This window comes from Nasonia vitripennis, chromosome 1, assembly GCF_009193385.2.
Source record: "Nasonia vitripennis strain AsymCx chromosome 1, Nvit_psr_1.1, whole genome shotgun sequence".
NCBI lineage: Eukaryota > Metazoa > Arthropoda > Insecta > Hymenoptera > Pteromalidae > Nasonia > Nasonia vitripennis.
The window spans coordinates 21,283,749-21,355,837 of NC_045757.1; the positions used below are offsets into that span (position 1 = coordinate 21,283,749).

Below are 72,089 nucleotides of genomic sequence, written 5' to 3' on the forward strand. Positions count from 1 at the left end.
GTTTTCGTTAATTTTCCCCGTGTTAAATTCCCATAAGAGAATTTCATCTGCCCCACAAAAATAGTTGGTCTCGTAGGTGTGCCCTCGGTTTGAAATTTTCAACGTCCAGCACCCAAGTTGTGTACTGTCGGACGTGGATTGGCACATAGAGCAAGAGCGACAATCGTAATTATTTCCGATGTTTTTCCTGGTAGAGTGCTAACGGGTTTTGCCCATTAAGTTATTAAAAAGTAGCTAGAAACGATAGCTAACGGTAGTTAGAAACGGTAACTAGAAACCTGTCTGTTTAATGGTTTATTTCCTGCCAAAACCTGCTAATAACCTGTTAAGATATTTTAAGCGAATTCTCTGTCGGTAAATTATCGACTGAAAATGTAAACATTGGAATAACTTCGTTGCGCACAAGAAGAGGAAACAGCACCATCATACGTGCTGGTCTTTTTTGACTTCCGCGTCACACTCCGGCCTGTGAGGGGCGAGGTGACACCTCTGGAAATTCCTGCTTTCGCGACGGAGACGCTGAGGAACTCGTTCCATATCAGCGCTTCATACTTATGGAATAATCTGCCATCACACATCAGAAACACTTCATCCACCGTCACTTTCAGAAAACTTGCTAAGGATCACTTTTTTCAAGTCGAAAACGCATAACTCGTACACACTCCACGCACACGCACACACCTACTTTCTCGCTCATTCCACCTTCACTATCGCCATACTCTCGAACTATACATGCCTCAATCTATTGTTTTTTCTTCTCTCACTTGTAATGCTGTAAACTTACAATCGTTCAATATAATGTACGCAAAATGAAACTAATCTCTCTCACACACACTCTCTCTCTCACACACTCTCTCTCTATATATATATATATATATATCTCGATCTCCCTCGCACTCACACACACGCGGCATCGCAGTTACGAAGAGCGTGACATTTATTATACGCGTAATACCACGATTATTAATAAGCCAAGCTCAGATTAAGTTTGTGTATCGGGAACTTGTATATATGTTGGAAGATTAGGTCAGGCATTTACGCTGTCGCTGTGTCCCGCACACGAATTAGCAGGTTTTAAGCAGTAAACCGTCTTTAGATAACTCACTCTGGTTAGCAGATTTCTAGCTAGAAATCCGTTAATATTTTTACCAGGGTACGAATAGCTAATTTTTTAACCGAAGCCGAACTTTTGGCGCAAAAATTATGTGTTTTGTGCACAAGGCATGAGATAACAAACTTCGCATACAGTTTGTCAAAAAAGGTATCATAATCGATATAAAATTTGATTTTGTACTTACTGTACCATGTTAATTCGTCCAAAGTAACAGATATTTCAGCATTCTCTTTCGCTAATTCTCCAATGAATATCGTAGTAAATCCCATAGTACTTCCAGTCGTAAACTTCAGTAAACTAATTGCTAACGTAGCGATCGTTTGAGATGCTAATATACGAAATTTTGATGCCATTGTTTCAATATTGTTTTTTGATTCTTCATTAATATTATGTCTTTTTACTCTAAAATTAGGAATTCAAACAAATGTTAATGGCTAGATTTAAACTTATTTTATTATTAATCACCGTTCCATGTATCTAAATCTACTATATTTCACCAGTGCTTCACCAGTGTTGTGGTTGAACAGTCCTCTCTGTTTGGGCACGTGACTCGCCCAAAATAGGTGCGCGTGTCACACGTGTACCGGACGTATCACTAGACACTAGGTTGGTGGCGTTACTCTCCCACTTTTCTCCCAGTGTACTGATATAGAGATCAAGTTAATCTGCAGACAATAAAATGTGTCCAATATATTGCACGCATTCATTACTTGATAAGGAAGGCAGTACTGTTATATTTTTAACCGTTATCAAGATAACTGAGCAATTCGTATTTATTAAATTATTAATTAAAAAAATGTTTATTTATTATATTTTAAACTAAAAATTATACAAGAGAATAAGTGAATCTTTTAAAACGAAGAGTTCTGAAATTTCTGAACATCTGTTATTTCAACAAAATTGCTGTAACGTACCGACGAATTAAACTATAATAAACGCGTCGCGATCACAACTTCTAATGTCACGTAGTGCCGAGCGGCTTGCACTTGTGACGGGTTGAGCGTGGCTAGGAGGAGCTAAGGGTAGCGGATTCTTGTTCGGACACCTATACAGGTGTATGAGAAAAGTATAGTATTATATAGTAATCAAATGGCTTACCATTATGAATATGATACTTCAATATTAAGTATAATTGATTATAGTGGACAGGTGTATCAGCGGCAAATAACTGTACTGGTAATATATCGTATAGATACACTTAAACTATTTATTGATTCCACTTAAAAACGTAAGATACACGCTTAGACATATTCTTGTAATAGCTGTCATAGAATGAAACTGTGTTTCGTAAATGCTTATCTCTAGATGTGCGCGTGAACACGGCACCGCGCTGGTACAAGGTACATATTGGAACTAGGATAAAGCTAAAAAGTGGTCTTGACAGACTGACTACTGTCGAACAAAAGACGTGCGCGCTGGCCGTCGATCCCCTTTTATTTAGTTTGTGTTTCCATATTCGGATTATCGGGTAAAAAATAAGATAATGTTTTTGGCGTTCCGAGAAAGATGTGTAGAAGTTGTACGGCAGCGCAGATCGTGGAAGTGATAACGCCGCCGCGGTAGCAGTGATCTTTCGCGCAGAAGTCAGATTTCGCCTGCCGAAAATTGAATTTCCACTGGTGATTCATTCGTGATGTAGTGTATCTTGGTCACACGTGTCATTATTATTTTGCATATATAAATTGTTATTTCGGAGATCGGTGGTCGCGGCGTAAGTTAAGAGCTAGCGATTAAATTATACAAGGTGTTCTATGGGATTATTATAAGTAAAAATTGAAATTTTTGCGGAATATTACATTGCTATAAATATAATACAGATTCTATTATAAAAACTTTCAAATAACGGTGCACGTGAATAAAGCTAACTATCTTATACAAACATTACACAGACAGCATGTAGGCTAAAAATCATTATCTCAGTATTTAGAAAGAGCATGTTTATTTAAAGTTGTCATTTCCCGAAGCTATATCGCTCGCAGCCCCGGTCTCAGCCCCCGCTGAAAGTCCTTCACGACACTCCCTGATATTTACCATGACTTCCGTAGTCCGTCGCTCCACTCTCGGCAAATCGGAAACGCGCTCCGATCCATCTCAGTCCGTGCTCCCCAACGCTTTGGCTACATCCAGTGTAAGTATACGTCTTCATTATACACTCGCACCATTAAAATGCGCACAGCGCTTTTGTGCGTATACACACGGGCGCACGCACGCTCGGCACAAGACACTTGAGCCGCCCGCGCGACTCACAATACAATCTCGTCCTTGAACACAGAGAATTTTAATCTCTGTTTTGCAGCAACAGTAGCAGCCCCTCTACGCATCAAAATAGACAGTGCAACAGCAGCAGCAAATACGTCTCGTGCATTGTGGAACGTCGTTAAGGGATAGGCTGCTTGGTGGTGAGCATCGCCGCGCGGGAGCGCTTCATATTAATGACTCGGTAGTTTGCAGTGACACCGACACTTGCAAGTGCGCGACGACGTCGCCAAAGCCCAGGTGCGATCTCTTACGGCGTTGCCGAGACGCCGCGCGGTATGTGCGCCATTCCCTCGCTATTTATAATCCAAGCTGTGTGCAACTATATGCATGTACAATTGCGTGTATACATATATACATGTAGACGCTATGTCGCGCGCACATGCAACGGCACAGATTTGAATTGGAATCATTGGAAAAATACACCTTTCTTTGTTTTAATAGCAGGCTCGTGTTGCTTTTCTCGCAATAGCTATGATCACATGATATAGAACAATATGTTGTGTGTATTTGCCCCGCAAGCTTGACCCCGGATGACGCCGTGCTGGCCTTAACGTAAACTCGTGTGCTTACTTTTCAAGGTCTGTATGCGCGCGTTTTTGAATTGCGCCCCGTCTCGCTTGTCCCAGTCGTACATATAAGGAATTCTACGGGAAAAATGCCATTTTCTGGTTGGAGAAACCGAAAAAAAACAAATGGTTGGGCACGCGCCCGCAACTGTTTTTCTTATTGTACATGTTTAGAGCAATGCAAAACCACATTACAACATCGAAAAAATGCCTTGTGACACTGTTTTCTACAGGCTCTTCAAGTTCGTCAAAAAATAGCCACACTGAGAAAAATTGGATAGTAGAAATTACCTATTTGGGATAGTAATTTTTACTGCTTTTCATAATAAATTGGTAACAGACTTTTAAGATATTAGATTTTACTATCCAAAGATAGTAATTTTTGATGAAATCGAATTTTCAAAAACTTAATTTCAATTTCGCATAGTTCTATATTTTACACCTCTTAGGTATACTTGTTATTACTTTATTATTTATTATTTTTATTGATTATTATTATGATCTTTGGAAGAAAGAAAGAGATTACATTTTTTTTTTGCGGCAACGGGATCGAACCTGGAGCTCCGGCATGAAAGTCGAGTGCGTTATCATTTACCTAAACAGATCTGTTACGTACACAATTTCAGATCTAGCTGATGTATTAATTGACGTACGAACTAAAGTTAATAAAAATTAATAAATAATAAAGTTAAATCAATAGACACAGAAACTCATTATAATAAAATAAACGTAAAATGTCTGATTACCGCAGGAAAAAAAATTAAATTCAAACCTTACCGACTAAGAATATTATAATTTTTCCCACATTTTATAGTACATTTTACCATCTTAGGTAGTAAAAATTAAAAAATTAAGTTTTTAATTTAACCTGTCTGAGATAGTAAAAATTAATATCTCTTATAGTGAATTTTACTATAAAAGATAGTAAAAATTCTTCCGAGTCTGTTACCAAATTATTATTCGAGATAGTAATTTTTACTGTCAAATTTTTCTCAGTGCATTGTTCAAGGGCATGTACCTAATGCATAAGGACACAAGCATAAAATGTATTACAATAGAATGAAAGAACGGGAAAATGCTTGATTGATCCCAAGTTACGCACAATTGAAAATGTGGAAAAATCACGAAAAAAAGTCAAAATTTCGTGACTCCGAAAAATCCTGCAATTTTCATGAATTTTTCATGATTTTTCCACATTTTCGATTGTGCGTAACTTAGGAAAATCAAGCATTTTCAACGCATTTTTTATAAATTAAAGCTCTTTTCCCGTTCTTTTATTCTACCGCAATATATTTTCTGCTTGTGCCCTAATGCATTAGGTACATGCCCTTGAACAATGGCCATTTTTCGAAGAATTTGAAGGGCATAAAAAACAGTGTCTCAAGGCACTTTATCGATGTTGGAACGTGGTTTTGCCTTGTTCTAAATATGTACAATAAGAAAAAAAAGTAGCGGGCGCGTGCCCCAACATTTGTTTTTTTTCGGTTTCTCCAACCAGAAAATGGCATTTTCCCCTAGAATTCCCCATATGTCTAAACATTAAAACTATTTTTCTTCGAAACCACGAAATGGACTTGTGTCATTTTGGCTGTCAGTCACAGAACTATATAGCGTGTATGGTACAAAAGTATGAGAAATTTCGTCCTGCAAGCTCGATCAGAGATGAATAGATCCTCATTTTCAACTCGATCCAAATGGCCCCAGTATGCATAATAGCTGTCATGTACACAAAATTAATAACATAAACGGATGTATAGCTCTATTAGTGTATTCGTGAACTGGTTAGCCTAGTGGAGAGGACATGGAGGGGATTACGCTAAAACAAACATAATTTTCACAATTACTGTGAATTATCCATTATCAAAGGCACTTTCAGTATTCGTAATTAAATGCAAACTAAATAGGCTATCTTATTAAAAATAATCGGCATTTGCCATTTAATTGCGGAATCGAAAAATGCCATAGTCGCACCTAAAATTCATAATAATTGTGCGAAAAAATAATGTAGGCTTGAATGGCGATCCTTCTCCATGCTGTCTTTGATACACTAACAAAAATTTTAATAAATCTAAGAGCATACATTTCTTAAAATTGCTTTTTTTGAAACAAGTAAAAATTAAACTTGAACAACACTGAGAAAAATCGACTTAATAGGGATTACTATACGCCATAGTAATTTGAAATTGTTAGTAATCACAAAATTTATAGTAAATGTAACAATATTTTTGTAATCGTTACTATACTTTTTTAGTAAAACTTTAAAAATAAAACAATTTCTAAATAAAAGCATCGAGTTTTGCCCTAATTTTCACTATAAATTTATCAGTAATAATTCCTATAAAATATTGTGGTACCTGCTAGAATTTATAGTAAAGTTTTGATTATAGTTACTATATATTTTTCTCGGAAAACGTAAAAATTGCACTAATTTTTATACAAGATCAAAAAAATAAATTGTTTTTACGTAATCTATAAATGTTGAGTAAATTTATATTTTGTTATTAGATTTATTAAACACTAAAAAAAGTTGATTTTACTTAAATATTGCGCAAAATATTTTGAATTAAATGAATACAAATCGACAAATTTGAAAATCTACAATAGAAAACTAAAATGAAAACAATTTTTATGTATAATAAGCATATATATTACTTGTCATAACTAAGTATATTTTTTACCACACGTACTATTTTTAATATTTCCGTATTTATTGAACAGGATGAGTTAGCCGTGCATGCACTGAAAATAAAACACAGCCGTTTCTATTGTAAAACACTGTGTTTTTTTCAGTGTAAATGATAGAAACAAGATTAATGTCGAAATAAATAAGAGACTCCATTCGGGTAATGCTTGCTTCTACGCCGTGAGTAATTTACTCAAGTCGTGTAACGGACCGAGAGGAGACTAGTCGGAAAGCGAAAAAGAGTAGACACGGGCTTGAACCACAGACCCCGAGATTAACAAGCGGGAGCTCTAACTACTGAGCTAACGTCTACGATGCAAGCGCATAATTCTATTGTGGTAAATAAATGAAGATTATTTATACGAATGATTTTTATATATCGACACAGGATCACATTGCTACTTTTAATAAAATTGTGTAAATGTGTTGAGCATTATACATGCAGTATTTTAACATCACGATTGAAAAAGTCCATTTTCGAAAGTTTAGAAATTCTGAAGAGCACTATATTTACAATTTCTAAAATTCCTGGTTTGCCTCGCTTCCTCAGCGTGCAGATAAAACTGCTACTTACCATTCAAGCTGGTGGAGGATTTCCTTCACTTTTAATCTTATGACCTCAATCACAAAAGGTAAGTATCTATAAGATGATCATTACGTAATTGGCTCCAGATTGTCCTTGGATGGACATAGGATTAAAGAAAAGGTGAATACCTTTCCCTAAGCCTATGTATATAGCAAAATAGTCGGTGTACGCTGCTCTTGAATATTTTGCACTACCTGACTACCATGTCTTCGTTCTTTAACGACGTGTTTTTCTGGCTCGCCATCGCCAACATCGGCCTGCCCACTGCCTCGTCTTTGATCTGCTTCTACGATGGCAACTGCCCGGATCGTAAGAATGGCACATGTGAAACTTGTGAAGGTTGCTACCACTCTAGCGCCGGAGTATTCGTTCCAATGCTTATCGCCTGGAATCCAGGGCTACATGCAGTGCAAGGGCTACATTTTACCGCACTACCAAATCAAGAACGTCGTCTGCTGTCAGGAAAAAAGAAGTCGTTCCAGTCCACAGGATTGTTCAAAAGGAATGTTTTGTTCATTCTCACCGTGGTAATCGACATTCTCTTAATCCCATTCACCCTGCTGTTCATGTTTGCGTTATACATTGTTTGCGACTGGGAAAATCGACAGTCTGAACACATAAAGTCTCGAAGGATATTAGGAAACGAGTAGCGGGTCCCAGTTGCTGTTGTTTTTTATTGAAAGAAAAGCAGACTTATACTTTATTATATCTATAAGTCTTTTAGATCTATACGTTTACGCCACACTTTCGCAATGAGCTAGTCTACGAGAAGAAGAGATTTTTGAGGGAATTACATGCGTTTGGACATGTATAATGTAAGTTACAAGGGTAGCACCTTGAAACCACATACCAACAAAAAGTTACGGGTCAAATTTTTACTTTTTTGTCAGATTTTCGCATTTTATGCATGTAAAAAACTGGTTTCGGTGAGTGTGCCCTCCAAAATACAAGACCTCAATTTTTCGACCGTAAAGTTCCCAAATAGGTAATTTCTACTATCCAATTTTTCTCAGTGTGGCTATTTTTTGACGAACTTGAAGAGCCTGTAGAAAACAGTGTCACAAGGCATTTTTTCGATGTTGTAACGTGGTTTTGCATTGTTCTAAACATGTACAATAAGAAAAAAAAGTTGCGGGCGCGTGCCCAACCATTTGTTTTTTTTCGGTTTCTCCAACCAGAAAATGGCATTTTTCCCGTAGAATTCCTTATATGTACGACTGGGACAAGCGAGACGGGGCGCAATTCAGTATAGGTCAATTCACACATTTAGTACGTATATCCGCACGATGCTTATAACTATAGGTTATATACATTTGCTGCTTTGTGAAACGCCGTAAAGGTAGATAGTTATGTCGTTATGTCAAGAATTACTGACTCGACTGTACTACTGCGGTTCTCGGATATATTTCGATATGAGTGTGGGTGGTATTTGTATACCTCTTGAGGGTCAAATCACATCAGATCAAAATCACCATATCGTATTGTGATACATTTGTCTTCGATAGCACGTTTTACACACCGTGCTGAAAGGGGCTACTAATGATATTAATATCATCAAGTGCTATTAGTTCTGATCATGTATGCAGATTTAGATTTCCTTATATTCAAATTACGACTTGGCCAATTAGCATTTGATTTAAAATTTTTTGGCAACTCCGAACATTTTATTATTCGTAAGGCATACTTAAAATGTTTTTGCTATAACAATTCTGATATCTGCTTCAGTAGTTTACGCTATGACAAAATCTCTGGCGTAGGTTTCCTTTTGTAGCTGTATATTTGTGTAGATCACAGGTAGCAGCGTTCCCGAGAAAGTACCTGAAAGCTACCGAGATTTTACAAATCTAGCAGGTTTCCAGAGTAGAATCTAGATGAAAACCCCGATAAATTGGACATGATTTCTAGAAAAATCTTGGTAAAATTTTTTCTCGTGAAAATCATATTTTCCCTTCAAAATCATTCTAGATGAATTAATAGGCTAAATATTCATCATTCAACATTGACTGGGAGTATTTTAGTTCTGTCTGCTATGCTATTCAGCTGTATAACATAGCAGACAGCCTCTACAATACGCGTCATATACTACTAGTGTGCCTGTGCCTGGCCTGAACCGTACGCACATGCGCAAAAAATTAAGAGAACTTCTGCTACTAGGGTTTCAGCGTAGAAACTACGCATATTTCTCGACAGATTCTGGGTTTCATTTCTACCGAGTCGCTAGGGAACGGGCCAGAACTTATCGGCCATTTTCTACCAGGGTTGTTTTATTATATCGTTATAAAACTTTTATTATAAAACGGGCGAAAAAAGCTCATTTTATCACCAATTAGCTAACTTTTCTACCGGGGTTTGCATGTTGCATGGTGCAAGATGTACAAGTGGTTCTTTTCACCCCCCACTTTTATGATTATAACTCCCTACTCCTGAAACCGCAGCACAGTAGGATTTTAAAGCGTATTTTTGGACGAAATTTCGCTGAAAACTCATTTTTGATCCAAATGAAATAAATATTTTTTTTAATATTGTGATCAAATTTAATTCAGCATAAAACTGTAACAGTTGGCTAATAGATCTACATAACCTCACTGTGATTAGCTCAACATAGAAACTACTAATCACGGGCAAACAGCAAAAACGTCATATTATACAAGCAAAACAGTATTCCCATATGTTTTTAGTGTCGCTAAATCCGAATCTGAGTCTGTTTCACTGTGTATGAGAGTAGGATCAAGGATATTGCAAAGCCAAATTAGAAAAAAAGGTCTTTATAAAAACGCATAGAAATTATATTTGTGAGCACTTAGACTTTTTCTCGGTTTTACCTTACAATACCATTAACCATAACCTGCTGGAGTCAATCAGACCCTAAATTCGTATTCGGCTATACCAAAAGCCTCTAGGCATGCGGTTTTGTTTGTGGAAATACTCCACTCCTTTCTGTTGCTATCGTTACTGCTTGACTGTGATTAATTTTTGGTACACGTTTTTGAACTCTTTTTTCATTAGCTGCTGTTATTTCAGCAAAACTTTTTGTTCTTAGCGATGGAATGATAGATTTCCCCGTATTAATCCTTTCTCTTAAGAGTTGGTTCTTCTCTTTCAATTCGCTGATTAGTTCTTTTAGTAATGCATTTTCCATTCAAGTTTTTCATCCTCACTTTCAGATTCATTCCCATCTTCAATATCATTGAGTTCATTTAGTATTTGATTCTTAATTTCACTTATTGTAGTTTTCTTAAGTTGAGCTAATACGGTTTTCACTTCTTTGCTTAGCAGATCTTGAGTTACGTTTGAGGTTATGTTGACATCCTCGTGGTTTGGGCAGATAATAAACACATCACTTAGGGTTTTTACTTTATCAATTCTCTCAAAACAACTCGCGTGGTATATATTATCACAAAATATACACACAACAATTCCACTTGTCGTTTTAGTATGACACGCGAACGATTTATTTCCTGGCCTTAACATGTGGCCCGCACTAGTGGCCGCCATGTTGGCCATTCTATCGTTTTATATATATATATATATATATATATATATATATATATATAAATGTCAAGTAAATGTTTTTTTGCTGTAAGTGCTAAATAAAATTAAAGTTAAAATAAGCTTTCGCAAAAAATATCTATTTGAATAGCAAAAAAAAACATTTACTTAACATTATTATATTTATAGATTTCACTACTTTTATTAGTCATTTTCTTGCCAAGATTTTTACTTTTGAAAAAAGTTTTCTTAAGGAAATTTCACATTTTTTATAAGGCATACATATTCTCCTTGAAATCTTGATCTATTCGATAGACAACAAGCTAATATTGCTTTAGACATTGATCCCATCGCTCATATAATCGTATAGCATTATTATTCTTATCACTCGTGCTCGGATAGTGCCGCCATAACGCAATGGTTTTGCCTTGGATAAATGGTGAATTGTATCATCGGGCGAGGTTATAGAGGTAAAAGCGTTATGTTATAAGCAAAAGCGTTACGTACTGAAAAATAATGCAACGCAAAAGCGTTGAGTTATAAAAAAAAACGCAACGCTTCTCGCAGCGCCCTCACAGTCCACATAACCTCTCCCATTTTAGCCTCGGCAAAACCTCGCACTCGTGATACAAAAAAAGTGTGGGCAACTAGTGCGATAAGTTGTCAATCATGCACGCGGGTTCCATGACTCACTCGCTTCGCTCATGCGCCAACCCGCCCGCGTGCGTGATTGGCAGCTTATCGCACTCGTTGCACAATATACTAATGCTGAGCAAATTTTTAACTTGCAATATGAAGTTGATAAAGCAATATTTTTGAATAAATCCTTTTAATGATGAAAGATATATATGTATGCATACGCGCAATACTACTGATTGATACAATCGAGATTTTTGTTGGAAGTTAGAAAACCTAATTTTAAAGTATATAGGGTTGCTCTAGCACCCTGTCCCGAACCGGACTTCGTCCTTTTCCTTGCCAGTACGGCGCTGACAAGCCACTTGATAGAGTATACGCATTGTAATAATATGATGAAACTTTGACTGCGTTAATTCAAGAGACATTTGACTATAAATTATTAAAAATGCCTCATAATTATTAAAAAATATTATTTTTGAGCGCTTTCGAGTACTAAGAGGACATGTCTTAAGCAATAATATTAGCGAGAACGATATTAGCTTAGCTTCATAAAGTATTAAACGCAAGCTGAACTGCATTAAAGAAATAACATTTGGCGTATTCTTATAAACAGTACCGAAAAACTGCAGGAAGTAGTTGAATTGTACAAAAGAATAAGCAATCACCTCCTTGGAAGTGCATCGGAATTTCTCGCAATGGCAATTTCTGCCGCTTGCCACTTGCTCCTCTTAGTATACCAGTGAAATTTTGGCAAGGGCGTTATAAGGACAAATAAATAGAAAATAAGAAGCAGCAAGCGGTAAAAGATAAGGAGAGAAATTCACCGGCGCGCGCAGGTGCAACCGCGCGGAAATGCGAGGAGCAATTTCCCAGGGCTATGTAACGGGGGCGGCTGCTTGAGTTTGGCGCCTCAACTCTGCATGCGGACTACGTTCGTGTTCTGGCTGAGTTATTCTTTCGGTTCGTTGTCTTGCCATTGTGTTGTGCGCCTGACTACAGCCTTTTCTTCGAGCCGCGCGAGCGTCTTATAGACCGCAGTGAATGCTAAGCGCGCGCGAATCACTTGCCGCCCCCACGTGTATTTTCCTTCCGTCGACGTTTCTTTCGCGCAACTTGTCCGGGAGGGAAGAAGAACCGCAGAGCAGGGGATGGGGCTTTGCACAAGACCAAAGAACGTTTTAGGAATATAAACAATTTAATTACGCTCCGTCTGCTTGATTCGACGAGTGTTCCGAGAAAGGCTCTGTCGGAGAACTGCGTATAAGTGTCTGGCAATTGCTCTGGCAAAATATGATGTTGATTTGGTACTCATGATATTATCGACTACTGTCCATATTTTTGGGCTAGCCTCCAGTAATATACTAAGACTGTACAAATTCTGATCCTCACAATGCAAGGCGGTATGACTGCCCATCAATCCGATATTTAACATCGCTGTGTAAATACCTAGTTGTATTACAGACTTTGATGTCAAGGATCGCATTTTATTAAATACCATAGTTCATTACTCTTAGGAACCTTCACAATATTTCCTATGTAGACATATATTTCTTCCAATGTTTGCTTGAGAGAGTCACTTGTTGGATCCATCGTTTCATCGATTGGCACACCTGGCTCAACGAGGGAGAGAGAGCACGATATATTAATTCAGTACTCGTTTTCTATAATAAGATCGTGGAAAAATTAAACTCGATTTTTGAACTGAATTCTGTTTTTAATAGATGTTTTTTTCCAAAATATTTGTAAGATTCTGATTTCGTTATTCACTCTAACATGTGTCTTAAAAGAAGAAAATATTCTATGCATGTTCTATGGCATGCTTGACGTGAGAAAAAGCATGGAATTCTTGTATATTATATTAGCTTGCCCCTGAGCCTTCATCGTGTGGAAGAGAATTGTTCCGGAGAAGCTAAGAAAAAATAAAAGGTTATTTTAGGTTGGTTCACGGTCTAATGCTCCCTGATAATAATAGATACTCTTCCTGCAGAAGAAATTCAAGAAAAATGTATTGAAAAATAAGTGAATATCATATTTTGGTGCATTACGAGCATAAAGACGACCGTTGAAATATATTACAAATAGAAGATACTATACTGTGCACATAATGCTGAAATAAAAATAAAATGCAGATCTCAAGACTTTGAAGAAAGCACTTTAATAAGCAGAGATAAGAAATCAGCTCTGTGGTATCGTCCCCTGCAGCGCGAGAGAAACAAGGGGGAAGGAATCCGGCACTTGTGGTACGCGAAACGTAAATGATTTAATTTCGTAACTCGACTGGGAGGAACGAGACACGGCATCAAGAAAAAAAGTTGCAACGGCGAAAACTCGTGGCTTGAACGGCAGGATTAACATCTGAGGTCGTGCGCGCGCACACACACACATCGAGTTGTTCGATGACAATGGGCGTACTTACTTAGGATATAGTATAGATATAACAGAGAGATACACGCGCGCACTGGATCGCGTCTGTCTGCGTGCGCCTGCGGTTGTGCGCGAGAACGTCGTCTCTCGAGCTAATCCGATTTGCTCGCTGATTCGATTTTCAATTTTCTCTTCCAACCAGCCAAGCGACTCCCTCCCCTTTCTCTCGAGAGCTACGCATTTCCCTGCCCCGCGAGCACCCAATGTGCTTTCTTCTCCTTGTACCAACGTATAGCACAGCCGGTTTCTATTGAGCCGCGCGGAACATGGGAAAAGAACCGCGGAGAAAAAGCGAAAGAGATCGCGAAGGGGAGGCAAGAAAAAGTGCACCGGCCAGTGTTGGACTTTATGTGAAGCGAAACTTGAAAGGGACGAGAAGTGGATAGGAGAGCAGAGGCTAGAATTTTTCAGTGAAAGTTGCGGAAGCCAATGTGCAGCCTTATCTTAATTGCTCTTCAGGTTTAATCAGAAAGCCTTGGTTCGCCTCCCTCCCTGCTGGTGGTTACTGCAACCGATGCTACAGCCCAGCACTTTTTTGCCTTTATCGCGAAACCGTCTTTCCAGCGAATTTTAATTGCGACCCGCACACTGATGTGTCTCCATGACTGTCACGGCTAGCTTTTTTATCAGCCGATAGGTAGCTGCGCCATATCTGCTACTGCTTCGCTGCTCATCGATCAGCCGGCACTGCGCGAACGTTCCAATCTAGGTATATCGAGTGTGTAACCCGGTTAAAGAGTCTATTAGAGAAAGAGAGAGAAGAGAGATCCAGGACGACCATTACCGGTTGGGAAATTGCTTAGTTTCGAATCGGTTATATACGTGGGTCACGCCCGCTCTTGCTTTTGCAGCTGTCTGGAGCCGAACGGGCTTCTCAGCGAACTTCGATATGAATCTCACGTATACGCCGAAGTATGTAATGCTGATTACTCGGCTTTTTAATGGAGTTTGCAATCGAATTGCGCCCTGTTTTTATTTAAGGTGCTGCTAATTCACGCCGAGTCTGATGGAAAATGTAAACTAACTTTTGTATTTCTATATCGTGTAATAGAAATCTGCAGTACGAATCGATGTTTCCAATTAAAATTAAAATATTATATCGTTCAGATTACACTACACTGCGAATCGACAATCAAATTTCATGTATGTTTGCATAGAAATGTTGTGTTCTTCAAATATATTGTTGGCGTTTTTCAGATACGTTTGCATAAGGTTTGTTATTGATATGAGCTGAAAGTGATCCAATTTTTAACGAAAGCATATGATATCAAACAATAAAAATAAAATTAAAACTATAGTTTTCATAATAAATAACATAAATTCATTTTGTTTGTAGATTTTGGTTCGTTCGAGTGAAAAATACAGAGCATTTAAAATCTGATTAATCTTATATTTTTTCATACATTTTATAGAACAGATTTGAAACTATGTGTGTCTTTGAGAATAATTACTGAACATAGTTCTTGGTCGTATGACAATAGTTTAAAATATGGTATTTCGATTCACAATTGTTGGGAACAACGGGGTTTATACCAGGGTTTGAGTTATGGCTGGAGATTTTTATACTGTTAACGTTTATTTATCGCATTAAAAATTAACATAGTTCTTTGTATAAAATAGCCTCATTCCTTAAATCTAATAATATTTTTTGCAGATTCGGGCATAAATTACTCTATTGTAATTTTGTTTTTCCAATAATTTAATATACAAAATTAATTTATTAGGACTTATAAGTGAAAATCAGTCTTCATTGAAGATATCTTTCTTATCTTTACAGATATCACATTCTGCATTGTATTATATGTATTATAAAAAATAATAGTAACTTAATCAATACCAACGCAATTGATTTTCATCAAATGAAAACAGCATCCCTGGTAGAAATTCGAATATTTAAAATGGGCTGGAAACTATGAAATGGCTATGAGAAATAGCCTAGTCATAACTTGTGATGAAACGCTTTTTCTCCCATTTCTTGAGCATTTGTTGGAATGAACATAACCTTAAATCTTTCGTATTGATATTATTCCTTGTGTCGTACACTAATTTCAAAGAGGCTTACGGATTTTAATCGATTTTCAAACGGTTTACACAATTAACAGTCAATTAGAGTTATACAAGCACGACATACGAAGATATTCGTGATTTTCTTATTTTTTCACTTTTTCGGCCCGACTTATTTTGCGTAGTACTTTCGTAGCCATCAACTAGCTATTCCCTGTGCTTTGCTTTAGACAGTGAAATCTATTTTTACAAGCTTGAAAATTCCTTGTAATACGGCATGACTCTATTCTTACCCCAATAAATGCGTAAAAAATGACCGAAAAAGCGTTTCATCGCTGGTCGAAAAATGGACCTATTTTTCGCCCATCTCTAGTAATACGTGGTATGTTGTAGCTTTAAACTTATATCGATTTCTATATAGTCTTCGTTATTAATTTGAAATGTACTTATGTTTTTGTTTAGTGCGATAACATCAATCAACTACGAAAGATTTAACCAGAATTTTCAGTGCATTTTCAAATAGACTCAATATTTTTATTAATTTTCGGTTTTGTATTGTGATTTGTTTTTTCTGATCTTTTCTTACATGAGGGTGCTTTTGTAACGATGTCTCTCGGAAGTACGGCATACAACATTAATACTGGTTGCAGCATTCTGCAGAATTTCAAGATCCAGAGATCTTTAAATATTGACCCGAGAGCCCCGGTTATGTAAGGCGCATCCATGAGCAAGTATAGTTTTAGATACAATATGTACTTCTCTTTCACGCTTTTCTTCCTATTTTCATTCGCAGCGCTCGTTGACTTTTGTATACTTATCATCCTTACTGTAGTGTATATAAAAAGGACATTGCTGGCGATAGCTACCAGTACGGGAACAGATACGACGTGTACAATAACTCTAGAATTTAACGTATTTAAAATGTGAAAATTTGGTTTCAGAATAAAATCATCTGGCACGGGCGAAAATTGCAGTATGGTAGATATGGCAGTGGGTATGATCGTCCCAGTGCTTACCCAAATCAGATACACCCGAAATTTGTGATTTTCATCTCGGCCTTTCGCGCCTGAAGACGGTGCCCAGCGAAATTTGGTTATGGTCGAGCTCACATCAAAGCTGATAACTAGCAACCAGAGAACTCCACCAATAGTCATTGCCATGAACGTAATGCCAACGATCGAGTAACTAGTGTTACTTAGCGGCTTGTGACAAAGCATAAAGTGTCCCAGAGTGATGACAGTTATGCTCAAAATCGTTTGTGAGATAATAAAACATAGCACAGCTTTATCGTAAGCCCGACGGCTTATACCTGGTATGAATATATATAGCAAACACACTAGTATGTAAGGTATTAAATATACGATGCTGGCAAAAATGACCATTGTAGCTCCATACATTAGCAGAGGTGTCATTATACTGTCGCATCCATCGATCGTAAGGTTCGCTATTATTTTGGAACAATTAGTGCGAGCCACGCTACCATTTTTCATGATGTCAATGCAGCTGATAAGCTTTGTGAAATCAATTGATGAGTTGTTATTATTATTGTTCGTACCATCGTCATCTAAAACAAAGATAAGTTAATTAGTAAACAAACCGAAAAAATTGAATATCTTGAGATTCAGTGATTTTGTGTGTGATGAAAAAGCACATTCGTACACGGGGCATTTTCGTTTCCGCATTCCAAAAAGCTATACTTTCAAAAATACGCTGACTGCTAATTTCTTGGTGTATATGTACATGATCATTGCGAATAAAAGAGAAAAAAACATATGTATAATGTATACGTGAGCGTTGGTTAAAGTTACCGTAAATTTTTTATAGTTGTTGCGTTACGAAGTGAACTTACGATGAATATTATTTCGATGAGTATGGTTGTATAGGTATTGCAAAATTGAATTATTTATATACTATATTTCATTTTAAATTTTTACGTGAAAAGGGCATGTTTTGAGCTATAAAGACCGGTTCAAACTCAATTCACAACTAAATCGAGAATTGAGGCGGTACCTCTGAGAAATCACTGAAATGTACGAAATTTTATAAAATAAATTGTTTGAGATCATCATATTAGAGATGATGATCGAAGAAATTTTAAATAACATTTTGAATAAAATATGTATCTGAAATAAAGGGTTTCGTGAAAGTGAGATGAGATATCTTACATTATGATATATCAAATCCATATATAATATTATTCGTACTTAAAATGGTGTAGAAAGTTATTAGCTTTTTTTTTTAAATAAGTGTAAAGCTTCGGAAATGGCTTTTTAACAACAGGATTCTTGGATAATTATCTGTTATCAATAAATGATATGTTTTCAAAAAGACTCATGTCAAGCATATAATGACATACGACTCGAACAATCACGTTTTGCGATAGCTGATTATTAACATTTTCACGGCAGTACTTTACTTAGCATGGAAAATGATTTGATCTCTTTGATAATTTACATTTATCATAAATATGTAAGCCTACATAGGGAATTCTACGGGAAAAATGCACTTTTTTGGTTGCAGAAACCGCGAAAAACAAATGTTGGGGCACGCGCCCGCAGCAGAAAAAGAGCTTCAATTAAAAAAAAATGCGTTGAAAATGTTTGATTTGGTCAAAAGTTACGTATAATTAAAAATTTGGAAAAATAATGAAAAAAGATACGAATTTCTTGACTTCAAAAAATCCTGCAATTTTCATGATTTTTCCATATTTTTAATTGCAGGTATCTATTGACCAAATCAAACATTTTCAACGAATTTTTTTCTAGATTAAAGCTATTTTCCCGTTCTTCCATTCTACCGTAATACATATTTTGTTTTTGCCCTTATGCATTAGGTACATAGCCGTTGAACAATGGTTATTTTTTGACAAATTTAAGGGGCCTATAACACAGTGTCACACGGCACTTTTTCAGTGTTGGGACGTGGTTTTGCATTGTTCTAAACATGTACAATAAGAAAAGAAAAAAGTTGCGGGCGCGTGTCCTAACATTTGTTTTTCGCGGTTTCTGCAACCAAAAAGTGCATTTTTGTCGTAGAATTTCCCATAACTACGCGTGATAAAAATTGTAATATAGTTACGGAAAATTTTTCGAATAAATAAGGAGTGTTAATTCAAATCCTTTAGTTCATTAAAAGGCCGCTCGGGCAAAAGTTGTAGGTAAGTATTTGCAAAGAGAGAAAAATTATTAAATCTTGAGACTTGTACGTTTTTCGCTATCTTCCAATAAAGACAGACTTTTTTTCTGAGAGCATTGAGAGTTTTAGTGTGCAGGGCCGTTAAACAATGAATCTCGCAATGAATAATTTGCACATTGATTTCATCTATTTTAAATTGTTATAAAAGAATCGAGACAGTTATGCAGAAACAGAATATGAAAAAATAGCTTCAGACATTCATTGCTGAACGTTATTTTTTTTTAAAACCTTGTTAGATGCTTCTACCGACTGTTTTCTTCCGGATTTCCTCGTGCTATAATGAATGCAGGATGGTCATTATTAGCATACACGCTTAAAATTTTGTTAGTCGCGCCAATAAGCAAAGCAGATAAGCAAGTAATATAGTGTATAGTGAAGCAATAAACCCAGTTAGTCATTGATCTCTTGAAAAATTAATAGCAGTGGCCGGTTCTTTCTGTACCTGGAAAACACGATAAATATTTCTTGTACGTCGCATTAGTCAGGAGATCGAATTCCTCTAAAATATTCTGGTAACCGATAGCTGCATCCGGTTCGCCGATAGCAGATTCAACGCACTTTGTCAGATCGTCACTCAGGACAAAATCGTTCTTGCAGCACTTCACTCGCACACCGAAACCGGGAGTAGCCATGGCAGAGCCTGCAACGTTCGCAAACAGAATCACAAGTCTGACGAGAAGATCGACGCTGATCGTTGGCCCTGACATATTGGCCCAATTCCTTTCGGAGCTTATGGTAGTCGGAGCTCTGTTCGGTGACACTTTTTCCACGCGTTCGATCGTGACAATACGACGAAAGTACTATGATGTCCGTCCAGTCGATTGTTCGCCCGTACGACTGCGGGCCGCGTTTGTCGCGCGACGCCAGTGCAGCTTTCGTCCACTCCGAGGCGTCGCGCGCTCGCGATAGAAAATCACGCCGCGCGGAGCGCCCGCCCGCGGGATCGGCCATGTTTGCGGGAAACTTATTTGCGAACCGGACCGTAGAAACTGTTCGACTGTTTTGACGACTCAGCTCCTTAAGCAGCCAGGTCTATGCTGATGAGCAAGAGACAAACGATCCCGCGATTGCTCAATGTCAACACCGCCGATGTTTCGTCATTCTCGAGAGCATACGTGTGAGATGGTAGGATATTCGAGCGTACGGGATAGCTGTGAAAAGTTAACTGTGCGCGCGGAAATCGATTTACCTTGAGACGTACACTGACCGCGGTCCAGTGCGAGTGCCGTACGTACAGCTTATAGTTTTATGCGACTCTTGCGAAAGTTTTTTTTGTTAACTCTAGATTTATGATACTTCGCGATCCATGTACCTATAGCTCATCTCTCACTTGGATGCACTGAAATTCGGATTACGTTGTAACTGGAATTATTTGTTTGTCTCGACTCGTGAAAATCACCATTAGCAGAATATTTTATAGGCATTGAGAAAACTATTCTTTATTGCTGATTAAAATAGCTATCACGCAAATGGCTTTTTATTCTTCGTGTCATATAATTTCCTTATTATTAGAGTATCTTGAAATAGTTTTCAATTTTTCCTCGCATTTCTCTGATTGGAAAGTGATCTGTTAATTATCAATAAAATAAGTAATTATATGGGGAATTCTACGGGAAAAATGCCATTTTCTGGTTGGAGAAACCGAAAAAAAAACAAATGTTGGGGCACGCGTCCGCAACTTTATTTACGTGCCTAACTTTTGATTTGGTAAAAAATTACGCACAATTAAAATTGCGGAAAAATCATGAAAATTGCAGGATTTTTCAAAGTCAAGAAATTTGTATCTTTTTTCATGATTTTTCCATATTTTTAATTGCAGGTAACTATTGACCAAATCAAACATTTTCAACGAATTTTTTTTCTAAATTAAAGCTATTTTCCCGTTCTTTATCATTCTACCGTAATACATTTTCTGTTTGTGCCCTTATGCATTAGGTACATGCCATTGAACAATGGCTATTTTTAGACGAATTTGAGGGGTCTAGAAAACAGTGTTACAAGGCACTTTTTCGGTGTTGGAACGTGGTTTTGCATGGTTCTAAACATGTACAATAAGAAAAATAAAGTTGCGGACGCGTGCCCCAACATTTGTTTTTTTCGGTTTCTCCAACCAGAAAATGGTATTTTTTCCGTAGAATTCCCCATATATATAATCTTGTGTAGCAACGATAATATTTTTTGTATGCGTCTTAGTCTTCTACTTTAAACGAGTAAGATACTATGTAAAGCTTTGAATTTTATGTTTTATTAGAGCTTTGTGGAAATGGTCATTTTGCAGGCATTTATTAAGTTGAGTAAAACGTGTTTGCAACTTAAAATACAGTTGTTAAAAGCTTGAAAAGAATCTCTAAAAATGGGCAATTTTTCGGTCAACTTTAATATAATATATCTTTTTATATACGTTTTGTCTAAATAATAATAATTTCATTGCTACGATGAATAGATTCATCGTAGATACCGCAGGGAATCACCTAATGTCTGAAAACCGGCTAATCATCTGTCCGCACAGCAAAACGTATGTGCGCAGCATGCTAATTGCATAAAAAAGACGACTTTAAGTATGCGTTACATGTTTTATAGGCAAGCGCGAAGAGTTTCCATATTGTGTAATATTGTGGTTTTATATATTGAACAATTTATTCGTTTATGTAGGAAAATCCGACAGCGTGTTTTTTGTAATTGATGGTTTCGTTAAGGGATAATTTTCAGTTAAGTACGTCTGATTTGTTAAATTTTTCATATTTTGTTACGTAGCGACAGACCAATACAAAAATTAATCAAACCTGATACTTACACGCAGATATCATTAGTGAGTCAGATCGATGAAAAGGTGATAATGGAAAAGTAAATTATTCTGAATTAGCAAATTGCTATTCATCGAATGCATAACTGCATATCATAATTAGTACAAATTTAAGTTAGGTAACGTATTTTCTGCATCGATGTATATGAGTTGATTAGTACGGATTCTTTGAAATTAGTCTTTGTTAAATTGTGACTGCAGACATGGCTTAATCGCTTTTAAATGCGAACATAATGTACGCGAATGGTTTCACGCTGCTGTTGAAAAATGCATAGCAATTTTCGGAAAGTTTTAGATTTCTAAGTTTTTCTTATTGGAGACCCACGGCATCTAGCCACCATGCATATCCGGCGATCGCGGGATCGAACATTTATTGTACATGATAACATTTTATGACACAACGTGTTTAAGCTGAGATTTAGCGAGTACATTTTTGCTCGAGCGTGGCATGAATCGAGGTTTACTCCACGGCATGTCATAAGAAAGTTTATGCAGAGGCAGTTTAGCAGCTTTTCAAAAACATGACCTCAAATTCAAGCACGAGCAAGACAAGGTAAACATAGTTGCTCTTCTCTGATTTCTGCCAATAATGCGCCTGTATTCGAGCTCTGCTTCTCGCGAATACTTTTAGTCCATTGAGCATTACTTATCAGTAATCTCCTACCAAAGATTTGAAAGGAGAAAATTGCAAATTTAACTTTAACGAGAGGTTAAATTGTAAGTACTAAAATATAAGAATCCCTTTCAATACTTGAATTCAACATTTTTGTTTTGCAAATTTTGTTGTCATTAACACATGCACGATTTCCGATTTTTTTAGACCAAAAAAGCGGCCCTAAAGTGATAAAAGCAGACAAAAGAATTCATTTTGCCCGCTTTCTTAAGAAACCAGGCAAGAAGGTATGTTTTGCCTGCTTTTTAAAAAATTTGTAATAGTGCTTTATTCATGACTGAACTGTGTAGATACTTTATTTCTTGAAAAGTGGGAGCTACTCAGCAACCGGCATTACAAATTGAAAATATACATTTAAACATCGAAAATTTTTTATTTTTTTAAACTTTAAAATATTTTCATAATTTTTTAACTTTTCAACGTTTTAAAATTTTCAAGCAAATTTTTTCAGATTTTGCGGGAATAAAGTGAATTTGCGGGAATAAAGTAAATTTGCGGGAATTAAATGCTACTTTTGTCCCGCTTTTCAGGGAATAAAGTGGATATTATAGTTCAGTCGCGAATAAAAGTTTTTATAGCACAGTGTGGCTAAAATCCGCTGTTAAGTCACGTCTATCTGTGACTAAAGTAGTCCTTTTTTGCACCGTGTTTATCACACTCGCTACGCTCGTGCGCTAACCTCGTGCGCTAACCTCTAAAATTTTATACGATACTCTAGGCGCCGTGTAAAAATGAACTATTTAAGTCACACGTATCGTAATGTACTATTTTATGCGCTTGTAGGCAAAACAGCGTATAACTTGACAACATGAGGTATTTCGTATTAAGAAGAGTTTTTTCATGATACGTACACGAAAAAGGCCACTTTCCATGCATGTAAAATGAATTAAAAATCGAGTTTTTCTTAGCATCGGGAAAAAACTACTACGCGAGTAAATTTTCCTGGAAAAAATTACTCCCTTGGGAATCCTTGACACAAAAGAGAATTCTTAACTGTTAAGAAAATTGGATTAAAATATGGAGAAATCCAAGCGTCTTAACAGTTAGGTTTTCAGATTTTTCAATTTTCGTAACTTTCTTTCCATCGACGTAAAATCACTAGCACTTTATAATTACTTGTTTTCACTTCTTATTATCATTAAGTATCGCTCTGAGACTATTCGATGTTGAAAGATTCTTTGTTTTTGCAAGATATATTCGAATAATAGCACGATAGGTATCATACGAATATAACCTTACACATTCTGTGTGCATGAAATTATCACAAAAGTATTTATGCATACAGAATCTTTGACTTCATCGAACAAGCCCTACGATATTTTAAATGTGCATCAATATGCTTTCTTCCAGGTACGTAAAAAAAGCATATCACGCGTGAGATAGTATAAACGCCTGTACGGGTCTCCGATTGCAGCCGACACGTTTCGACGTCTCGCGTAGTCGCGTGCCGACGAGTCACGCTCTTGCTGCACTCGGTCGATAAGTTTTTACCGACAGTGCGCCACAATCGCTCAAAAATTCCTAAATCCTTAATAGTTAAGAATTCTTTTCTTACTATGAAGAAATTTTCGTTTGCAACAAATACATGAAAAATAAGCTGTGGTTAAGTCGCGAATCCTTTGCGACAAGGATTCTTTTCTCTCAGTGTAGGCACGTAATATAATATTCTTCCCGCTTGAGCTCAAACTTTTTCTAACACGTTTGGAATTGACGATTTTCTACGCTACTGTTAGGCATGAAAAAAGGCTCATTTCATGCGCGTGTTGGGAAAAATAAGTTTCATAGCATAGTGTGACCTAAGTAGTTCTTTTTTTGCACTGTATTTATGACACTTGCTACGCTCATGCCCTGGTAGAAATCGATTCCATTTCAAAGCTAGCGAATACCTCGTTTTTCTAAGAAATAGCGAAAACTGGACCATTTTTCGCCCATCAATGAAACACTTTTTCAAACATTTCTTAAGAATTTTTTAATATAGTTATGCCATTTTCCAAAGCATTTTCAAATTTGTAAGCATAGATTTGATTGATTAAGGCAAGTCAGAAAAAATAGTTAGTAACTGCCTATGTAAAATTTACTTGGTCGAAAAAATGAGAAAATTATGATTATCTTCATCATGCGTGATTATCATATGATTTTTGTCTACAATAAATTATATATAACTTAAAAAACAATCGAAATTTCTAAACTTATGTGCATTTATTGTACAATACAAAAAAGTTACGAAAAAGTAAAGTCAATATCATGGTTTTGAGGTCCATCCTATAAAATGCTCAAGAAATGTGAGAAAAAGCGTTTCATCTTATTTCTAGCTATTTTTTCCTTATATCTTATAGTCATTTCTGAGTTTTCTGGCCATTTTAAGTATTTGGCTTTCTACCAGGGTGCGGATGTGCTATAAAATTTTACACGATACACTTGACCTAGCACGTGAAAAAAAGTGCTACAATCAGTGTACGTTAGGTTTCAAATAATTTCAATAATTAAGTAATAATTAAAAATAATAATACTTTTCTGCATTGTATTCCTCCTATTTATTTTATTATGCTTTCACATGGGTACTTTTTGAAGCGTGGATTTACCTCAAAATTTCTTTTCAATTCACAAATAATTAAACAACAAATAAACGGGCAAAAATAAACCCAATGCAGTAAGTTTCAAATAGATAATAATATACATTAATTAGTCAGTATGAAATAATTAATGGAATTTAGCTACCCTAAATGTAACTTTTTGTAAATCTCATTCTTATTTTTACATTAATTGAAAATGTAGAAAAAGATATGCTACATTACTGGCATAAAAGTTTGCAGCATCAGTCTTAGTAGCACAAAGCCTTGTAGTATTGTTAGACAAACAAGATGCACATCCCTGGTAGAAAATAACCCAACCAAAATGGCTTGGTTACTAATTATTGGGCAACCCCGTAAGCCAACGATTGTCCTCGATATAAGCCAACCGTTAACAAACGGTTAAAATCTTTTTAAAATTATGTTTTAACAAATTTTTTTTTTTAAATTAATAAATTTTTGGAAAAATTAAAAAAAATTTTCTCATAAATCATAAAGTATGAGTAATTAAAATTCGTACTAATTTTTTTAATTAGCCATTTATAAGCCAAAGAACCTGATAAATCCGTGTCGAAATAAGGTACATTTTTATCCAAACGTTTGTGAAATCGTTGGCCAACGCACTACAATTGGCTTACTAATGGCAAAGGGTTAGCTCACGTTTCTACCAGGCATGTTATCCCATTTTCTCTGATCTGCTTGATTTCTTTTGCTAGCGGTGAGAAGTAGCGTTTAGATACTTTCCTATTTTTTGCATCATTATTTTTGTACACATGCAGATTTGGAAGTGCAATGCTAAAACTTATCTTTATTTTAATAAGTCTAATTAATATTACAAATTGATCGCCATTATAGAATACATCGCTATGAGAATAATGACATTAGTAAAAAAGATGGCACTAGCATATTATCGACGTATTAAAAAAATCATATAAGGAATTTGTACATTTTATCTTTTTTGAAAAATATAAGATAAGAAAATTGGTCGTGTTGATCCGGTGAATAGAAATATGTATTCCTTCTTAATCAGGAAATCAAGTTAGGCAGTATAATAATGTAAGTATTAGAATTATAAACTTAAAAAAATAAATTATAATGCGCGTACTAATTTTCAATTCAGTTTTTTTTGGCGCGATAACAAGTAACTTATGCTTACGCAAAATAGTAACGTGTCTCTCGGCTTAGTATTATCATCAGCATGCGTCCGGTGTTGGGATTTGCGGTATTATTAGCTGTCAAGGAAAAATCTCGAGGTGCAATGAAATTTCCTCTCAGTTCCCAAGTGCGTCAGACTCTTATTACCGTTGACCAATTACAGAAACAAAAGATGCAGCAAAATAGAAACCGTATTTCCTTCAGTCGGTGACTACAACTCTTCCAAGAATGGCATATCAGTGATTATGGTATTTTATACACGTCCGCGAGAATATAGCATTAGTCTAGTTGGCGTCGTGCCGGCTAACGTCTCTCGTATTGCAGTGTCCTTCTGTCAGCAGCAGCAGTACAGATTCACTTGTTGTGCTTAACGGACACGTTATAAATGAATGTGCTGCAAGTGTTAAAAAAGCTGAAGTTTAACAATTTTCATGGACTATTTCTACTGATTATTTCTTTATCATCACCGATGATTCTTCAATCGATTCGTATTCTGCGATTCATGGACTCGATGAAGAAACAAATCTAATCATAGTTATAGTATTTCCAAGTGGTTTTGAACTTAAAGTGAGCTTGGTCTTGGTTAACGATGTCGAACGAGCCGGAAGTGGTAGTCGAGTGTGTGAAAACCTCTACGGACACGATAATCCATGGCTTGGGCGCTTTAACGTTTTGGGGAGCGCAAACGTACATGTACGTCAACATTGTGCATTTCTTCGCCTGCATTGCTGTGGTCATTATTTATTGTGTACTCCCAGTGACTCAAAAAAATCTCTACAATCGTGTAGTGCTTCGTCATAATGTGTCGCTACTGATAGTGGGAGGCATTCTTACCCTATTGGGCTTTTGTCACTTGATAAATGACTGTTCTCTTAACGAAGTATTTGTTCGACTTCTTTGGCTGAACTTGCAGTACTTCACAAACGCTACAGTGTTTTGGTTGAACGTTGTGTGCTTCGATATGACACTGGTAATAACTCGGTTTTGCTGGATTCCGGGTAATGGTTATCGGGACGACGACGATAGAAAGCTCACCGTCTATAGTATACTGGCCTGGGGTGGAGCTTTGGTACCGACACTTATGGCCGCTATTTTTGAGTTCGTGCCACAAGTACCAAGTGATTTTCCACTTAAGGCTAATTTCACGGAAGCCGCACACGGCCCCAGGCCAATTGTCAACATGTACTTTTTTTTGCTACCAGCCTGCACTCTACTCTGCAATAATCTACTCTTCGTGTTGACGACCTGCAACATCATCAGAGTTCAACGGAGCACGCAGCTCGCCGTAGAGAATCAAGAGAACCTGCTACGAAAGAAGTACTTTCTCTTTTTAAGGTTGTATCTTTTCATGGGCGCTCCCTGGTTCTTCGGCATGGTTCTGGCTTGTCTCAATGAACTCGTTGTGCTCAAGGTCTGCAGGACATTGCAACCAGTACTCTGGCTCATCATGCTTGCCTCGCGTCGAAAGTTGCAGCTGACGAGGAGATTTGGCCGGAAGAAAAGCAACGAGTGCAACGCCGAGGGTTTGAAAGAAGTTGTACATTTCAGATCCAAGGATAACTTGGTACAAGCAGAGGCAGAAGTAGCCAGATTTTAGCGTGGACAAAGGATAAAAAAGCTGTGTCATCGGAATGGGCTTTATTCGCGTGAATCGGAGTTCATTCTGCTTCGTTTATAGTAAGAAGTCATTGACCTTGAGAGACAAGACTTGCATTGGAATTTATTTTTAATGCAAACACCTGAACATATTTATACCAAAAATTAATTATGTAAGCCTATCGTAAAAAATTAAACAAAATTGTATCGCTTGAATCGAGTTTTAACCAAACAATTCTTGTGAAAAAGTCTATGAATGTCTAATTTTTATTTTTAATTTTGTTCATCCAAAGCTCATTAATAAGCAATGACGCATGCAAGGGATTACCCGTCAGAATAGTTTATGGTACTAACTAGCTGAGATATTTAAGGTGATAATTGTAGCAATGAGAATTTTCGATGAGTAAAATTTCCATCGTGGTACTGTGAAGACTATGTTATAGTAAATAAGCACTAGAAAGCTTGTTTCAACTTAGGGAAAACTGAAACTCCCGCGTAAATATCCAATGATTTAGTCATATGAAATTATTTAACCTTACTTAACTGGTAATGCATGAACAGCTTCTAATCGCGACTATACGCTTCATTTATGTGCAAATTCGTTTACATAAATTCAAATATGCCAGTGTCCTTTCTTTGACTGAGTTTCAGACAAGTCTTATTTATTTATCCATGCATATAATTGACGAGTAAAGATGCTATTTGACTGCAGGAATATCTTTATTAATTACAAGTCTAATCTTAAGTTAATATGAAATATTGTGATAAGAGCGAGGATAAGTGTGCATTTGTATAGAAACTTTTAAAATAAAAACACGTTGATATGAAAGATAACCTTCTAAAACTTATACAATTTACCATGATGTTACATTTTTTCAGTCCAGTACCAATTATTCTATATACAATGTTCAGTTCAGTAAAATTGTAACTGATTCAAATTAAAATTTATTTATTTTCTTAATATTAGGCGACCAATTCTAAATACGCACTACCTATTTTATTTTTTGACACGTTTAGCCACAATAACTGCGCAAGTTCCCAGTACGTGTAATTATTCGTTAATAGTACGGTGTATTGATAATTCCTAGATTCTGATGCAATTGATGTAGAAACTTGTGTAAAAAGTTGGTCTTCATCAGCATTACTTACTAGTAGAAGAATCCGTGTATAATACTACATTTATAAACGTACGTTATTCAAGGATTACAAGGAATGTTCTGATTATTTTTGCGCATCAGTATTATATTACAAACAAGACAGAAAGAAAGACGTAGATATCATTTGAAACGCAATCATTTCAAATTCTTTATAAATGAGTTCATATTTATTGCATATAAACATTTAAATCGCAATTCATTATATGATTGTGTATGCATGTACCTTATTCACACAGATAGTCGACATAAAAAAATTGCGGATCAGGATGTTGTGTCGAGACATTCTTTTTACAAGAGAACCTCGCGGAGGCACACGCGTCACTGTATCACTGGCGTAACTGCTTCATCAAAATTTTACGAGCGGACACGCCACTCTGACGATCGCGCGGGAAATTCGAGCCGTTTTATCGCGCGCATATTTCGCAGTTTTTTACAGGCTGCGAAAATCTCACCCTGACTTTTTGGCCGTGTTGGCATACATCGCCCGCGTAGCTAATCCTACGTGCATTTCATTATCCATATTTATTAGTGCATCCCGATTGGTCGTTAGGTGATGGATCGCCCCGACGTCACTGGCTAGTGTCCAATCAATCAACGGATAAGCCAATTAATCTGATTACGCGAACCGCGGCCTGCAAACAACTATCTCTGGATTATAGATTCTGATTTGATCGGCAAACTTTTCACTCTTGGCAACTTGCCCTTTCTCTCCATAAAATGATTGGTCACTGCATGACCTATTGCAGTTCAGCGTCAATCAAGTCTTTTATGAATTCATAGATAAATTTAAGATTAGTATTTTATATTATATTAATCTAGTAAAAATATAGAAATAACTTTTTTTAATTTTAAAAAAGACAAAAAGAAACGTCCACAAAATGAATTTTGCATTTTATTTGCAAGTGTGTTTGACAAAAGGTTAAATTTGATTAGGAACTTAAATAAAAATCGAAATTACCACTTATTAGAATAATAATTATTAAAAATCATTGGTTTTATATCAATTTCGAAGTAATTGAATATGTGATCAGTTCAAATATCTAAATTTGAGGACGATGACATTGGTGCTTTGAAGATAAGCGGATAATTATAATCTTATGATCCATTAAGTATTATCAAATAAGAAAAAGAGCGAGAAGGAAGTGACCTTGATGCAGCTATGTATCTACATTGTACACCCGCCGTTTATAATTACGGATACTTATATTCTCCTCAGCGAGAGACTACCTTAATAGTCACAAGTTGAGACTAGAGCCATATGCATTGCAGATAGCCAGTCTCGGTTTGTGACCATCTCGATTATCTGCTCCGGATCAGGATATATTAAAGGTGATATAAATAAATAAAAATGTGTCTTTCATGGGAGAAATTTTTGTTCACTAACATACATACTAAAATAGAGTAAGAGTAGAAAGTGACTGTAGAGATTTAGGTTGTCAAAAATTGATCGGTTTGACCAAACTAACTTTCTCATCAGGACACGCAAGAAAATTGACCATTTAGAATTTGTCGGTTATCGGCATAACATCAGTATCGGTATGATGTTATTTTTACTATTGTAATCGTACATTTTAATGAGGAGAACAACGCAAAAATATACCTATGAATGCATGCAATATACGCGTTATGACATATCGTTACTTTAATAATCATAAATCAGTATCTCTCTAGGAAACGTGTAAGCCTATCGTTTTTTTGTCCATGTTTGGACAGCGATTTGTGCTATTTTTAAATTGTACAAGGTTTTAGAATAAACTATTTACAGCTTAAATAACGTATTTTATAAGTTAGTTATGTTATAAATAGGCAAACATCAGTAGCTTAAAATATAACACACTTTGCACCGTCGTGAAATCAGATAATTAAACAAACATGTATTAGGTTAGATTTCGGAGTTATAGAAGATACAGATATATAGGTAGTAAGATAAGATAAAGATATAGATATAGAAGTATACGACTCAAGTGCAGTGCCAGATGCAAATGATTAAGGCTCATGCAAGGTTCATATAATAATAAATATATTGAAACATTTTAGCGGCTTTTATTTTATCAGTTTAATTGGTAAGATAGTTGCATTAAAAATAGAGCATTCGTGCATTTCTGAAACTACTTTTTTACAAAATTAACTATGATCATCGTATAATTTATTAAATATGATAATTTGTCTGAAGGAACGAAGTTATATTGTTCAGATGAAACTTGGCTTTTTCTTTATGAGAAATGGAAAGTCTTCACTTAACAAATCTACTATTGGCTAAAGAGTATAGTTTTCCCAAAAAAGGAACACTTTTTCGGAAAAATGGTAAGTAGAAGAGTATCACTAATAATATGAGAGACGATTTTTAAAAAGTGATCCATTAATGATGTCGCTGAGGATTTTATTAAATACGGTCAACATTTTCGTACTTATTATAAGAAGTACAAGAAGTGTATGCGAATAAATAAAATTGATTCATTAGTTTGCGAATTTCTTTGCATGCACAAATATATCAGGTATTTTATTCTTAGCTAAAATAAATAAAAACGAAAATTCCTTACAACTGTTTTACAACTTAAATATTTAGGGGCTTTCAGTTTGCTAACGTTCTTACCTCTTCTGTTACAATTTTAAGTTGAGTTTTCTTATGTTTTAGCTGCTCGCCTCTTGGAAAGTTTGATTTCTAACAAAGAAGATGACGGGAACAACAAGCCGTTTAAACATTCAAATTTAAATGAAAAGGTGCTATTGAAGAAAAATGTGGCCGACGTGGAAAGCCTCTTCGTTTAGGTAATACTCAATATCGCTCTCCATTTAGGTGATGAATTCAAAATGTTTTTAACTTGTATCGGTTTTCAGATTTGCATGTTCAACGACTTATAGAGAATAAAACTCGAAGAGGAAATTCTGAATCTATAACAGAATTAGTCTTAGTTAGAAATTTTTGTCGTTATCTTATGAGGAATAAACGTGCCTCGAGTGATGTTCATTTGTTTTTAGAAGAAAGACTGGCTCATATTAATTATAAATTGGAGAAAGTGATTTAGTTTTTGCAGTATTATAATGCGTTAGCTTGCACTAAATTAATATAAAACGCATTTGTTTTTTTTTTGTGGGATATATTGGTCTACAAGTAGGATATTATTTATTTATTTATCGTCAGTTTTTTTTTTTGTAGCAAAATCAATTTTGAATTATTTAATTCGATTCATTTTTGTATATTATACGCTTGAATATCAGTTAGGAATTGACCTAGGAGTTGCCTTGATAAGTTTCTGCTGCTCCGTAATTTTAATAAAAAAAAAATAGTTGTGCAATAGGATGCCAATAGATTAAATAAAATTTATTTATACAATATTCCTTTAATATTTTTACGACCTACCAAAATACTAAATATTTAGAGACGAAAATTACGTTTCAAACACGTATGCATCTATCAAATTACGTATTCTTGGCTCCAAAATTGTTGCATCCAATATGTACGAATGTAAAGGAAGTTTCGTGCGAGACTCGAAAATCTACAACTCTACTAGATAAGCTATATTTATGGAGAAAGTTGTGCGCACAGTACTCTACTAACATTGATCAATGCTTTTGTATTGTTTGATTAAAAAAGCCTCAAGGGAGGTCTATCGAACTAAACTTTTTCGTTATTTCGACGTCGAGAGCACGTAATTTTTGATCTGTCGTTTTTGAATAGGAGCTATCGAAAGTTTTGTTGTACTATATTGTCTCGAAGTACCTATCTTTGCCAAAAAGGTGTGAAGGTGTAATTTTTCAACGACTTCATTTGTAATATCTTTTATTGGTATGATTATATAGATAATATAGCGGGGCTATCTTAATAATGGTCATATTTTCTACATCACGTGAAGCCAAATCATGCAAATTTACTTCTAACTGTTATTGACGTAATTTTAATGCGATCATCAAGATGAAAGAATTCGTAATAAATTTTAGTGTGCCATTTATGCTGTTGGAATATTGAATTATACTGAAGCACGATAATGAAGATCGATTAGTAATACACGCGAAAGTCGTCGATGACTTGTGTTTCCTGTTGTACGCTTATTTCATTGAAGTTTCTCGAACATATGAACTTGGAAGAAATGCATAAGCAATACGAGTTTTTAATTAGCAATACAATGATTCACTATATATATATATATACGCCAACTCGATTTTCCTACACAACTTATTTATTCTCTTACTTTTAATCGCTTAATATATATCTTTACGCGTATTTGAATTAAAAATAATGTCTTGCGATGTGATAAATTTTGAAAGAATCCTAGAAAATTTTCAGGTTTAAAATATTCCTCGTGAATATAGCATGCTAAACTGCCGCAGCGAGTCAATTAGATTGTATTCCAAGAAAGGAGCGCGAAGAGACATTAATCGAACACTTCTAACGAAACAAAAGCCTATTTAGCCAACGGCGTGAAATCATTCAAAGTTTACAAATAGAACGGTAAAGCCTGCCCTGCCGCGTCTACCAGGCCCCCGAAATTACTATAGCTCGTCGAATTATGCATTTGCTCGACGGACAAAGATGCGCCAGGAAATTCGGATCTCACCGATCTCGCGCCGCAGCTGCGCCAGCGTCCTATGCTCTCTTCTGCCGCGGAGTTTGACCTAAAAGCCGAGCTCTTTTGTCCCGCGAGTGACTGCGCCGCGCGGCAAATCAATGCGCGCCGCCGCGCCGCTTTGCAACCGCTGAATATTCATTCGCGGCCGCGTGTCGCGCGTATTTGAGAATTTCAAACGTTTCCGCGCGCTTGCTTCATCGCGCGGGCCGAGCGAGCTTTTGCCCTTTTATTAAACTATACGGCCGATTGGGATGCGCCAGACTTATTGTTGAGTTTCGAGAGGCACGTGGCTAGAGAGGCTCTCTCGCTCTCTTTGTCTCCCCACCGACTGTATCTCTCTATTGCCCTCACTCTTTCGCTTTTTGTTATAAATTGATCGTTTCGTCGCATCGTGGCAGTTTAATTAGCGATGCCGGCGACGCCTCGTTTCCATTTTGCTGTATAGCCTGAACGAGCGTGACTTTTCATCAATATGCAAGCTTCGTAATCGCTGTTTATTAAGGTTGATCAGAATACTTGAATGATTTCGAATAATAATATTATCTATTTGTTGTGCGTGCGACATTAATAAGGGACTTTATTGCACGATAATTTTCATCAGAAACGTTATAGCTTATTGTCCGAAGACTTATTCTTGCTGAAATCTGTCATATAATATTAAATGTATGGTTGAAAAATAAACATCTGGTATCTGGTTTAAATATGGCACCACCATTTATATATTTAATTTTTTAATTTGAATAATTAAAGGGTTCTATTAAAATAATTCTGTAGTTTGATTTTTAAATTGTTTATGAATTTGGATTAAATGCGATGATATATCTACAAATAAAATGCCTATATTTTTTAATGTTCTCTTTATTCCAAGAATTAAAATTGAAGTAAATAATAATCCGTAGCATTATTGTGTGATGAGCGAGATATATTTTAGAAAAAATAATAGTCGCAAACAGATACATATAGGTTAAGAAGGATCGAAATAAGAATTAACAATCTATGTGTATTTTTCAGCCTTTAGAAAGAGAGGACATAAAAAAATTAACCAGGTAGTAAGAGGTATAGGTTTGATAAAATATAATATAAATATATAATTAATTACTCTGACAAGTAGCTCGGACATTAAAATTTAGTCGGGTCGTTATTTTATTCATTAATTTCGCGTGAAGAATGAGTATATAGTGACATGTATACTGTCAATAAAATTAACAAAGTGATTGTGCAGTGTCATTTATACTATTGAGATTTATTCATAACAGCTGAGGGAGCTTAAGTGCAAATGCATGTAAATGCAATAGAATTAATTATTTCGGATATATAAGTAAAAAAACAGCGACTAGATTTCTGGCTGATTTCTTCTCAAACTTCTATCCACGGGCCAAGAATAAAATAATTAAAATCTTCCGGTGCCTGGGTATGTAAGTGTAGTTTATTGCTTCATCAATTTTGTAAATTTCTTGAATTTGATAGTTTTTTATAAATAAGTTTGGTTTTCTAACGAAAAGTCGTTCTGAATAAAAAGTTGTTGAGTAGCTGATATCTGCACATTTCGACAAAATGCGTTCATCAGAGCCACAGGTGTGAGTACTTAGTACAAGTATGTGTTATAACAAGTGGTATAATTTTGTTTACAAGTGTGCAAAGTTACATTCTAAAATGTAGACCGTGCGTGGAAATAAAAGTTTGGTAAACTAGTGTCAGAATCCTGCATTTAGCACCCGTTACATATTGGGAGTTTAAACTCGGTTAGCGCGCTAGGTTCGCGCGCTTGAAGGTTAACAAAGATGGCGGCCAGAAAGTCTCCGAAATACACAGGGTTCATATGGAACTTTATTAAAAAATGTAGAAATATAAACTTTTACGCGATAAAAAATCTTGTCAGTGTCCTTACACACTCCGTGTGAATAGAGTGAGACTATACCGTCGTCAAGAAACATGATAGAAGACCAGAACGTTATAAATTCTGGCATGATTAACATGTTTGATGCTCCATAAAAGATCCAGAAAAAATTGAGCTACATTCATTCGTTTTCAAAACAAGTTCTTTGAAATCTAAGCCTTATCTGGTCACAGGTATATTGTTACTAAAATGAAAACGATAAAAATGACGAGAAGTTTTTTTTTACATGGCATTTGGAACTCGAAAGTTCATCGCCTCATCTACGCAAGCCTTCCACGCTGCCCTATCTTGTGTCAAACCCACCCAAGATGCACCTCTCCGATCGACACCCACCCGTCCTATTTCTACTAGATCCGCTTTTACGTTGTCCTCCCATCTACGTCTAGGTCTATCTAGAGGTCGCGTTACCATCGGCCTGCCCTTCATGACACGCGCTGCCGTACGGTCGTCTCCCATTCTCGCTACGTGCCCTGCCCATTCCAATCTGCGAGATTTTATTATTCTGTTAATATTTGGTGACGCGTACAGATTGTGTAACTCATCATTGTGTAGTCTCCTCCATTCCCCGGTTTCCTCATCTTTCTTCGGCCCGCATATTTTTCGCAAGACTTTATTTTCAAATACCCTAAAACGGTTGTCCGCCTGCTTAGTGAGAGCCCACGTTTCGCACCCGTACAGAACCACCGGCAGTATTATTGTCCTGTATATTCTTATTTTAACGTTTTTAGACAACAGCCTCGACTTAAATAAATTACTCACGGCGTAGAAGCAAGCATTACCCGAATGGAGTCTCTTATTTATTTCGACATTAATCTCGTTTCTATCATTTATGGTCGTACCCAGATACCTGAATTCGCTAACCTTTTCAAAAGTAAAATTCCCAACTCTGAGATCTTCCCCCCCTCTGCAGATGCCTAGCTTATCCACAATCATGTACTTTGTTTTTGATTCACTCACTTCTAACCCTGTATACTCCACCGCTTTTATGAGGATTTCGTAGCCTAGTATCTGCGTTGTTCCATTAAGCGTTGCGCCCAGCTGGCTAACCTGCATTTTTCTAACGGCATACTCTAACGTTAAGTTGAACAGCACCGTAGAGAGCCCATCCCCTTATTTTAAACCATCGCGTATCCTGAAGGGTTCTGATACATTACCGCCTACTCGGACCTTTCCCGTGCTTCCGTTCAGACATATTTGAATTAATCTCACGAGTTTTTTCGGTACACCGAGAAGTACTAGAATTTGATACATTTTGCTTCGCTTAATAGAGTCGTACGCTTTTTTAAAATCTATAAATAGTTGGTGTATGGTTTCGCAAAATTCCCACTTTTTCTCTAACAACTGTCTTATGGTAAACATTTGATCGCTCGTCGATCTGTTGCGCCGAAATCCGCACTGATAATCTACTATATCTTCCGCGAATGCAGTGAGTCTAGCTTGTATTACGTTTGACAGAACTTTGTAGCACGTTGCTAAAAGTGAAATACCCATATAGTTATTGCAGTCTGTCTTATCCCCCTTTTTAAAAATCGGTATAATGATAGATTCCTTCCAATTTTCGGGTATTGTTTCATTTTTCCAGATGGCACATACTAGTTTATAGATTTTGAAAGTGAGCTCGACGCCCCCATATTTGAGTAACTCAGCTGGTATAGAGTCATTTCCCGCGGCTTTGTTGTTTTTTAGTTTTTTAATCGCGGCCTCTACTTCTTGGTAGCTCGGTTTCTCCACGTGGGGTTCAGCAGTGTGAATTTCGTCCCCTAATTCTTCGCTATTTTCGTGCACGTTTAATAATTTATCGAAATAATTTTTCCACAGCGACAGTAATTCGTTGTCATTTGTTACGAGGTCCCCGTTTTCGTCCTTCATCAATTGCGCTCTACTCCTAAAACCCTTTCTGATGGCGTTAATCCCTCTGTACATTTCGCGGGGGTTATTTTCCTTACTGTTAGTTTCTATTCTCCTAATAAGATTCTTTTGATACTCCCGCTTCTTATTTCTGTAGATCGCGCTCGTCTGTTTCCTTACGTTAGAATACTCTTCTACGGTCCTATCGCTTCTATTTTGTAAGCTATCTAATTTAGCCTTTTTGCGCCTTTCAAACCAGAGTTCGCACTCTTCGTCAAACCATGGGCTTTTTCTTTTTACCCAGTACTTTGTTCGCGGCCTCTTTTACCGTTTTTTCGATGTCCCCCCATAAGCTATTCGGTTCGTCATTCCCCTCCGGCGATGTGTTTGCTTCTTCAAGTGCCTGAACCCTGTTATTAATTTCTATCTGGTACCTAATTCGCTCTGTTCTATCTCGTAGCTTCTCAATATCGAAGCTTTCTACCTTGTTTGCTCACGCTTACTATTTTGATTCGCTACTAGTCTAGCTCTTAATTTGGCTACTACTAGGAAGTGGTCCGAGTCGCTATCTGCCCCTCTGTAAGCCCTTACGTCGAGAACGTTAGTATGACGTCTTTTTTCAATGAGGAAATGATCAATTTGGTTCTGTGTGGCCCCGTCCGGCGATGTCCACGTTACCTTGTGTATGTCCTAGTGCTTAAAACACGTAGTTTTGATTATAAGATCTTTTGCCGCCGCGAAATTTATGACCCTAATACCGTTATCATTGCTGGCTTCGTGCAGGCTTTCCTTCCCTATAGTAGGCCTAAACATTTCCTCCCTACCTATTTTAGCATTGAAATCGCCTAATACTATTCTTGTGTCGTAAGAGGCGAACTGGTCGATTACCTGCTCTAAAGTGTCGTAATAGAGATCCTTAGCTTCTTCTTCTTTGTCCTCCATATGACAGTGTACATTAATAAATACATATCTATACCATTCACCTTCGATAATGATGTACGAGAGCCTATCATTGACGGATTTGAAACTTTTAACCGAATGTATGATGCTTTTGCTTACGAGAAATCCGGTGCCTAGAGATCCCCCACTCCCGGCCCCATACAGGTACGTGAAGTTACCCGATGCTAGTACTTCGCCATCTGGCCACCGCGATTCCTGTATTGCTACCAAATCTAGATTGTACCTATCAGCTTCCTTTACGAGTTCTTTAAACGCGCCTGCTCTGTGTTTTTTTGTTGTGGTGCTTGCGTAGTGTTTCTAGATGAATGCGTTCGACAGTGTGGGCCCATCACACCCACGCCTGTTCCTATCGGCTGTCCGCGGCTGCTTATTCAATTTATTCGCAGCTAACCTCCTTCTCAGGGGCTGTTCCTCTATCCGCAACCTAAGGACGTGCTGTGTAGTGGTGATAGGCACCCACCCGTCCGATCTGGACGACAACGCCCAAGACCCCGCTTAGGGTAGCGGCATTGTAACAGAATGACGTAGAAGTGGTAGTTGTAAATTGGACTGTTCGTACTCTTGCTCAGATACTCAAAATAAATTTTTTAAAGTTAATTTGTGGTAAATATCGTTCCTTTGCTGAGTACTGAGTAAAAACTCAATGATAGAGTTTTTGCATTTTGGAATTACAGTCCTTGAGGAACGAATTAGTGCAGCAAACTCTTTTTTTAGTAAGTTTTCTGTATTCAGTACAAAAATACATTTCGCCTTGGATAATAGTCAACTCTACAAGTTAATTTAATGAGTCCACATACGATTTACAATAATTGTTATTCAAAAATTGACTGAGAATACTGAACTCCCATATACTACAATGTAAAACAGAGACTTTGTTGACGCCATGTTTCGTAATTCCTAAAGCTGCCGCTAGTATCGCATTGCAACTTTAAACTCCCAATAGCAAGAAGAGATTCGCACATGCAGTACGTATTAAAAATTATTTTTTGATAAAATTGATTAAAAATCTACTTATAGAATTGCTTTATCAAAATTAAATTTATGATTTCGTATTATAGTTTAAAATAATAAAAAGACCATCTAATTCTTTAGTATTAGCTATTCCGACGATTAAATATCCATAAATCTACTTTAAACGTTATTGGTCCGTTGCTTTGCCCTGGTCTCCCCAGTATTTTCAGAAAATGCGTACTTATGTAATTATGCGTATAAAGCAATTATATCTATGCATATAAAAAAATTCCATGCTTTTGATGCAACTTTTTTTAGTATTCTATGTAGACTAATTGTAAGTGAGTAATTTTGTAAATTTCCATATTGGATGATTTTTCTGTCTTAGACTGTCAACTGGGTCGGTAAGGGTAATAGTGTGCCTCAATATTTTTATGTTTGTAAAAATATGATCCATTATTGTTCATTTGTGCTATTATGTTATATTTTGATAACCAATTAAACGAAATAAAATGCGCTCTTCTGTAAGTTCTAGCGAAACAAAAACAAATCATAATTAAACAAACAGGATCAGTCGAGAGTTTTTATTGCATAAAATATATTTGTAGTATTTAGTACATTTTATAACAGCCCTGGGCGTTGACTCACGCTGCTGTTCTTTCAAGATGCCATTTTAATTGAAATTTATGGGACAGGATTTCAAACGCCTTTTTGTGCTGTTACTCTCGCTGATTCGGCACTGCTGCTGTATAGTATATAGTTACCTGTTCCTACATTGCGTAGCCGCAGAAATGTATACCTACTTTTCATCGCATTTGTAAGTGGCCTTGGTGTGGCGTAACCAATTGCAGTGGCGCACTACTCAGTGTAACCTTCTACATCATGGTGAGATGCCACATAAGAATAAAGCAAAAAATAGCAAAACCCATGCAGAGCGCCAAAAATGTGAATTTGTCATGCGCCGACGAAGCGTGAGTTTTACTTTTTAAAGGACGAACGTGGAATCGAGAATCCGAAGAAGCTGATTTTTTAGCCACGGTAACGGGTTCCGCTATTGTCGATTAAAATAATTTCGCATATTTAATTTATCACGTGTTTATTCGGTATCTACTTAAAGTATTTTTACTATGAAGAGCTATAGAAGGGCATAATTAATTGTACGCAATTATATTGTTACAAAATTCTAAAGACTCCTAGTATGGTTCTGTTTATATAATATTTAGATAGTGCGTTGATGTACTAAAAAAGTATTTGATAAGATTAGAAAGTTTTGCAAATACAATACTTTTCACATTGTATACAAAAATAGTTATTTAAGAAGTAAGTCAATATAAACTAAACATATGCATAAATTCAAACACGTTATAAGCAAGATATATCTTATTAATTAGTTCGCAAATCAAATTATCTAGAATATTCTTTTATCATAAATGTCGTTTCTTTTATTCATTAACGAAAAACGTCACTTTTACTTAAATTTTTAAATTTTGTTTTCCTCACCTTGAACTTTTTCTCTTTCTATTCTCTTCTTCATCTGTTCTTATCAATATGTATTCATTTATTTTTATCAACAGAAATATCGTTGCTGCTTGTACACTGAGACGCACGAATCCTTGACACAAAGAAGAATTCTTAACTGTTAAGAAAATTGGATTAAAATATAGAAAAATCCTTGCGTCTTAAGGGAAGGTCGAAGCCATGCTATTAGATTCAAGTGTTATATCGTAATGAACAAAATACAATTTTGTACTAATGAATCAACAAAAATCTGTGTTCCACGATAAACTACATCGAAAAAAACAATTATGAAATTGATTTCTGAAGGTTCGAAGAATATTGAAGGCAAGTGATGTAAACTACGACTCAAGATGAAGGTCGCAATAATTTGAATTTGAAACGCGCTGTTTTTGCGCTCAGTTGATAATTTTTTCCGACGGTGCGCCACAATTGCTCAAAAATGCCTAAATCCTTAATATAGTTAAGAATTATTCTCTTACACTGTGAAGAAATTTTTCTTTGTAAGAAATGCATAAACAATAAGCTGCATGAGTTAAGTCGCGAATTCGACAAGGATTCTTTTTTCTCAGTATATGAACACTTGAACCAACACTTATTTGTAATTTCGTCGCTCCGTACAAAGACTAGCACAGTTCAAATTTTCAAACTAAAATTAGCACAACTCACGATTTGCCGCGAAGAGTAGCACAGTTCAGAAATACGGTCAAGAGTAGCACAACTCGCGACTGTATATTACTTAAAATGTGAGTATTTTATGTTTTTAATGGGTTATTTTGTTGGTTAAGTTCATGAAAACCTCGGACAAAGACAGACAAACCTCAAAGTTAAAAAAGGTTTCGGAAATTTCGAAGGCTTCTAAAAAAGTGAATAATTTAAAAAAATGTTTGTAAAAAATTATTGTATTTGTCAAAACAATTTTAAATTCGGTAAAAAATAGTAAATTATTAATATTTAAAAATGTTCATTAACGACAGTTTCGCAAAAATCGGGAAATTTTTATAGAAATTCGTTGTTTAAGTTGTGAGAAAGTTTGAGTTGTGCTAGTCTAGCGTGCGTGAAATGAGTTGTGCTACTTATGACGGGAAATTTGAACAGTGCTACTCTTCGTAGGGAGCGACGATTTGAATCGTCACTATAGCTGCGGATTAGTTTCTTTTTCCTCTGTTTTCTTCTTCTCGAATTTCTCGGATTATTATAGTTATACACCATTTCTATGATTTAATAAATTTTTCTTCGTGCATTTGCATATTATACATCTTTCGTCTGAAAATAAAGAGAACTTTTATCAACCATCTATACGTATACAAATAAATATATAATAATCAGATGTGAAAGTACAATCAAAATTTTGTGAGATGTCATTTGTGGCCTTTTTTAAAGCAGACTTCGTACCTTGCAAAATTTTAATGCAATTTGAAAATGCACAGTAATTTAATAGCAGAATTTACTAAGTATTGCGATTAAATGATAACTTGCTCCGACCCATAAAACCGATTTTAGAACTCTGCGATTTCCATCCTAATTTTGGAAAATAAAGTGAACCTGAAGTTGAATTATCGTTTAATTTATCATCCGCAAGTATCCGAACTCTGGCTAGCCGAACAGGGGACGGAAGTTTGCAAAAGCCAGTCATCGAATGGCCTGAAGGCACGAGGTGGCTGGGTAGCTATAATACGAGGACAAAGTACCGGCTCGTATAAAACTTCACGGCGAGAAAGGATAACGAGAGCAATCTGCTCATCTGTCGGTCTGCAATGTCTCAAGCGCCTCCAGCCGCGAAGAATCCTATGGGGGTTACGAAGATATATACATTGGTCTCGCGCACAGAGCTTCTCATCCCCGCGGTGAGGGCTGAACAGCGCACGCGTACGAACTTCCGGCCGAGAACCTCCAGCAGCTCTCCGGTAATTAATGCCCGCATAATCATTTTTCATGCGCGAAGCTCGGCGCTCTCAATTTCTTTCACGTCCAATACCTAAATTTTCTGGATCATATCACGAGTGCGTCTGCGCTAAGACGTAAGGCTTACTTACTTATTAACTTATCAGCTCTAACGCTGGAAGTGCTAAATCGTCTGTGAGCGACTTTTATCTTGCTTATGGGTACGTTCATTTTTTAATTTTATCTGAAGTTTTAGTAGATTCATGGCCTGATATTTATGATCTTATAAGTTGACTTTAAGACATAAAATACTTCACTTTTGCTGCATATACGCAAAATTTATTTATTAAGGTGTATTGCATATGATATCAAAATGATACATTTGTTCATGAATTTCGTGTTGTATTAATGTACGAATATTTATTATTACAATAACTGGATAAACATTACCTTATAATTTTAATGAATAAGTAAGATAATGTTTTTCCTCGCAAAGCATATTATCGTGAGTAATTTTTCTGTGAACTTTTGTGTAAACATATATATTTACTTACAAAATTAAGTAAAGCTCCTAGTATTATTAAGGTAGAGTTCTATAAAATATTTTGACTTTCTAAACCTTTTCATTTGATTTTAATATTTTCTCAAATTTTACACTCATATTTTGATATAAAAAAGAGGAAGGTACCTAAATTTTGAGCAATTTTGCATTAACTATTTAATGAAATATTGCAAAAAACATTAAATAAATGGGTTATTTGCAAAAGTCTCTTGCGCACTAGTTTTCGACTACAGACAAATTAATGGCAAATGTTTTTATTGATCTAATACGAACAAAGTTCAGTACTTGACTTCAATTACTGGGCATTTTTGAAATGGAGAAAACTGTTTTGTGGGCAAAAAAACAATGTAACTTTTGCTATCTTCCTCTTTTTTATATCAAAATATGAGCGCAAAATTTGAGAAAATATAACAATGAAATAAAAAAGTTAAAATTTTTGGTAGAACCCCACCTTCAATGATCAATTATTTGTAAAAATGTCTAATTTACATAGATACTATATCATAGTGTTGTATCGACAGTCGCAAGAGTCACTTGAATGTCGCTTAGTAGCTGGATACTTTTCATGAATATCGTTGAATACATACACGCGATGAGATTTAGACATTTTCAGGTCAAATGTGTAATCATTCTAATTTGCATGTATAAATATTAAAAAGTAGAAACTAATTGTTACCACTGAAACTTATTTTTAGATTCTTTACTACTTCAGTAATAATGATGATCGCTACAAAAATAGTTTTTTTCTTTGCTGATTTATCTTGATTTTTCTTCTTACATCACATCTCAATTTCTTCACCTTCTAATCGAAAAAGTCGTATAAAATTTTTATTTAATTATTTGTTAAATAATCTACATCAAAAGTCTTTTTCATGATACGTGCACGAAAACGGCCATCTTTCATGCATGCAAAATGAATGGAAAATCGAGTTTTTCTTAGCAGCGGGAAAAAACTACTCCCTTGGGAGGAAAAAGTTTTTCCTCCCAAGGGAGTAGTTTTTTCCTCATTCTGTAGCCTATCCGATGGATGTGTGTGTCTATATAAGTATTTTCCAAATTTTCATGCTTTGCTGATAATAAGAAAAAAAGTAACAAAAACACAATACACATACGTAGCAATAGCCGAAATAAAACATCTGTGATATCGCGATTCGTTACGGATTTCATAAATATTTTATTTTATTCTGTTGTGTCGTGCAATCAGAATTCAAATTTACATAAAATGCAAATAATATTATAAAAGTAACCTTCTGCATTATCACTAATACATAAGATCGTTCATCAAAAGTTATAACATTTTTCCTATATCAAAATGATACATTATATATACATATTATAATAAATAACTTTAGAGGACAAGCTTTATGCTATAACAACAGCATTTTTGACATCAGATTCTATAAACAATAAAATAATCACGAATTATTAATGCAGCGATTTGTGTTATTAAAAATAGTTGAAACATGATTGATGAGTTTAGAATCAACGAGATCGCAGCACTTGTTAGCGGCATTTTCATCTGTAGCTGATGACACACACTTGGCGATCTCCGCTCTGTAAGGTGTTAGCTGTTGACCAAGATAAGTCGTCGCGGAATTTCCACATGACAAAGCACCTGGCGTATTTCTTATGATTGCATTGGACTGAAAATGAAATGATCAAAACGGTTATTAGATGACTTCGTAAAACTAGTATTATCTATATGGAAATCCTAAGGAATTATTTAGTTTAACAATACCTGAAGAATTTGTGTTTTTTCAAAAATAAAATCAGTCATTTTATGAACTCTCGCATTCTTGATGTCGGTCCTCCAGTCTGCCAAGGCATGCTGCGTTATAAAATTATCTCCTTCTATTTTTTGTTTTAAATATATCATGATTTTTTTATAGACCAACTAAATCCAACTCGTGCTTTAAGCACTAAATTTTTTTGAGGTTGCAAGTTCAAGATTGTAACTATAGTCTGACCGGATATTTGTTTGTTAACCAATCGTGTTCTTTTATTAATGGCTTCAACACATCTGTTCTACTTTTTTGAAGAGATTTACTAGTAAAATACACTGGTGATAATTATCCTCTGTGCGAAGTTGAGGTCTTTATAGGCTTGAACATTTAACTTCTATATCTATATTTTTTAAATGAAACTAGCAACCTTAGATGTGCTATATTTTTTCAATTTGTCAAAACAGTCAATTAATAAACAAAAACGAATAGAATATGTAATGTGTATGGCCGATCGAACAGACTACTGAAACAGCCAAACATAAAAGTAAAAGTTTGATCATAATGTTTTTTTTAGAATATATGAGTAAATAAGAAAACTCAATGCTAAATAATTGGTATTTTTCAAGTAGAGAAATAAACTTTTTTTCAATTTGGGACATAAAACATAGCGGAAATGGCCGCATTAAAAACTTATTATAATTACTATTAAAAATCATACTCTAATTCTCTATCCTAAACACAACGCGGTAAATCACTTTATTCCTTCTCTGACGATTGTCTGTTCGTTTCAAACGCGATCTCTGCGTATGCTGGGATTATAAAATCTAAAATAAATATTGAGAAAATATAGGGCGGGCGACTGAAGTCGCTAGTTTTAGATAAAATTTGTTCATTCGGCGTGTGTAAAAATCCAGTTTGGCACATTTATGAGAGATGTGTATTTTTAATGCATTTTCATAAATTATTATCTATTCTATTCTATTATTATTGTCATATTATCAGCGCGATCATCAATTTTTGAGGTAAAGAATGAAATAACAATAATCGTATGTATGTGCTTTTTTACAGAACAAAAACAAACTACGACAGTTCTTTTAGTGTTTCATTTTTACTGATATTTTAGATACAGTAGTGAACATACATTAAAACTCAGACTACTTACGTGAATAAAACAAAGCACAAGCGAAACTGCAATAATCGAGTCAAATTTCATGATTGCTTTATGTACGAACTTGTGCAAATATGACTCCAACAGACTCACGAGATTCACTGAGTTTGCGGAAAGCGATTCACTATTTATATATCCGCGGTGGCAAATAAAAATTCTGCCGGGGTTCCCAAGATTATTATCAAGCTTGAATGTCTGGAGACGTACATTCTATGTACGAAAAACTGTGAAGTATTGAATGATTCTCTTACTTTATTCAGTTAAAATGCTTAACGGATGAACTCGAATTTTATGTTGTTGGCGAGTTTATCTACGAGCTCATGTTTAATAAATTAGGTTAGATAACATTATAAGCAATATTTGCTCCGCTATCATGCAGTTCTTTTTTCATAGTGAGGTAAATTTTGCGTGCGCGTGTATATAGACATCAAATATCAATATTTTTCGAAAACAGCAAAAATCGTATTATAAACTTCTTAACATATATCATACATCTATAATATTTTTTAAGAGAATTTAACTACATTTTACCGTTAAAAAACTGCACATTAATCATACATGAAGGTTTACGTAGTTCTCTTAAAAAAGTGATGGACTTTGTTATAAAGCATTTAATTTATAATTGGTCGCCTGGTACAAGAATTCAGGAACACAAATCTTATTACATAATTTACATAAACACTCTAAAATGTTAGTGCTCAGCAGGCGGCAAAATTAAAAATCTTTCTGGAAAGATACAATTGATGACATGATAAGGAGTGCGCTAATAAAGAAATTTACATTTTTCAAAAACATTATTTCGTTGACAAATCTTAAAATAATTATATATGATATATAATATGATTTAATGCCATATAATATTAATTTCAATTATTATATTATATTTTTGTTAGCTAAATTTGACAAAAATAGATACGAATATTTTAAGCATACATATATACCATCTGTTGCAATAAAAATTTAAAAATTCACACATTTGGAGTTGGAATTTTCGTTCAATTGATGAGCAACACTTGAAATAATCATGCTGCATAAAATTATGTCGTGTAAGATTTGCCAAACATCCTCATAAAAGCGGTGGAGTATACAGGGTTAGAAGTGAGTGAATCAAAAACAAAGTACATGATTGTGGATAAGCTAGGCATCTGCAGAGGGGAGGAAGATCTCAGAGTTGGGAATTTTACTTTTGAAAAGGTTAGCGAATTCAGGTATCTGGGTACGACCATAAATGATAGAAACGAGATTAATGTCGAAATAAATAAGGGACTCCATTCGGGTAATGCTTGCTTCTACGCCGTGAGTAATTTACTTAAGTCGAGGCTGTTGTCTAAAAACGTTAAAATAAGAATATACAGGACAATAATACTGCCGGTGGTTCTGTACGGGTGCGAAACGTTGGCTCTCACTAAGCAGGCGGACAACCGGTTTAGGGTATTTGAAAATGAAGTCTTGCGAAAAATATACGGGCCGCAGAAAGATGAGGAAACCGGGGAATGGAGGAGACTACACAATGATGAGTTACACAATCTGTACGCGTCAGCAAATATTAACAGAATAATAAAATCGCGCAGATTGGGATGGGCAGGGCACGTAGCGAGAATGGGAGACGACCGTACGGCAGCGCGTGTCATGAAGGGCAGGCCGATGGTAACGCGACCTCTAGGTAGACCTAGACGTAGATGGGAGGACAACGTAAAAGCGGATCTAGTAGAAATAGGACGGGTGGGTGTCGATCGGAGAGGTGCATCTTGGGTGGGTTTGACACAAGATAGGGCAGCGTGGAAGGCTTGCGTAGATGAGGCGATGAACTTTCGAGTTCAAAATGCCATGTAAAAAAAAAACTTCTCGTCATTTTTATCGTTTTCATTTTAGTAACAATATACCTGTGACCAGATAAGGCTTAGATTTCAAAGAACTTGTTTTGAAAACTAATGAATGTAGCTCAATTTTTTCTGGATCTTTTATGGAGCATCAAACATGTTAATCATGCCAGAATTTATAACGTTCTGGTCTTCTATCATGTTTCTAAAAAAAAGAAAAAAAGATTTGCTATTTTTTTAACCAACTGCAATAAGCTAGATACTAAAAAACAACCTATGAAACACAGGCCATCTTGAGTAAATATTTATTCGACCATTTTGCGTGTGAGCGACACATACATTTTTTAGAGTAGTGCTTCGATCGCTGCAGTTTGTAGGCAGAACCGGGAGGTTAATGCGAGTTCCGAAAAGAGCGCTTCATAAATCAATGCATTCAAAAGGAAGACCGCATGCGCGCTGGCTTAGTTAACACGTGCGAACAAATGTTTGAATTCGGAAATGCCGCATATAGCGCAACATGTTGCTCTATTAATAAACGCCAGCGCTTGTCTGTTGCAGTCGCTGGAATCCTCGCACCGATGCTGATGAGCGTCGTTCGCTCGTTGGCGATGATCATTGCTGCGAGCGGCAGTTCGGAGAATGTGCGGGGAGTGAATCAGGAGGGAAGCGGCGCCTTGAGAAACTATTTTAAATTTTATTGCGGCTTTGTGCATGCGAAGGTGACGAAAGAAATGGAAACGAGAAACAAATGGGAATCAGCTATGGATGTGAAACTGCGCAAAAAGATCGACTTTTTTCGTACCGGATTATCGTGAAAATTTGTATTTAAACTTTGACGGTAAATAGATTATTCATTATATATTAAATAAGAATACTTAGTACCGTCTAAAACTACGTGTTTTAAGCACAAGAACATACACAAGGCAACGTGGACATCGCCGGACGGGGCCACACAGAACCAAATTGATCATTTCCTCATTGAAAAAAGACGTCATACTAATGTTCTTGACCAGATAGAAATTAATAACAGGTTTCAGGCACTTGAAGAAGCAAACACATCGCCGGAGGGGAATGACGAACCGAATAGCTTATGGGGGGACATCGAAAAAACGGTAAAAGAGGCCGCGAACAAAGTACTGGGTAAAAAGAAAAAGCCAAAGAGCAAACCATGGTTTGACGAAGAGTGCGAACTCTGGTTTGAAAGGCGCAAAAAGGCTAAATTAGATAGCTTACAAAATAGAAGCGATAGGACCGTAGAAGAGTATTCTAACGTAAGGAAACAGACGAGCGCGATCTACAGAAATAAGAAGCGGGAGTATCAAAAGAATCTTATTAGAAAGGGTTTTAGGAGTAGAGCGCAATTGATGAAGGACGAAAACGGGGACCTCGTAACAAATGACAACGAATTACTGTCGCTGTGGAAAAATTATTTCGATAAATTATTAAACGTGCACGAAAATAGCGAAGAGTTAGAGGACGAAATTCACACTGCTGAACCCCACGTGGAGGAACCGAGCTACCAAGAAGTAGAGGCCGCGATTAAAAAACTAAAAAACAACAAAGCCGCGGGAAATGACTCTATACCAGCTGAGTTACTCAAATATGGGGGCGTCGAGCTCACTTTCAAAATCTATAAACTAGTATGTGCCATTTGGAAAAATGAAACAATACCCGAAAATTGGAAGGAATCTATCATTATACCGATTTTTAAAAAGGGGGATAAGACAGACTGCAATAACTATAGGGGTATTTCACTTTTAGTAACGTGCTACAAAGTTCTGTCAAACTAATACAAGCTAGACTCACTCCATTCGCGGAAGATATAGTAGGAAATTATCAGTGCGGATTTCGGCGCAACAGATCGACGAGCGATCAAATGTTTACCATAAGACAATTGTTAGAAAAAAAGTGGGAATTTTGCGAAACCATACACCAACTATTTATAGATTTTAAAAAAGCGTACGACTCTATTAAGCGAAGCAAAATGTATCAAATTCTAGTACTTCTCGGCGTACCGAAAAAACTCGTGAGATTAATTCAAATATGTCTGAACGGAAGCACGGGAAAGGTCCGAGTAGGCGGTAATGTATCAGAACCCTTCATGATACGCGATGGTTTAAAACAAGGGGATGGGCTCTCTACGGTGCTGTTCAACTTAACGTTAGAGTATGCCGTTAGAAAAATGCAGGTTAGCCAGCTGGGCGCAACGCATCTTGGGTGGGGTGGGGTTGACACAAGATAGGGCAGCGTGGAAGGCTTGCGTAGATGAGGCGATGAACTTTCGAGTTCCAAATGCCATGTAAAAAAAAAAAAAAAAAACAGTAATAGCAGTCCTTTTTTTTGGGGGGGGGGGCTTAATGTACTGAATTTACAGGCTCTATAATCTTTTTGACTGATCCTCGAACGAAATATATTGATAACGCTCTGAATTTAGATATAAAAGCCTTCAATTCCATACCAATAGCTGTCTGATCCTTTCGTAAATGTATGGACTAGGAATGGATCTGGCATGCAAGCGCACCAAGGTTTAAGTTTTTGTTTATTATTTTTATTTTCCTTATTTTAATTAATGGCCCTTTCATTATGTAATAAAAAATTTTCTTTAAAAGTTTCTAAAAAAATTATATAAAATAAATGCGTGTAATGGTTATGTTTTATGTAAATAATAAACAAAAGCAGAAATTCACATCACGATGACGTTCTCCACCTTACGACTTTCTTTACTTGTTTGATTCAAGATCACCGAGATATAGTTCGAAATTCGAGATCCTTGAATTAGAAATGTTAACATGCAAGCTCGTCCCAGAGGGCGTCTTGGTTTCCAGCCCCAAATCCATGTTAAATGTATACCTATATATATGCTCACGGACACGCTCTTGTGTGTGTGTATCACGTGACCTAACTCACACATGCAAGAGCGTGTCCGTGAGCATATATATAGATATACATTAAACACGGGTTTGGGGCTGAGAACCAAGACGCCCTCTGGGCCGAGCTTCCATGTTAACATTCCTAATAGGATCTCTTGTATACAAATCCTATTAAAAAATCTCGAACTATATCTCAATATACTCGAATCAAATAAATATAAATGAGTCGCGAGCCAGATGAGAATTTCTATCCTTATTGATTTGTGTATTAGATCAGATCAGAAGATTTAAACCAAAATTTATTAATGAATCCAAGTCAAAAGCCAAGAGATTAACGCATTTGCGCGCCTGATTTAACCTCAGTAATAATCAAAAGCTGAGACATCGGCACGCTTGCACGCCTGATCTAACCCTAGCTTTTATATAATAGATTATGGATGAATTTAATATATGTAAGATATAATAAGAGTTTAAAATGATGCAACAATGATGCATTGATGTATTATTGTCAAAGTTTTTTCGTCACGAATTTCTTTATGTTAATGCATGGATGGCGACTATTTAACTAAGATTGATGTCATCCACTATTTTCTTACCTTGTTTTTGCTTCCCTTTTAAACTTGGTGTACCAGCATAATGTTGTTCGATCTCATTTAACGTTTTACCTTCAGTTTCAGGAATAATAAAATAAAGTATTATGAATCCTATAATATTTGTAATAGCGAAAATTGCTAAAATACCTGATACTGTAATATATTCAGTAAGGTAGAGAAATGATTTATTTAGAACAGATAAAATTAAATTATAAAATGTTTCACCTAATCCAATACCGACTGATTGATGTGACTATGGAAATATCTCACTATTTAGTAAGTGATAAATATCTCAATATTTATCAGAAACAATAAAATTTGAATTTATCAAGTAATTAAACACTGCAGCAAAAGTAAAAGAAATTCCACCGCCAATAACAGAAAAAATAGGAGTTTTCTTTTTCCAAGTAAACGAATAGTAAATAAACAAGATGTGGCACCGATGAATCGTAATGTATTTAAAATAATTGTAGCACTATGTACTTCAAGAGGTGACCTAACTTGTGTGAACAGCACTGCAGAAAAAACTTGTACAGTGTGCGAACCACCAAAAGTATTGATGAAAAATATGTAATACGAAGTGGCAAGAGGAATGTAAAACGTACGATGTAAATCTGGTTTAAACACATTTTTAAGTCTGGTTATTGTATAGTAGTTTCCATTATTCCGAACGTTCGCTGATGAATTAACTGTCATATTCAATTTTTTCAATGACTCTATTTCAGATTTAATGGAATCAGGGGTTGTCCAACCACGATACCAAGCTAGAGACTTTCGAGCATCATCAATCCGATTTTTGCCTAAAAAATAACTGCTATATTAATTAATGTAATTGAACATTTTAAGGGTTTATATGAATGCAGTAGAATAGTGTATTGCATAGATATAGAATGTATAATTATTTTCATCAAATAAAAATTATAATCGTAAGAGAGAAATAAAGATGAAGAGGAATTTTAACCGTAACCTTTGCTGCATTTAAATAATGACTAACAAGGAGAGCTACCAGGCTCTGGGAATAAGATTCTGCTGAGCGATATTGAGAGATATTTTCTGTCTCTTTATTCGCGAGTTATAGCCAATTGCAGTCAAATCTGCAAAAAAACCGAGTCATCTCAAGCGTGGGTAACTTTTAAAATATACCTCCTATAAGATCCTATGTAAAATAAACTTAAAGTATGGAAAATTACTTATTAATTAAGGTAGTTTTAGAGATCAAAATATCATTCTCTCCAAAAGATACAGCCAATCAAAGATTTTATTTTACTTCAAACGATTATTCTTTTCTTGTTAAAGGAATTCTTTCTTCATATAAGAATGATGTCTTAGAACTTAAAATCATTGGAATTGTCTCTGCTTTTTCGCATGTTTTAACTAAAATTATCTATAGCTTGAGAATGAAATACTATAAGATTAAAATACAAATAATTTTTCTCACTTTAGGGTACCAAAAAACAGTCATGGCAGAATTCCTTTCTAGAGCAAGATCCCTCTTATTGTGAGTCATTGTATAAATGAATTCGAAGTATCTGTGTGCGCTATAACAATTTTTAATTATTAAGCAATGGGCGGATTTTTGAGAAATAATGAAGTTTGATAAAAATAACGTGATGCCTTCCTCATGAACAACAGCAAACCATTAAATCTTATCATTTTATAGTACTATTATTAGTTATTATTTTAAAAGCTTACTTTCAAGCCAATGTGGACTGTTTGGTACAATTGAACAAATTATCAACGCAGCCATCGGAAAAATCAGGTTGACTAGTGCAATTGTTCTCCAATATACACATCCACTTAACAATATTGTAAAAAATTGGCCAGACAAGTGAAACAAAATAGAACTAGCCGTTAATGTTCCTCTCAAATGTGGCTGAGTAGTTTCGGCAATAAAAGAAAAAATAGGTGCCCTTGAAATGCCATTTACTAGACCGACTAATACTTGCGCACATAAAATCATCTTAGAAGTTGTTGACCAATGATATACAAGCCATATAGTGATGTAAATAATTGCTGTAACTATAAATAATAAATGACTGCCTATGCGCTGAGCAACGAAACCTCCAACTATAGAACCAACTGGTACTACAAAAAAATAGCTGCCTGCAAATGCATTGTGATACACAATTAGTTGAAATTTTTGTATTTCATTATTTGCCCTGATAGAAAATTAACGGTTGAAATTCGTTAAAAAGTTAAGTTTAATTGGCCAGTTTTATCAAATTTTAATGTAAAAAAATTAATTAAAATATTGCTAATATTTTAGTGATGCGTATCTATAATACCACATCAGTATTATTATTAAGTTAAAAATTGTTTTTCCCTTTTTTTGGCATTAAAACGTATATATGTCTTATTACAAATATTTGGATTTTTTACGATGTAACGTATTTTTCTACAATTTTTGGATTGTAACAGTCATTTGACAAATTTCAAGCAAAAGTTTCGTTTTATCATGAGTTAATGCGTCATATCTATGCATTTATAACGGTTAATCGCTTATTTAGTTAAATCGTTAACCACAAGTGTCTTAAAACTTAGCTTATTAACCCTTAACATTGCTACCAGGGTGTATACGTTTTAATTAATATTAAAAAAGTTTTACTAGGAAAAAATTAACTTCATCTAGCAAGGATGCTATTTGAGTGGTATGATATGAGCATTCAAAAATCAGATAAATGTGAAAAGGCCACTTCCTCTCTTGCTACACAGTGTGCTTTTTAAACAAGAGTATAATCATTTATCGCGCACAAAAAATAAATGGGAAATCAAGGATAATAATTTTAATAATAATTTTCAAGAATTTTTTATCATTTTTTATAAATTTTGACTAATTTTTAGTAGTGAGAGAAAAATAGATTATTGTGCGATAAGGAAGGAAATAACCTATTTCTAGCGAGGGTAAGGTTTGATATAAGATATAGATGAATACTGAACGCTTAACCCGAATCTAAAAATATTTTATTGCAGTATGGTTTTTAAAACATTTAGAGGTGCTGAAATCATCTGGATCTTGTAAAACCGAAGTAATAATTATTGGTTATGTAAGAGAGTTAAGAATTATCTTTTATGTATTAATCAAACACTATTTTTAATCACGATAAGCAGAATCAAAACTGATTTTGCACACAGTCACTTGCATGCCAAAATTCTAAGTTTAGGTGCGATGTGTAAAAAAGATATATCATTGTGAGACAATAATTAATACTGTACTTACTATACCATGTTAATTCGTCTAAAGTAACGTTTACTTCGGCATTCTTTCTTGTTAATTCTCCGATAAATATAGTAGTAAAAACCATAGTATTTCCTGTTGTGAACATCAGTAAACTAACTGCGAACGTTGCAAACAATTGCGAGGCTAATATACGAAACTTTGATACTTTTCTTTCACTATCATATTTTGATTCTTTCACGATAGTATTTCCGTTTTTCCTAAAATGAAGAATCAACATAAACTTTAATTACTTAATTGAAACTTGATTTAGTTATATTTACCAATCCACTTGGTTCAATAATATAATTTTCGCAGTAGTAATATAATTTACTTTGCAGTACGAGTCAAGGCGAGTTAGCCCGAGCCGAAGGCGAGGGCGTTTACGAGCCGCAGACGAGTACTGCAAAATCCACGAGACCAAAAAGCCCACTTAGCCCTTGGTGCACACCATATTTTATGTAACGCGCGGACGTATTTTCGCGTTTTTTCGTACGTGTTAAGAGGGACTGATGTGACTATTTTTTGACACAACAACCGTGCTCTCGTCTTGTTCAAACATCATATAAAATAAATAAATAATGCAAAATTATCAAAATCAACTTTTTTTTTAAAGTTACAAAAAAAAAATTTTGCGGGCAATAAAGACTTTTTAGCGGGCAATAAAGGCCATTATTGCCCGCTGTTTGAATATGCGGGCAATAAAGGTTTTTATTGTCCGCTAAAATAACTTTTTTGCCCGCCGGTCAAAAAAGTGTCACTTTAGTCCCTATTAATAGGTACGAAAAACGCGAAAATCGTTCGCGTGTTACATAAAAACATTTATTAGTAATAAAAATATATATCGTCGCTCCCTACGAAGAGTAGCGCTGATCAAATTTCCCGTCATAAGTGGCACAACTCATTTGACGCATGCTAGACTAGCACTACTCAAAAGTTCCCGCAAAGACTAGCACAGCTCAAACTTTAAACAACGAATTTCTATAAAAATTCCCCGATTTTTGCAAAACTGTCCCTAATGAACATTTTTAAATATTCACAATTTACAACTTTTTACCGAATTTAAAATTGTTTCCCCGAGTACAATCGTTTTTTACAAACATTTTTTAAATTGTTTACTTTTTTTAGAAAGTTCAAAACCTTTTAAAAACTTTGAGGTTTGTCTGTCTTTGTTCAAGGTTTTCATGAATTTAACCAACCAAATAACCCAATAAACACGTAAAATACTCACATTTTAAGAAATATAAAGTTGCCAGTTGTGCTACTTTTGACCGCATTTCTGAACTGTGCTACTCTTCGCGGCAACTCGTGAGTTGTGCAAGTTTTCGTTTGAAAATTTGAACTGTGCTAGTCTTCGTACGGAGCGACGATATTGTGTCTTTATACTTTGATTGTTTATATTCTTCAAACTTATAACTTCGTTATACAAAATGTGTATAATAGTAATTAATTTAATCAATTACAAATGGTTTTATTTGTTATGATAATTATAAAATGCAAAATTGAGTACAAGTATAAAATTAATAATTTTTAAGAAAATAAATAAATTGAAATAATGTTTTCTACTATTAAGCATACTTTATACTTACAATTTTAAAGAATAACCAAAAATTTGAAAATTGCGTAAAAAAGAAATGGAGTTTCCTCTTAGTGCATCAAACGATTCGTATTTATCAAATAAATACTAGTAAGATAATAAGCTATTTATTACTTATGTTTTTAAATGGAAGTATTCCTATGGTATTCTCGAATTTCTCTTATTCCAATAATCGATTTCTTATAATCAATTGATATTTTTATCCTTTACATTTTGTTACAGATAAAAACTGGTTACTATGTAACAAAGAAACCTTCGAAAATTGTTAGAATATAATTATGGTATGTACTATATACTATGACTTTAAGTTCAAAGTATAATTAATTAAGTTCGATTTGTAATAGTGAAAATGTTAAATAAACGGAATAGTTTAAACGTAAAGAATGTCCAAGACAAAAAAACAAACAAATAAAGTTAGAACATTGTGAGGACATAATGACCAGAAAAAAATGTGGCAACTGTAGATAATGATTATGACTGCGGTAAAAGTTATTTAACAAGTGAGGTAACAAAATAGATCAATACGTACGTGTGATATATAAACAATTGAAGTTTGTTTGTGAAGAAGTTACAGCTTATTTATTTATAGATATCAGATAGAATGAACAAATTTTAGAAAAGAAAAATATGACATACGTGTAATATTTTAGTGATTTTGGAGAATCATTCAGCGAACTTAAAAGCGAACTTAGAAGCTTAGCGTGAATTAAGAAAAAAGTGAAATTGAAATTATAGCAAGATTTAATTTAATTTAATTTTTTAGTTATAAAAATTAAAATCCATAAGCTTATTTATGAAATCATCTTTACAAATTTACCATTGACGGCAAAATGTTGTTGGTCTTGCACGTCTAATATACTAACTATTATTAGAGAGGTGGTTCGACTCTCCCTCTCTCCATCTCCAAATTTATGTGGTTATAAATGTGTGATATTGAAGTTTCCTCGGGGGGAGGAAGGTTAGTGCGGAATAAGCACTATAATGTTACTCACTGACACTTTCATAAGCCTACGTAACTCGACTGCATATTTTTAGGACAAACATATCATGATTGCAAAAAATCATTCACTTATCATAAAAAAACTACATTAAAGAAAAGTTTGATTGCCTGTTTACTTGATATATTCAACCTAATATTTTCTTCTACTAGTGACATTTTTCGCGCTTCGGGCAAGCAACTGCTTTTATTTGTATGCTTTTTGGACATGTCTTAAGTTTTGAGGTTATAATTTCTCAATTTAGAAATATTGTTTCAATTAATATCAAATTAAAATTTATTAATTAATGTATTAATTGTTTTATTATTTATTCAATTTGCTTTTATATCATAAATAACTTTCTAAAAATTAAATTTATTTTAATTCGTAAATACTTTATAGATTTTGTATTTTCATTAAAAAGCAGCCAATCAAATCTCGTTTTATAGTCGGCTTCACTTTTCTCGTATCTCTTTTTTAAGTACTTGGTCTGCGGCAGTGCCAGCAACAGTGAGATTTTAATAGGATTTTTTTTCTTAACCAAATAAAATACATTTTTTTTAATATTTGCAAAGAACTGTAAAAAAATGTACTCAAGCATAAAACTGCTGAAATTAGCTATTGGGCTAACATAACCTCACAGTGGTTATCTCAATATAGGGATTAATAATAATCAATCAATGTTCATCAGACCTACGAATGCGATAGAGATATATGAAGTAATATGCTCCATGAAAAAAAAAAGCAGGTGGAGTGGATGATATAAGTGTAGCTACCCTTCAAACTATAGCAGATTACATTCTTTCACCATTGGAATACATCTATAACTTATGCATTGAGAAATCAGTATGGCCTTCAGCCCTAAAGAGGGCTGAAGTTATACCTATTTATAAAGCTGGGGTTAAGACTCTGATTTCTAACTACCGGCCGATATGCCTCATTTCAAACATTGCGAAAATCCTTGAAAGAATAATTTTTATTAGGCTCTACAATTTTATGGAAATACATAATATAATATCAGACAAACAATTTGGTTTTGTTAGTAATAAAGGCACCACGGATTGTCTAAATTATATAACAAACTTAATTTACAACAATTTGGATAAAAGCAAACCTCTGATAACTGCTTTTTTAGACCTATCCAAGGCTTTTGATACGGTAAACCACAAAATTCTGCTTAAAAAATTAGAACGATATGGTGTAAGAGGGACTGCTTTAGATTTGTTTATCAGCTATCTCGACAGTAGGAAACAAAGAGTAAAAATTCCTAATTGTATGAGTGAAGATAAAACCGTAACAATTGGAGTTCCTGTTGGAGTTCAAGGAACTATACTAGGACCGTTACTATTTATAATATACGTGAATGATCTACTGAGAGATATGCCAAATGATTCTATCCTGTCCTACGCTGATGACACCATCGTCATCTCGAGTGACGATACGTGGTCTAAGGCAGAGGAAATGATGAATGAATATTTAAAAACCGTAGCGAAATGGCTAGCAGTAAATAAATTGTCTTTAAATGTAGAGAAAACGGTTGTCATGATATTTGAAAATTACTGTGATAGTGTGCCATTAACAGTTGATATAAGGCTAGATAGCAAATCATTAAAAAGAGTAGAATTCCATAAATATTTAGGATTAATCTTCGATTTTAATATGAAATGGGATAAGCACGTTGATTATATTATAAAAAAAAACAAATATTTGATAATTATTTTTGCTAAAATTAAGAACATCATGGACACTAAAACACTACTTACTGTTTACTACGCTTTCTTTCATAGCATAATTAATTATGGAATAATTGCATGGGGCGGAGCTTATGGTACTTGCATTGAACTAATTCAAGGAGTACAAAATAAAATCATGAAAATTATTTGTAAAAGCAAGTTTATAAAAGAAAAATACCCGCTAAACGTAAAACAATTATTCCTTTATCAATCAATCTTGTACCATCATAAAAATCCAAGACAAAAATATATTAACTCGACGAGCAAAACAAGAAACAAAAATATTCAAATACCTAAAATATCTAAGACAATAGCTACAAAGAATAGTTACTATGTAGCAATTAAAATTTTTAACAACTTAACAAGTGATCTGAAAGAATTATGTGGAAGTAAGCTAAAAGTTAAAACAAAACTCAAAGAATGTATCAAAGAAAAGATCTCAAATAGACATTTTATGTAAATAAGTACTTTTGAAAGTTATAGTATAAACTATATAGAAATGTATTATTAATAAGTATTTTGTTAAACATTAAACAGTTTTATTCATCGTTATTTGGGTATTCAAATTCAAAACTTTATTGAATTGCGTGTATTTTTTGCAATGAATATTAGTAGCTAGAAAAGACAAATAAACACAATCATGAGTAACAATTTTTACAACAACAGTATGAAAGGGCTGGAAAGGTGGGGAGCACAACGAGTATGCAAAGTACATACTTGTTTTGTTTTTCTACTTTTATTTCTTGTTTAGTTTTAGGTTAGTTTTTAAGCTTTTCTTCATACCATTTCCTATGTACAGGTAATTTTATTTACCTCTATAGGATGCCTTCTAAAGGCATTGTAAGTGGTTTGATAAATAAATAAAATAAATATATATATATATATATATATATATATACCTACTTTTATTAGTCATTTTCTTGCCAAGGTTTTTACTTTTGAAAAAAGTTTTTTAAAGAGATTTTTCAATTAACAGTTTGATGTATCGATAAAATTGTTCTCAAAGAATAGATAATTAGTAAGATATAGAGCAATTCCCCTTAGGTGCCTTGGAAGCCATTTCTTATCGGTAATCTTCTCTTAGGAAACAAAGTCGTTCTCTATCCATCTTTGTCTTCTTGGAGCTTTCAGCCTGGCCTCTATAGCAATCGATGCTTAATAACTTGGCATTAGCGGCAACTACCTTCGGGCCTTAGAGGCGAATAGAAATACGAATGGCTTATCGATATCCTCGGCTATGGGTTTTCGCCCAAGAAACTCTCCAGAATCTCTAGGCTTTCAATCGCGTCGTTTATCGCCAAACCGATTTCTCCCCCCATTGGATATTCACGACACGTCGATCTTTTTTCTCGTTCCCGCTTCTGTTCTCCCTCGCCTGGGCTTATACATACATCAACTTTCTTTATCTTAATTCTCGTTATCTCAAGTCAGTGCACTATTTTCTCCAAAAAATTTTATTTCATTCTCCGACAATTTTCAAAACTTTTAATCAGCTAAAGAAAAAAGCTTCTTTGTAAAAGATGCATCGATTTCCGCGTTTTTTAGAACTAAAATGCGGCCCTAAAGTGTCTTATGTATATATATATATATATATATATATATATATATATATATATATATATATATATATATATATATATATATATATATATATATATATATATATATATATATATATATATATATATATATATATATATATATATATATATATATATATATATATATATATATATATATATATATATATATAAGTACATTTTTTAATCATTTTTACGTACACATTTAGAATGATTTGTGGATGAAAACGATTCACATCATGAAATAATACTCAAAGTTGGAAGAAACTACGTGACTCAGAATCGTCAGCAATTTTAAAAAATTTTAAATTACATCATATCTATAGTCTTTCCTTCGTGTTGATATCACTACGGCATTGGACATTTAAATTAAAATCAGGTGTTTCTACGTCACCGTCAGAGACGCATCTTTCTTACACGATACGCAAGGAGACACTTGAAGCTAAAAAAAAGAAAAAAAAAGATGGGACGTCAACTAGTGCTGCAGTCGTAAATGCAAGGTTCAACTGCGGGATACATTAGCGTTTGCTTGTCGTCGACTAAATCTACGTCAGGATTTCTTACTTATTACAAAACGCCCTGTGAATACCTGTTTCTAATAAACGTTGTCAAGAACCACCGACTAGGTCATAAAATTGAATCGTCGAAAGTTTCTAGTGATCATTTAAAGACTATTATCGTTATTATTGAATAAAGTGTGAGATATTAGTGATTGAAATGTGAGAAATATTTTCTCCTCCCTACAACAAAAATAATGTACACAAATGTATAAGAGAAAAATTATGGAAAAATGTATAAAACTATATATCTTTGTTACAATCATATCCTAAAGGCTATAGCCGGGTTACTATGGTGAAATGGCCCCCTTGGAAAATGTATATATGTTATATACCATTCGATGGGGGATAAAAAAAAACTCCCATAGCCAAATTTTTAGCTCTCTGCCTAGTGCGCATGCGCAGTAACGTCGATAAACGTGTTTTTTTGATTTTATTTTTTTCTGAAGTCCCTATAGGATAAAAATTTTTTTAAAAATTCACATTGGTGTATTTTTATGTCATGAATAACTGCAATTTTTTTGGGATTACATAACCTCAAATATCGGATCTAAAAAAATTATTAAAGTTTTCAATCGAGATTTTGACCCCCTTGTTTTTGAGGTGCAACTTTTTAAGTAGACTTTTTTTGTGTACTTTTTCCGGTTCTTTACGATGGCACTAACGTTTTTTCCTTAAAAATGGTGGCACAACTCGATTTGAGCCAAAAACTGATTTTTTTGCCATTTTTTCACGTTTTTAGCTGGTTATGTTACAATTTAGTTACTAAAGTGACTCCTTTTGAGTAGTTTTGCATATCTTCCCATGAAAACATAATCAAATGAAATATTTTGTTCGCTCCAAGCCGTATTTTTTATATTATCTTACGTTTTCAATGATGGTCTTATCAGAATTGTGATATCACCTTATTATAAAACTGATGGCTAATGTTATGTTCTTTTTAAACGTTCTGTGATTGGTCGAAAGTATTGTCTCTGTCGCACTTTTTTGTTTATTGTTTATTTTTATTTATAATAAAAGGTTATGCTTGGCCGCGCGGTTGACGCGGCGGCTGCAATGCAGACGATCTGCGTAGTGAATGGTCAATCATAAAATTAAGAATTATCAGGAGCATAAACAAATAAAGTATTTTGATTTCTTAATTAATTAAACGATGCGCAAACCAATGGCCAACATTGTTTTTTTCAAAACTAATTTTTTTTTTTCTTACAATTGTCTATATAAGGGAGAAAGTACAATACGTCCCGTCCCGTCCCGTACCGACCCCGGGACATACCGTCTGAAATAAGTCACTTTTATATTATTGGCTAATTCTGTTCGATAACCCAATCGACGGTACAGAATTAGCCAATCCCGTAAAAACAGCTTATTTCAGACGGTATGTCCCGAGGTCGGTACGGGACGACGGACTCAATTGTACTTTCTCCATAATATACTAATACCAGTGAATGGTGAAAACGCTGTTAGTATAAGTTTATAACTTTTAAAGTAAATTAAAATCTAGCAAATAAAAATTGTTTCGATTTTTCTTTTTACTATTTCGGCTTTTGACTGATAATTGATAGCAATACTAGAAAAAATAATAAAGTAGTTAAGTATTTATTTTCAAATACATTGGAGTTAGTTGGAACCGAAGGCTGACGCGGCTACTTTAAATCTTTCTGCTGTTTACTTCAAAACTAACAATCTTGTATATTTAAAGTGAGTACTATATATTTTACATATCTTTTAAAAAAATGAAGATTTAACAAAGTTTTTCAAAAGTTTTGACATCACAGATTATATGCTTTGATATTAGGGTTATATGTATTTCTAATACATATTACACAATAAATTAATATTTTGTTAAATAACTTCTTTAAAATCAAAACCTATTATTAATATCTAAAATGTTATTTTTATGCCGACACTTTGAGTTTTGAAAAAAATACTGTAACCAACCTACTGATAAATAAAAAATCTCCCATGTATTTATAATAAATACACTTGTATTTTACCGGTATATGCAGAGTAAGACTTATTAATGGGTAGAAAATTAAAATTTTTATTATAAATTCTGTAGTATTAAGAGTAATTGTATCAAAAATAATGACAGATAATATAATATAATAATATGATATAATAATATAATAATATGATATAATAATATAATAATATAATATAATAATATAATAATGTAATAATAATAACAGATAATTATTAGACCTTTTTATACGCTAAATAAGAAAAACGTGTTGTGTACGTTATTAAATTCTTGCATAAAATCAAAAGTTTAAACCAACATTAAATTATAAACTGTTTTAGTACTCGCATAAAGATCCGATCTTATCCTAAAACAAAAATAGCAATCAGATTTTAAATCAATAAGCTAACAAAAAAGTAATTAATAAAAATGAATTTTCAATCCTATAGATATAGATATACGTACAATGCATGTAAGGGGAACGAGTCTTTATCTATTTAACTTAACCAATTTAGGCTAATCACATAAAGTAAAATGAGAAATTAGTTAAACATAAAGTTGTTGAAACTATTAACTAAATAAAATTAAGAAGGAAAAACATTTGAATAAAATATGACAATAAACTTTTGCTAGAAACGGATTTGACGATTGATGAGTTGCATGTTTTGATGTAATGCGGTATATTAATTATACAAGTATGATTAAATTGATAAAATATAGAAAGTCTTGAACAATAATTAATTTGTTTATGTATAAAATACTGTCAAATTAATAAAAAATGCACATAAATATCTGCATATGACTATATATGATGTGATTTTTACTATAGTTAATTATTATGAGATGAGAAAAAATATTTGGTTTTACATAAAAACAATACATGAGAAATAATAAAAATGAAAAATAGAACTAATAGGATGCGAACTTATTAATTGTCAATTAACTTTTAAGTTAAAAAAATGTAAAATGAATAAAGTAAACACAAGCTAACCTATGCTTTAAACACATACGTATATGAAACATCATTAAAAACAACATTATTTATTTATTTTAAAATACACTATTATTCATGTCTAGATACAAGAACATATTTTTACAAAAAAACAAATTGAATATAATAATTTCATAGGTTTGTTGATTTTATAAAATCACTAGGTGCAAGCACTTCAATACAGTTTTTATGACAAAAAAAAATTATTTGCTTAAAAAACTTATAAATGAAATACAACTTATTTCACTTTTACTAGGCAATATTATTTTTTTACTTTTCATGTAAAGCTACTGAGAAAACTGGATTATACAAGAACTTAGATTATAATATTTTTGTAATATTTATTATTCATTCTAGTTTTTAATTTAAAAAAAAGGCAAACAATTTTTTTAGATTTTTAAAAACTAACTAACAGCATTTTTAAATGTATTGTAAAATATTTATATTTTATTATTTCAGAAGTGATCTTCTTGTCTAATGGTTAAATAAATATGGCATCTAATAGTAATGAAGAGTCAGATAACATCAGGAAACGCGATGATCGAAGATGTGCCATGTGTAATATTTATATTAGAAAATCAATTGGTCGAGAAAAGGAAATCGAATCTGAAGTTGAAATCGAATATGCTAAACAATTATCAAATAAAGATATTTACATCCATGATGTAATTTGTGATTCATGTAGAAAGCGATTAGCCAAATACATATCAAGCTCTAAACCTAAAAAGGTTAATGTTCCAGCAACTGCTTCGTCTCAAGATTCAAATGTTTCTGAATCATTTTCTCAGTTAACTGTCACTTCATCATCTCAGGAAAGTACACAATCATCTGTATACACAATAAAGGAACAAAAAGTACGAGCAACCACGGAATTACTTATTCAAAGGACGATTGCGACACATAAATATTGCTTTGTTTGTGGGTACCAAAAACAGACTAATAATATATTAGTTCCTTTAGAGGCCCGAATTCAAGTTTATAGTAAAATGAATGTTTTTATTCCACATGGCAATAGATGCTGTTGCACACATTTAATTAAAAAAAGATTTTATGAAGATGAACTAAATAAAATTAATATTTTTTCCACTACAAGTACGGTATATATTGATGAATTACTACAATTTTTGAGTCAATTATCAATGAAAGCAGACGAAACTTTATTAGATACAGTAGCTGAATTTTCCATGCCTGAAAAAAAATTGAAAGTTTTTACGGGATTAACGTGGGAAAATATTAATTATCTTAAAGATCAACTCACTTCTCTGAAGAATTCCTGTGTAAGGACAGCGACACAAGCCATTGTCGTATTTTTATTCAAAATGCGCTCTGGGAATTCTAACTCGCTCATCTCTACAATATTTGACATTGAAAGCGAACAACAAGTATCTCGTTTTTGTCAATCAGTATTATTATCTTTCGAAAAAGATTTACTACCAAAACACTTTGGATTAGAAAATGTAGACAGAAATGAATTGATTGAAAATCAAACTTCTAATATGGCAAAGAAATTACATCCTGGTAAACAACTTATTTTGATTGCTGATGGTACTTATATAAGGCATGAAAAAAGCTCTAATAACGAGTACCAAAGAAAATCTTATTCAGGCCAAAAAAAAGTTCCTCTGACTAAACCATTTACTATATGTACTACTAATGGTTATGTTGTTGACCAGTTAGGTCCATATCTTGCAAATAAAAATGATGCTACAATACTGATTGAAATATTGGAAGAGAAGCAGAATATTTTACAGAAACTTCTTCGCCAAGGGGACATTTTTATACTGGATAGAGGTTTCAGGGACATTAAACAAAAATTAGAAAATATGGATTATATTGTTTTGATGCCTGCACTCAAAGGTTCAAAATCTCAACTTTCTACGCAAGAATCAAATGAAACAAGATTCACGACAAAACTGCGATGGGTTGTTGAAGCAGTGCACGGAGTTCAAAAGAAAAAATATAGGTTATTAGATCACAAACTTGATAATACAATGGTGAAAAATACTGGATCTTATTGTAAAATTTCTTGCTACTTAAATAACTTGTTTGGCAAACGCCTAGATTCTGATGAAGACATGCAAGATGAAATATTTAGTGCTATGCAATCTAGAAAAAATGTTGAAAATACATTAGCAGTTTTAGTAGCAGACAAAAGATGGAGTCGTCGGAAACTACCATTTAAAATAATAACTTCGGATGATTTACCAGACTTTCCTGAATTAACAATAAAAGATTTGAAAATTCTGTTTACAGGAACATATCAGCTTAAACAGACAATATCTTACTTAGCGGAAATGCTTGACGCAGATAATAATTTGAAGATTGGATATTCAAAAGAGACTAACAATATTCTCAAACTTGAAGTTCAATCCAGGCATATTAACAGAAAACAATACAAATGTTTCGTTGAGTATAAACCAAATGGTATTGGTTATTCTAGCATCTTAAGACACTGTTGTGATTGTGCTAACGGTAACCGTACTATAGGATGTTGTGCGCATATTGCTGCCATAATCTATTATCTTTCACATGGAAGATATTTATCAAAAATCATACGACCAGCTGAAATTCTGTCTAAAATGTTTCTTAATGATCAAATTGAAGTGTGTATTGATGAAGATAGTGACAATGATGAGTGAATCATTTTTTCTATTGTGAACATTCGTTATTTTTAAAAAGCTACTTGTATACGTTCCATAATTTATTTTAAATAGCCTATGAAGATAATAAATTATACTTTGTACGAATTGAACATACTTAACTTCAATTCCTTTTTACCTGATAATTATTACTGTCAATAGATTTTGAATAATCAATTAAGTAGAGGCAGATAAGCCAAATATGGCCTTTTTAAGACCACAAGACGCCAAAAGTACCCTCAAACGCTCGATTTCAAGGCTATGTTTAGCTAAAAACAGGCTTTTTTGCGTGAAAACCCTTTGGGTTTTGGAAAAAGTTTTGGGTTACATGGTACCAAAAATGGCCCTTTTCGGCGTTAAATCACTCAAATGCCCTCATTTTTAGGTTAAAGAGAAAAGCAGACACTGACAGCGGCGATATTCTTTTTATATATAGAGAGAAACCCTTTATTACCTCAAATTCTGATAAGACCATCATTGAAAACGTAAGATAATATAAAAAATACGGCTTGGAGCGAACAAAATATTTCATTTGATTATGTTTTCATGGGAAGATATGCAAAACTACTCAAAAGGAGTCACTTTAGTAACTAAATTGTAACATAACCAGCTAAAAACGTGAAAAAATGGCAAAAAAATCAGTTTTTGGCTCAAATCGAGTTGTGCCACCATTTTTAAGGAAAAAACGTTAGTGCCATCGTAAAGAACGGGAAAAAGTACACAAAAAAAGTCTACTTAAAAAGTTGCACCTCAAAAACAAGGGGGTCAAAATATCGATTGAAAACTTTAATAATTTTTTTAGATCCGATATTTGAGGTTATGTAATCCCAAAAAAATTGCAGTTATTCATGACATAAAAATACACCAATGTGAATTTTTAAAAAAATTTTTATCCTATAGGGACTTCAGAAAAAAATAAAATCAAAAAAACACGTTTATCGACGTTACTGCGCATGCGCACTAGGCAGAGAGCTAAAAATTTGGCTATGGGAGTTTTTTTTTATCCCCCATCGAATGGTATATAACATATATACATTTTCCAAGGGGGCCATTTCACCATAGTAACCCGGCTAGCCTTTGATATGAAATCTGAAACGCCTCTGTAACCAATGGCGATTATTAAAAACATAGACAAAATTAGGTAAATTCATGATGTCAGTTACGCTACCTATTAAAGGAGACGCGAGCTATCACGTTCTAGAAAAAATGAAAATGCACGTATGCAAAAATATATATTTTCATCTCGAAGTTTGCTACATTTATAATGAATTATCGCTCCGCAATATTTTTCTCTATGACACTAAACGTCTCTACAAAAGATTTTAAAGATTCAATTTAAAGTTGTAAAATTAAGAATTCAAGTATACCTATACGAACACACGAGGGGAGATTCACGCGGAAGCTCGTAACAGCATATACATAGTGTCGATAAGGGTGCATCCTCGTATGCTACTTAAGGGCCGATCGAGCGTGGCGCGAGCATTGTTCCGTATCCAATAACAAACCGTCTGCTGCCTCGCGACTCTTTCCGCTCGCGGCGCCATGCCATAAGTAAGGCTGGCAATTCCCGGGGGCGAACGCGCCATTGCTTGGCCCTTCGCCAACTTAATACTGTCTTCCAGGTAGAGCTTCGCGCGTCTGCTCCTCGTCTCGTAGAGGCTACTGGCACTAGCAAAACGACCATTTGTCTATAGATAAACTGTGCATTCCTTTGAACCTGCAACATTCTTTATCCTAAGCTATGAGCTGAGCTACAGCATTTTGATAATCTTATAACTAAGTATGCTAAAATCAAAATCTCCAGCGTATATTCTGGAAGTATGCAAAATTTATTTCTTAAATGCGTAGATTATCTCGTAGTTCATCATGAGCAGTGTATTACAATATTGCTATACATTTTCACGTACGTTTATCTACTCATTGTAACTGTATGCTCATTTTTTAAATATCTAATTTAAAATATATGAGTATTCCGACGTAACTTTTAATCATTTTTAGCTTAGTATTTCATTGAAACATGCAAGAAAAGCATCAAAAAGACATTTTTAGCTCGTGCGATAGAATCATAAACCAACTGTACTATACTCGTCTCAGCTACTACAGAAGTGCGCTTTGATGCTAAACTCGAGCTCCGGTCGAGTGGATGAAACGTGTTTGCGCTTTTGCAACGAAATCGCTCTTTTCAATTACGCTTTGCGACGCGCACCTCGAAAAATGCGTTATATAGCTGTTTGACGGAAAAAGTATGCGCCCGAACATATGATTCAGCAGTGCAACTTTTACACTGACGTGAATTTTATACCCGTGTGCACTTTTGCTTTCTGGAAAGGAGACGAAAAGAGAACTCTACTAAGTCGACGAAAACTTGTACAAAGTGCTGCTCCATAATGTTCAAGTGAGCTTTCGCAGAACTTTGAGCTGGTTCACAAATTGAAAGTGTATCATAAGTATCGCCGGTGAAGCAATTAATTTTCACTATGAATTTGATTTTGTCAAAAAGGTCCTTTAAACCAGTTTGACGAAAATATTGGAGCACGGACGAGGTTAACAAAATGAAAAAGAAGTGCCAATATCTGTGTCAGATTGATCCCGGTTCATCTCGAAAAATTCAATAAGACTGGAGAAATGAAGGAAGAGCCGAAATTGACTCCCCGGCGCAGAAATCTTGCGCGTCCTCTCGATCAGCTCGATTAGTTTTTCTCCTTCATCGAGTCGGTCGCAAGCTCGAGCTGTGTCAGAGTGTATACTCCAAGCATAGTGTTAAGCTCGCAAGACACTAGCCAAAGACCAACGCCATCAGAGGGAGAAGAGAGAGAGAGAGAGAGAGAGAGAGAGAGAGAGACTAAGCCGTTCGTTCGCAAGACTGTCATCCTCTTCAACGCGGGCCATCTCGCCTCTCTCTCTCTTTCTCTCTCTCGTTCACTCTCCCGCTCTCCTCTTCCTCGACCCTCCAGAGGGATAGAGACTGGAAGCAACGGCAGCGGCTCCCTCAAGGGCACTCGACGGCGGAACTGGAGCAAGACAAACTCGCGCTTCGGCTCTCTCTCTCTCTCTCTCTCTCTCTCTCTCTCTCTCTCTCTCTCTCTCTCTCTCTCTCTCTCTCTCTTGTACGGCGTGGCTCGTTGAATCGCAACCTCTTTTGCGCCTCTCCCTGGAGGCAACTGGCACATGCCCGTCTCTGCGCTCGCGTGTGTGTGTATACTTATGCGCGCGGGAGCAAGAATCGAAACTCTGAGCGCAGCGCGCGATGACGAGACGTTAGCTGCTGCAAGTATACATATATATGTGTGTGTGTGTGTGTGTGTAGCATCGTCGCCGACGAGCCAAACGAGCCGCGGCCTAATTTTACGAGTTCCTCGACGACGATGCGCTACATAGACTGCGAGTACATGGCCCCCGAGGGGCTAAAACTAAGAGAGAAAGGCGCTTCGTTTTCCCGACTATATGGAGGATCATCCCGGCAACATCGCGCTGAAGCCCCAAAGCAACGCCGTGAACCGTTTATAAAGTGGCTGATTTGCTGGGTTGCACATTAGGGTCTTACTTCTTTGACGCTGAGCGATAACGTCGGCAGTGAATTTTGTCTCTTTTATTGCAAAAAAAAAATCTGGTGAATTTCGAGAAGCTCGACTTTTGAAATGAAATATCGCAGCTTTTGCTAAATGTTTTGCACGTCAGCTGTGAAACCGTGAGAAATAATCGAAGTTATTATATAATTCAATCAAGAGAATTAATCGTAAAAAAATTCACGACTTATTCTTAGTCTGTACAATGTATTTATCGATTTTGGCATAAAGTAGGTACATTCATCAAGACATTCTTCATAATAATATTCTCCTTACTCTCGCAAGGAATGCAAAATCACCAATTCACTTATAATCACGCCAACTAGTTTCGCAGTGTATTTCTTGCACCGTAGCCTACATCCTAAACGAAAACGAGCAGCCGATCTGCCATTCCCACTAAAGCAATAATTAGCCAAACATACGAGGGAACAAGTACCTCGCGCGACAGCGCTACGTAGCCGCACTAAAGCAGAGATTAAAACATCTCGCACTCGAATAATTCAGTCCGGCAACATCAGCAAATACAACCTGCATCACAGGATAATATCGGCGGCGTCGGCACGCGAAACGAAAATCAAATTACTCAAGCTGGTACACGCACTACGTTCTTCCTCCCGTGCACAGATCGGTACGTAGCCTAGATCAGCGCTAAAATGAAAACGGACGCAAGCGCCGCCGAGATAAAAAGAGAGAACGAAAGCACCCTCAGCTCGGATGATACTCGAGTATGGCCTCGTTACGCTCGGTAAAAGATGTTCGACGCGCCTCTCTCGACTGATTTGCCGCGGCTGTAAAGGTGGCTTTAATCGCTCGAACGCCGCAGAGATCGCAGGCTCGTTATTACGAGCTGTCTGGGGCTACACTGATTGCGATGCGTGCGTCGTAAACATACGCCAGTGCGGCGCCCGCGCGCGCGTGTAGCGGGTGTATTGGAGGTGTAAATTACGCATGGATGGTTGTCTCCGCTGTCGCGGGAGCGCACGCTTTTGGTTCTTGGCCAGAAAAGGAAGCACTCGACATTAATGTCGCTTGTATACCGATCGAACTGCACCGTGTGATTTACAAGTGGATTCTTCGTTTTATGAGAAAAAGTCACGGTTTGAGAAGTACAGACAAATACATTTCGATACAGGCAAATATGAGATTTTTTGCGTTTCAGTAGAAAGGGGCGAGTGTGGCTAGACGCCGCTATGATAGCACAGATTTTACACGTTATGCTGTGTCGTAAAATAGATACAATAACTGTGTGCATTAGGGATAAAATGCTACAAACCGAGAGCAATCCCATGGTAATCGTAGCTAGTCCTTCGAAGATAGGCACATAGAAACTCGCCGCGAGCCGACTACGTAGAGCCATGAAGAGCACGCTGCGAGTGATTAACGGGCGGATTAATGGATTAGAAACCGCGGGCTAATGCCAGTTAGCGCGTTAGTTTGCCAGGGAGAGGGGCTTTCGGAAAATCGGCCCAACGACGCGAGCGCTCACGGCTCGTTTCGGCCGCGAAATGCGCGCCCCGCAAATTAATGCCGCGGCGCCTGCGCTCCTCATCCGGCGCTTCTTCGTTGCGCGCAGCTGGGCGCTCCGCAGCCAGCGCAGGATTTCACCTACATGAAACGGATCTCTCGCGAGCGCGGGCTTACCATTTAATTTCGTTTCCACATAGAGCTATTTTTTCTCGGCGCGTCTTCCTTCGTTTATTTTTACGGTCACTGATATTTCAATTCCTGCGCGCGGGCTTCGTTTATTATTTTTCGCGTTTTCCCTTCCTGCCAGCGCGCTCCCAACCCTGTATCTCGTTACTTTTTTGAGTCGGCTGCGTTTACGGTTATGATATGCAAATTTCTCGCGCAGGCAGCCTTTTTAAATTACTTCGCGCGCGCGGAAGTCGAGAGCTTACCGGAATATTTTTGCACTTTTGATTTTGCAAATCGCGCGCGATTTTGTTGTTTCAAATGCGCACTTGAAGTGGTGTTGTTTCCGACTGTGCGGTATGACTCA

General features: G+C 35.2%; 4 protein-coding genes and 1 long non-coding RNA gene across 9 annotated transcripts in view; 2 read left to right on the forward strand and 3 right to left on the reverse strand.

Moving 5' to 3' along the window:
- The window catches only part of LOC107981975 (facilitated trehalose transporter Tret1-like), a 5,036-nt gene extending 2,630 nt beyond the window's left edge, over positions 1 to 2,406 (reverse strand). The window contains exons 1-3 of the mRNA XM_016988970.3: positions 2,213 to 2,406; positions 1,612 to 1,779; positions 1,299 to 1,516 (exon numbers count right to left, since the gene is read on the reverse strand). Coding sequence (XP_016844459.1) covers positions 1,299 to 1,467 — 169 coding nt within the window. The 5' untranslated portion in view covers positions 1,468 to 1,516; positions 1,612 to 1,779; positions 2,213 to 2,406. The remainder of the gene's footprint in view (positions 1 to 1,298; positions 1,517 to 1,611; positions 1,780 to 2,212) is intronic.
- Positions 2,407 to 16,057: 13,651 nt separating this feature from the next.
- Positions 16,058 to 16,495, forward strand: LOC103317322. The gene is made up of 2 exons (XR_004227263.2): positions 16,058 to 16,146; positions 16,356 to 16,495. It is a non-coding gene; the product is annotated as an uncharacterized LOC103317322 (long non-coding RNA).
- Positions 16,276 to 19,844, reverse strand: LOC103317323. Its single transcript, XM_031927650.1, has 2 exons — positions 19,402 to 19,844; positions 16,276 to 17,328 (listed from the first exon to the last, which is right to left on the reverse strand). The coding sequence occupies exons 1-2, from the start codon at positions 19,664 to 19,666 to the stop codon at positions 16,280 to 16,282; spliced, it is 1,314 nt and encodes a 437-aa protein (XP_031783510.1). The 5' UTR covers positions 19,667 to 19,844; the 3' UTR covers positions 16,276 to 16,279.
- Positions 19,845 to 26,377: 6,533 nt separating this feature from the next.
- On the forward strand, positions 26,378 to 32,241 carry LOC107981972. Of its 2 annotated transcripts, XM_032596231.1 has the most exons (3): positions 26,378 to 31,217; positions 31,549 to 31,682; positions 31,752 to 32,233. In XM_032596231.1, exon 1 carries the CDS (start codon positions 26,750 to 26,752, stop codon positions 27,755 to 27,757), a length of 1,008 nt encoding a protein of 335 aa, XP_032452122.1. In that variant the 5' UTR covers positions 26,378 to 26,749; the 3' UTR covers positions 27,758 to 31,217; positions 31,549 to 31,682; positions 31,752 to 32,233. The 2 variants fall into 2 exon arrangements, with proteins under 2 accessions (XP_032452122.1, XP_032452121.1); XM_032596230.1 differs by having other exon boundaries at positions 26,378 to 31,682; positions 31,752 to 32,241.
- Positions 32,242 to 44,242: 12,001 nt separating this feature from the next.
- On the reverse strand, positions 44,243 to 46,113 carry LOC100115888. 4 transcript variants are annotated; one of them, XM_001599397.5, is made up of 3 exons: positions 45,985 to 46,113; positions 44,837 to 44,926; positions 44,243 to 44,741 (listed from the first exon to the last, which is right to left on the reverse strand). In XM_001599397.5, exons 1-3 carry the CDS (start codon positions 46,033 to 46,035, stop codon positions 44,514 to 44,516), a joined length of 369 nt encoding a protein of 122 aa, XP_001599447.2. In that variant the 5' UTR covers positions 46,036 to 46,113; the 3' UTR covers positions 44,243 to 44,513. The 4 variants fall into 4 exon arrangements, with proteins under 4 accessions (XP_001599447.2, XP_032452120.1, XP_032452119.1 ...); XM_032596229.1 differs by having other exon boundaries at positions 44,253 to 44,741; positions 44,837 to 45,342; positions 45,985 to 46,103; XM_032596228.1 differs by having other exon boundaries at positions 44,253 to 44,741; positions 44,837 to 45,345; positions 45,985 to 46,103.
- Positions 46,114 to 72,089: the final 25,976 nt, after the last annotated feature.

Bases quoted from the DNA above. Each gene is read 5' to 3' on its own strand.
- LOC107981972 (XM_032596230.1), top strand. From the start codon at position 26,750: ATGTCGAACGAGCCGGAAGTGGTAGTCGAGTGTGTGAAAACCTCTACG.
- LOC100115888 (XM_001599397.5), bottom strand. From the start codon at position 46,035: ATGAAATTTGACTCGATTATTGCAGTTTCGCTTGTGCTTTGTTTTATT. The intron at 44,927-45,984 runs GTAAGTAGTCTG...TTTATAACGCAG, and splicing joins TTGTGCTTTGTTTTATTCAC to CATGCCTTGGCAGACTGGAG. The intron at 44,742-44,836 runs GTATTGTTAAAC...TTTCATTTTCAG, and splicing joins AAAAAACACAAATTCTTCAG to TCCAATGCAATCATAAGAAA.
- LOC103317323 (XM_031927650.1), bottom strand. From the start codon at position 19,666: ATGTCAGGGCCAACGATCAGCGTCGATCTTCTCGTCAGACTTGTGATT. The intron at 17,329-19,401 runs GTACAGAAAGAA...TCTTTGTTTTAG, and splicing joins ATATTTATCGTGTTTTCCAG to ATGACGATGGTACGAACAAT.